Raw genomic sequence first — 72089 nt, 5'->3', positions numbered from 1 at the left:
GGGATGAGAATCAATTAAAAACTTGATTTACAATAATTACAGTTTTCTGTACTCTATACTATATGATCATTTTGTGTTACTTTTATGTTGCTTGCAAAAATTATTTAAGAATTTATTAAAAATATAATTAATCACACAATGTTATGTAATGAATTGTATTTAATCATGTTAGGTGCATCGGTTACCCCAAATTATTGTAGAATCAATATAAAGGGTTAGTTCACCCAAAAATTCTGTCATTAATTTCTCACCCTCATGTTGTTCCACACCCGTAAGACCTTCGTTCATCTTCGGAACACAAATTAAGATCTTTTTGATAAAATCTGATGGCTCAGTGAGGCCTGCATTGCCAGCAAGATCATTTCATTTTTCAATGCTCAGAAAGGTACTAAAAACATTTAAAACAGTTCATGTGACTACAGTGGTTCAACATTAATATTATAGCTTTAAAGTTTTACGAATCTTTTGTTTTGAACCAGTGGCTCAGAGCGGCAAAATCACATGATTTCAATAAACAAGGCTTTGTTACGTCACAAGTGTTTTTGAAATGTCAATAGTTCATGTGACCTTGGTAGTTTGTTACACGCTCCGAATCACTGATTTGAAACAAAAGATTTGTAAAGCTTCGAAGCTTCATGAAGCAGTGTTTTGAAATCGGCCATCACTAGAAATTGTGGAATAAAGTTGTTGTTTTTTTTGCCACACAAAAAGTATTGTCTTCCCTTTATAATATTAAGATTAAAGCACTGTAGTCACATGAACTGTTTTAAATATGTTTTTAGTATCTTTCTGAGCATTGAAAAAGGAAATGATCTTGCTGGCAATGCAGGCCTCAATGAGCCATCGGATTTGGTCAAAAATATCTTAATTTGTGTTCCGAGGATGAACGAAGGTCTTACGGGTGTGGAACGGCATGAGGGTGAGTAATAAATGACAGAATTTGCATTTTTGGGTGAACTAACCCTTTAAGGATAGCATAATAAATTTTATATTTTCAAAATGATAAATAGAAATAATTAATAAATAATAATAATTGAAATAATTTTTAAATTGAAACATGGATTATAAATTAAATATTTTTATTTTTATTTTGAGGCTTTATTATTGAGTTTGAGGCTATGCTGCGTGGCTAAAGCTAACATTACACACTGATGGAGAGATTTATAAAGAATGAAGTTGTGTTTATGAATTATACAGACTGCAAGTGTTTAAAAATGAAAAGTCACGGCTCTTGTCTCCGTGAATACAGTAATGAATGATGGTAACTTTAACCACATTTAACAGTGCATTAGCAACATGCTAACGAAACATTTAGAAAGACAATTTACAAATATCACTAAAAATATCATGTTATCATGAATCATGCCAGTTATTATTGCTATTATTGCGGTGTTATGTTGAGATTCGCCTGTTCTTCGGAGGTCTTTTAAACAAATGAGATTTATATATGAAGGAGGAAACAATGGAGTTTGAATCTCAGTGTATGTCTTTTCCATGTACTGAACTCTTGTTATTCAACTATGCCAATATAAATTCAATATTTAATCCTAGGGCACCTTTAAATAGCCCAGATTAATCTGAGAAATAAAAAAGGACTTTTATTTCCTACATTCCTTGAGCATTGTGATTTTAATTTATTTTTTATTTTTGCTTAGGGTTCAGTACGTACAAAGGAAAAAAACTAAATTACAGGGGAAAACATAAATTGTTTTTGTTTCTTCCTTTTTGATTAAGCTGTGGCTTACTGAACAAACTATGGCTCTCTCTTTAAATAAAATGTCAATACTGCTTCAACCGGATATTTGAAAACTTGCCATGCAAACACATGTACCATTACACTCCTAGTTATTCTTATTTCTGCAAATGGTCTGTCTCCTCCTATACCGTCTGTGGTATTGACTAATAAGCTTGTAGCAAATAATGTCTGCTAAAAGTCACAATACCCCAGTGAGTGTGTGTTTTTTCTTTCTCTTGTTTTTCAGTTGTCCGTGTGAGTTGTCATTCGACTAAGTTATACATTCATTCGCTCCCACCACTAGCATCTGTGTTCTTTCAACAGTATGTCCTGAGTATGTCTGACAGTGTCTCTCAGCTGACCCAGTATCTTAGAAATGTACAATACAGACTTGACTGCAATTGATATATAGCAGATTGATGCGATTATCGATCATAAATCTATTATGATGAGACTGGGGAATGGTTTTGGAGGGGAGATCTGAAGACAGAACTCCTGGTGCAGACTGGACACGTTCTCCTTACTGTGAGTCATATTCATTATGTTCCAAATATTTCTTTTTGTCTCCATCAGAGGAATCCATTCCACCGTGCCTGTTGAAGGTTCTTCGTGGAGCTGCTAATAACTCTTTGAATCACTGGCCGAAAAAACAGGCTGAGAAAATGTTTCTACAGCTGTTCCCAAGCTGTGCTGTTAGTATGCGCTGAACCTTTTTCTAAGCCACTGGATCAACTCTCAACAGCCACGGTCATTCATAAAACACACTGTATACCCCAAGAGCACCAAACCGTCACCTAGGAACTTGTCACCACAGAAACCTTACCAGTAAACCAGTCAACACTTTGCAATTTACGAGCTGAGAATACAAGGATTGAAATGTATCACAACATTGGCACTCAGATGAAAATAGTGTCATGATGGCTCTCGATTTTCAGTAACTATTGATAAAAGAAAATAGAAAATTGAATATATCTTTTGAACTCATTGTATGTTTCATAATTGAAGCTGCAAGCTTTATCAGTATAGGTTAAACAGATTTTGGTACATTTACTCTTCTTTTGGCAGCCATTTTGTACAAGTTGTCTCCCTGTTGAAAAAAACAGCATACACTCTAAAAAATGCTGGGTTAAAAACAACCCAAGTTGGGTTGAAAATGGACAAACCCAGCGATTGTGTTGTTGTTTTAACCCAGCGGTTGGGTAGTTTTATTTAAACTGACTATTATTTAAAAATTGCTATATTGCTAGCTTAAAATGAACCCAAAATAGTTGGGAAATTAAAAACCAGATGCAATTAGAGACAACAATAATAGTCAAAAGGTGAATGTTTATTAATAAGCTTTAATATTTTATTAATATAAATTTATTAATAAGCAATTTAATAAATGTTTATTGTTTAATAATTATTCAATGAACATTAATATTCATTTCCAACATACTTTGGGTTAATTTTAATTAAGCAATACAGTAATTTTTAAACAATAGTTGAGTTAAATAAAACTACCCAGCAGGTTGGACAAACATTTAACCCTACCGCTGGGTTAAAACAACCCAATTGCTGGGTTTGTCCATTTTCAACCCAACTTGGGTTGTTTTTAACCAAGCATTTTTTAGAGTGTATGCTGGTTAGGTATGTTTTGAGCATGTCAGCTGGTTTAAGCTGGTCCTTAGTTGGTCCTTTGCTCGTCATGAGCTAGTTTAAGCTGGTCCTAAGCAACTAGCTCCAGGTCTGGACCATCTTAAAATCAGCTCAGGATCAGCTTAAACCAGCTCATGACCAACTAAGGACCAGCATAAACCAGCTAAAACCATTCTTCTGCCATTCTTCAAAACATACCTTCTTTCAACAGGGATGTAAGATGACCAGGGATTTGGAGTAGAATGGCCTCCTTAAAAATGAATTCTGATGCTTCATTGACCAAGATTTGATAGTGTTCCACACTTTACCCTTAGACTTTTACCTCCCTGTGTTAAAATTAACAATCTAGAACTGCATGAAGTGTTCTGAGCCCTGGAACCCCAAGAGCATGAACTATAGAGACAAATTTACGACAGGTTTCCGCACGTTACCACGGCATTACGAGAATGTGTGCGTCTGAATATAATGTTCCATGATTTTTTTTGCCCTCTGTTTTCCTGGAAGTCATTACAGAAGTTTGGATCTACATTTTAAAAAGATGCATTTTGCGGTTTGCTACTGATACACAGCTCTTTATTTGCTATCTGGCCAATTTAATCATTTTTGAATCTAAAAAACTATAACTTTGTGACGCATTAACCATTTTGTGTGGCAATTCATGCCAGTTCACAATATCCTGACCGTCTGTGGTGCATGAAAGCTCTCCAGGCATTGGTCAGGAATTGGTCACAGACTCACCTGCTGAAATGATGAATTAGATGACGTTGCTATATTTCAGGACTGGGAAATCCCAGAACAACAGGGATTAACCGAGCAAATTTTTTTTTTTTTTTTCTGTCAGGCACAACCATGAGTCTTTATCACTGTACTGATGGAAAAACAGACCAAATTTAACACATTTAACCACGTCTAGACATCTCCCCCCCTTAACTTTGGGAAACGTAATATTTTATATTTTGCAGCACCAAATAGCAGTGGCCATTGATACACTCTACTCCCTGGAATTGTCAAATTTTCCATTTTCTTTGTAAAATTACCTTAGAAATTCTCTCTTTACCTTCCTTGAATTTGGGACTGCCAAGGTTTTGTTCTCCATTTTGTTGCGGAATTTATTTCTATTTTAATTTTTTTGTACAGTTTAGCTCCACTCCTGTTAATAATTTAGTGGCTATCTGAAAACACACACACCTCATGGAAGTACTCATCCAGCATCTGTTGTTCACATGCAGCAAGAATCCATTCCTTGGCATCTGTCGAGTACTTTTGGCATATGCACGTGGTTTTAAGAATGTATTTTACATGCACATCACTCTTGCACCTGTCTCATCAAAAGCTGGATAAAGATACATTATGAAGAATAAGTCCAAATTTGGTGATAGTTCAGAACCTCAAAGCTTTAATAGATTCAACTTTTACAACAGAGCGTCACATCAGGTCTTTGACTTTTTAATTGGTCCCAACAACTGGAGGACCTATTTATCTTGACTTTATAGTCTTATTAAGAAGTCACATTTGAGTTTTGCATGTGGTAAAGAGAATGAGATAAATGCACCTGGTTTCTCAACCTGTTCTATCAGTAATCCTGCTGAAAAACACCAGCATATGTTGTTGTTTTTGTGCTGTAGATGCTGTTTCTGTCGGACTTCTTAACTAGCACTAACCAGCATTAGCATAAACCAGCTTGGGAGTGTCCACTTTCCATGCTTCCTCACCTTGTTTATTTTGCATACAAACCCATTTGCAAGTAAAAAATTCTTTGTACACTGAAACCAAATGCAACCTTTTATGAAATTAAAATCTATTGCAGCTCATCTTTTCCCACAAGCCAGTTGTCTTGTCTAATACAGACAGTTGTCAATGACTGATTAACCCTGCTCTTATTCTTAATTCCCTCCCACATCTTATATGATTTCTGAGATCTTTGCATTACTTAAACTGACAGCACCATTTCCAGTGCTCTTCTGCTTGAAGATTGCTCCATGTGTCCAGAGGCAAGTGCTCTTGAAATGAGGATATACTACTTCCCAACTGAAGCCCTTTGAAATACAGATGCTCTTTAGGAGCAAGGCCCATCAGGTTGACAAAAAGCAAGTCTTTAAAAAGCGGCTGGACTGCCCTGGTGATCCAGAGCCAGGAGCAGCAAAAGGTTAAAAGCGCCCGAGCCACACAGATGCATTCTTCAAGGGGCGAGTAATGGGATCAGGGCTTCCATAACTCTTACGAAGAGTCAATCCTCCCTCGTTGTGCCTGGTTAGTCCTCAAAGGAAAGTCTGTATGTCAGTGGAGGCTGGGTAGAGATTTTAACGGCTTGCTGCTTATGCTTTTTTTTGGCCTGAAACTCGATTTCCATGGTGTGCTGGAGAGGACACCATTTGAAACCAGGAAATAAAGATCTTTTAATATGGGCCATATAACCTGCTCTGGCATGAAGAGATATAACTGTGATTGAAGCGGCTGCAATAGTCATCGTTTCAGACGTCCCACAGGCTCCAAGAGAACCAAGGAAGGTCCAGGTTTTTTTTTTTTCGTTGTTGTCCTATACTGACATTGCTGGTTTAACTTTTCTTTTTAATAAATTAAGAAATGTGTTGATGTATTGCACGTTCTTTACCATTATTCATCTTTAAAATGTACTCAAACAACTTGCTGAGTGACTTAACACAACTCTGTTTCTCTTATCAATGTCTCGTTTGGCCTTCATCCTGGATTGCCGTTTCCCAGAGGCGAAGTCAAACTCCTATTCTGAACCGCTGCCTGAGAAAGTCCAGAGAGAGGGCTTCATCAAAACACAAACTTGACCTCTCACCTCTGTTTCTTCTGTGAGAACCTGTGCGTCTGTTTGGTGACCTAATGCCAAGAGTAAGTCACCCTGGACTACTGTATCCTTGTGATGATAGGTGAGCTCACCTCACCTCTGAATCTCAAGAGGGGCCTCATTTGTACTTTGTTGGCATTTGTTTCTGCTCCAGCGACTCATTTGTCATGGTGGTCCCGTGTGCTGTGGTGTACTGTATTGGGGGCAGGATTTGGGATATAAGTGTGGTCAGACTGCTAAACTTGGAAGATGGAGAGCCAAAGGCCCAGCGGGCGTGTCAGACTTCCGCTGTTGAAAGAAGCCATAGTGTGTTGCTCGTTATGAGAAGCTGTATTTCAGTAATGTGGGCTAGAGAGAGGCTTAAACAAATACAGGCATTCTGTAACCCGGAGGTTAGTAGTGACTGCGTGCCTGCTCCGTGCTAAACGTCAAAGTAATTGATTCAAAACATTTCTCTTCATGAGAAAGAACACACCCAGCCAACATTGCTGACTGCCTTTATCGGTATTTCCATAAAAAGTAATACAGTAATTTCCATACGTTGATTATTTTTATTTATTATTTTGTGTATGTGTGTGTGTGTGTGTGTATATATATATATATATATATATATATATATATATATATATATATATATATATATATATATATATATATATATATATATATATATATATATATATATTAATTTAGAAGTGTATTTTAACCTTTCTTTTGAGGTTGTTTAGGTCCCTTATTTAAAAACTCATGGTTAATGTGTTTAATGTAAAAAATATATTTAAAGTGTGTGTGTGTATATGTATATATATATATATATAATTGCATTTTATAAGACTATCTATAGCCGCTTTTCCACCGAAATTACCTAGAACAATTTGTACTAGGAACTTTTTTCTTTTTTCTCCCAGACCTGTTGCTGTCTGTGTTTACATCATGGTCTAAAGTACTAAAGTAGGACTGCACTGGATTTTGTCCTACGCATATAAACTTAATAAAGCCTGAACCTTGTCGACGGTCCATCTGTCATATTTTTGAAACTCCGTCGTTGTTAATAGCAAACAACTCTTACTGCATGCACCGCTACTGACTTTTAAAAATGGTGGTTGAAATAAATTGCGTGGAATCAACCAATCAAAATACTGCGTGAAATCAACCAATCAGCATGTTCAGCGCCCAAGTCCCTCCCCTGAAAATTCCTTAACTTTGAAGTAGTACTACCTCGCTAGCAGGGACTTTCTGATGGGGAAATTTTTACCTGGAACTTCCTTTAGACCCTGGTTCCTGACCACCACCCCAAAGTCACAAGTTCCTGGGGAAAGTTCCCGAGGTGGAAACACGGCTTATGTAGAGTTACACCCCCTTGACTTTTTTCAAATTCAACTTTAACTGATATATTGAAAGCGTTTTTGGGAGGGATTTCAGAGGCTGAGCAAGCTGAAGAAAATATTACTATCACTATTAACAATGTGCACTGGTAAATTGTACACCAGGAATGTATATTTAAGTAAATAAGGTCCATTTTGATTTCATGTAGAAATCGATACTGGTGGCTTGAATCCAAATTCTCAAATGATATCAGCTGATTAAACGTGAAGCACAGAGCAATTACTGTACAGCCTGTGCTGGTGATGCTCGTCTTTCATCGGCTCCTCTCGAGCGAATCCCAACGTTGCTGCTAATTAAAAGGGCTTTATTGTGTTGATCCGATCCCCCTTTTCACCTCACCTTGGATCAGGTGACACCAACAAGGGAGAAAGGGGACGAGGGATTAGCAATGCAAAACAAAGCTCTCTAGCATGTCCTCAGGGTGCTCCTGGTTTGCCACCTGGACTCTGTTATTTGACCTTAGTAGACACACATAGATGCCACCACACTTACCTGGATCATATTCCCCATATCACCCTCAACCAAAGAAGGGCTACAGTAAATGTTTGTTTTGTTTGATTTCGTGTGCACATAATTAACCATGCAGTGCTATGTGCAATGTTCTCAGATGAAGCAGAGCTGTAAAAATTAGCGTAACATGCTATTTTATACACAGTGCATTAGTGAACATAGACTTTGTTTACCAGGAGGTCAGTCACCTGAGCAAATACAGCCTTGTAATTTATGTCTTTCTTGGATTTTTCAAATTGCCAGTCAGTTTGTCTGTATTTGTAGGCCTTATTCCATAATAAATTCCATTAATAAGTACAGTATGTCATGTAACTTGTGTATATGTCTCAGGAGAAGGTGCCTAAAGCAAAACAATGGCACATTTCATGTCATAGTAAAGCTAAACATGAAATGTCTGTGTGAACTTGTCTGGCTCAACCATTGGCTCAGACATAATATAACCTGTTTACACTGTCGTCACGGTTTAAGATGCATTAATCATACAGCATGACCTTGAGAAAACCCACTCCTGTGGAGAAATAACAAACTACCATATTTCTAAGACTGTAACTGGGTCTTATAGACTGCACTTCATAGCAGCACATTTGTCACGGCTGGAGAAACAAAACAATAAATGAGGAAGTTATTGCATGGCGCATTATAGAGAAAAGCAACATTGCTTAGAAGACTTTCTCACTTGTCTAGGGACAGTCATGCGACACCGTTTTCATCTAAAAACTGAAAACTTTTTATGTGTTGTGTCCGTTCATTTACACAACAATGGCATTTTGGGGGCCTGAAAATGCAAACTTTTGAAAACATTTCTGTTTCAAACATTTTTCGTTTCAAAGTGCATGTTTTTGAAAATGTTATCTCTATCATGTATTCCTGTAAACTAGAAAAATGCAAATTTGTGAAAACAGTGACGTCATGTTACGTGCTCGATGCTTTCACCATCTTTATTGTTTGACCACTCTTTAGAAGAATGTGTATTTGATCAGGTCCGTAGTGTCGCCAACTACTGGCCTGGCATGAATAATACAGCGTTATTAGTCGTTTTCGTGGATCCGTGTGAATGGGAGTCGTTTTGACAATGTTGTTGCCTGTATTCGAAACTTTTCAAAAATGCAAAAACCTTTTTTAATACATCATTGTTGTGTAAATGTACCCTAAGTATCAAGTTTATCTCATGTGTTTCTCCTTAAATTCCTTAGGAATAAATATAAAAATATAAATATTGAAACAAATAATATGATTGTTGACAGTAAGAGCATTAATCTAAAAATGATTGTGAGTAGCGTACAGTAGCTCAGATAATTTGGACTTCAAATAATTTGATGAGAAATATATATATATATATATATATATATATATATATATATATATATATATATCTCATTAATTTAGTATATGTCAGTACAGTACATTACCTGTAAATTGCTGATAATTTATTTTTAATGAGTGCACAAAATATTGTATATTAGTGTAATAGTGCACAGTTTCTGATATTAACCAGCACAATGAAATCAATAAATGAGCCTATATGTTTGAATGCTTACATGTATATAGAAAAATCGGACTGATTTATTATATAGATATTGTATATTAAACCTTCAGTACAAGAACAATTTGGTTGTTGGCTACTTCCTATTATTTCTGTTTTTTTTCCCTATTGTTTAAAATTAGGTCATTGTGTTTTTTGGATGGGACGTGCCGCTATAGTCATTTGAAAGGTCTCATTTGTGCTTTTTCTTTTCTGTGGGATGGAATGGGAGTAGGAAACTCATGCTGTGATAAGAGTAGGGTGGCATGTAAATATAGATTGTTGGACGTCCTGATCCCCATTGGGCTGATTAGACATTGTTCTCTTTCTTTCCTACTCTATTTCATTCACTCTGACACTCAGAAATTTTCCAGTGGTCTGTTTCACCTTCTCTGAGGAGGTTAATTGCTGGCCTTTGGCCTCTTCGTGCCCGGCAGAATTTATGTACTCTCCACAATTTCCATTTTAACCACATGCAACCTTCCTGAGCACAGCTTGATTTATCCAGCAGCACGCTGGCAGAATGTGTCGGCACACAGAACCCAATAAATCCAGAGCAGACTGCATTTCCAGACCGTTCTTCAGCTCTTCAGTGAGTGTGGTCCTTTGTAATGTTAACTGGGATGGCAAACAAGCACACTATTTAGGTGGCACCCTGTCCATCACTGCCGTTGCTTCAGATCTGGTGGCCCGCGTGGTGTGCTGGGGTCATGAATAATTCCCGCTCAAGTCGCTGACTTTGCCCCCCGTCTGTTTGCATGTCATCTCTTAGCATGGCACTTTGGCACTCGGACGGCGTTAATTATTTATAATCTTCATCATCACTTGCTTTGCTTGACTGAGCTGTGTTGTTCAAGTGTGTGTGAGTGTGCATTTTTAAGTGTGTTTTTCTGTGCGGTTTCATCTATGTGTGTGTGTGAATACAGTGTGCTCTATGTGTTGTAATGTTTTCAGGTTCTGCCCTTTATAATGAGGACAGGGTAAACACTGAGCTTTTCATTAATTTATAATCTTACTGAACGGACAAACTTGTTTATTACTTATTCAGAGGCGTTTGTTGCGGGCCACCAAGAAACTAGATGGTCCCACTCGTCTCATGCTGCGCTTCCTTACTGTCCCTATCACAAGGACGAGCCATTTATCAGCATGTATATTTGATGGAGTATCTGACTGAGTGTTTCGTGTTCATCAGTTTTAATAGGCTGATACGATTTTGTCATGTTCACAAGCGTAAGAGGACCTCCCGCTATATGTGAAAAGTCGATTATTGCAATACATCAGTGTCACACAGTTTTCACTAGAATTTGGTTTTGAAAGTGCATGTGGTCTCCTTTTTGATAGCCTTCCTTGCATGATTTATTGTAAATCCTGCAAAAATTTATAAATTCTTTAACTTAATAACTTAACATAAAAATGTTAGTTCACTCAAAAGATGAAAATTCTGTCATTAATTACTCACCCTCATGTCGTTTCACACTCGTAAGACCTTCAATTTCAGAAGACAAATTAAGATATCTGTGATGAAATCTGAGAGTTTTTTTTTATCCTCCATAGAAAGCAACGTAATCCCCACATTCAAGGTCCAGAAAAGTAGTAAAAACATTGTTAAAATAGACCACGTAACTGCAGTGGTTGAACCTTAATGTCATGAAGCGACAAGAATACTTTTCGTGCTCAAAAATGAAACAAAAATAACGACTTTATTCTGTGTACATCATGCAGTCGCTGCAGATTTGTCGGCTGCACATCCGTAAATCTCCCATTTCACCACATCCCACATGTACTCTATTGGATTGGGATCTGGTGACTGTGGAGGCCATTTGAGTACAGTGAACTCACTGTCATGTTCAGCAAACCAGTTTGAGATTATTTGAGCAGTTATCCTGCTGGAAGCAGCCATCAGAAGATGGGTTCACTGTGGTCATAAAGGGATGGACATTGTCAGCAACAGTATTCAGGTAGGCTGTGGTGTTTAAACGAAGCTCAGTTGGCACTAAGAGGCCCAAAGTGTGCCATTAAAATCTCCACTACACCATTACACCAGCCTAAACTGTTAATACAAGACAGGATCCATGCTTTCATGTTGTTTACGCCAAGTTCTGACCCATCTGAATGTCGCAGGAGAAATTGAGACTCATCAGAGCAGGCAATGTTTTTCCAATCTTCAATTGTCCAATTTTGTTGAGCTCATGCAAATTAAAGCCTCAGTTTCCCGTTCTTAGCTGACAGGAGTCCCTTTCAAGGAAAGTCTTTCACTTGGCAGCCATATTTGCAAGGCCTCCGGGCAGCTATTACAGGCCAAGTCTTTTCGGTTTGAATGAGCGGATCCTGAAATCTCAAAAACTGCTTGGCGAACTCACAATTAACATATTTCAAATCAGCTAAACATAAATGTGTTTCTTATGCTCAAATAGCATTAAAAAAGCTTATTTTCAGGCTAGACAAGACAATGCGCATGTGCAGTCCTAAGCGTGAGCTTCTAACTGCAGCTGCAGTGATGCAATGAATTTATCAATCAGCGATTGGCTCTTTTACTTAGAAGGCGGGACGTATTCCACCATATTGTGCATTGCAGTTTTTCCCGTTCATAACTAATAGGAGTGAACCGTCTTTATAGTCTTTGCAGGAGCGACATCAGTGTGTGTCTTCTTCTGCTGTAGTCCATCTGCTTCAATGTTCGCATGTTACTGTTGCCTTTCTATCAGCTTGAACCATTCTGTCCATTCTCCTCTGACCTCAACAAGGCATTTTCACCCAAAGAACTGCTGCTCACTGGATATTTTCTCTTTTTCAGACCATTCTCTATAAACCTTAGAGATGGTTGTGTGTGAAAATCCCAGTAGATCAGCAGTTTCTGAAATATTTAGACCAGCCCGTCTGGCACCAACAACCATGCCACATTCAAAGTCACTTAAATCTATTTTTTTTCCCCTTTTCTGGTGCTCACTTTGAACTTCAGCAGATCATCTTGACCATGTCTGCAAGCCTAATTGCACTTGCTACCATGTGATTGGCTGATTAGATATTTGTATTAACACACAGTTGAACAGGTGTACCTAAAAAAAAAAAACTGGTGTGTGTGTGTGTGTGTATCCTAATGGACTGAAATGTACTTTTCTTAAAACAAAAAAAGTTGAAAATCCTCCACTCATAAATATATCTAATTATGGAAATAAAATGAGATTGATGGACCTGTGGAACAAATAGAAACCTCTGTAAACCAGAAGGAGCTCCCAGACGCCTTTGAAAGTTTTGTACAACTTCCAGGCTCTGTTTGAGACTGCTGTTACCTTGTTTTTCTGGGCATTGGGTTGACTTTATTAATATTTCCAAAAAAGCTGCAAATTTCTTTCAGAGTTAAGAGCAATACGAAGTCTTTTAAAGAGGTGCTGCTGTTTTCCTTCAGAACAGATGTGTTAATATTCCAAGTGTTAAAATGGGACAGTCGCCTGCTCTCAAATTGGCCAATTTTGTCCATTTTTTTTCCAGACTGGCACTTGAAAAGAAAGCACTCTGTAAACAACATATTTCCAGTCGGAGTGACAGCTGTTCATGAAATACCTCTTAATCAGATCTTAAAAGAAATGGTCTGTTTCATGACAGCGACAAATGAGTCTATTAAATGCAGATTTTGATATGTTTACCCAGGGCGTTTGGCCTTGAGCTCTGCCTCATTTGAAAATCACTTGCTCTTTGTCTGGACTGTACATTCACACGAAGATGAAACAAAACCGTTTAAAAACCCATCCGAGACGTGGGGTTGAAAAGCTCTTTTATTAATACAGGCTTTAGGCTGTGCTTTTGAATCATGTTTGCTCAGATGATTATGAAGATTAAGTGTCGTTTCTGAGATCCAGCGAAAACAAAGTGCAGATCCCCCTGATGGCCAACCGCAGGGCCGATTGCTCTTTGTGTGTGTGTGTATGCACAATATAATGTCAGAAAAGTTGCATGTGCGAGGTGTAGAGACCACCATCACTTTACAGCATCAAAGGTGACCACTGATCCCCTCCACATTCTCATTCACATTGCATGACCTTTTTAATGAACCGTGCACGCAACATCTGTACTGGAAGCCTTTACCGGTCTCAAATACCTCTTTCATATTTTTCTGTCCTAAAAGTTGTGTACTTTGTAAAACTAGATTTGCCTTTTGGTACTTCATCTATCAGGATCGGCAAAAATTCCCCCGATATTTAAAACATTTCGAGACCTTTTTTCTCTCTGATATATAATACAATTTTTATAATATTTTCATATCTATTTCACAATATTTTTATCTAAGTGAAGCTTCTTTCCTGGGTAGATAAAGGTGTAATTGTCTTAGGATATATCAGTGTTATTGTAGTATCATTGAGCTCTATTAAAGTTTTTATTAATATTTTGACTTAGTTTTTATTTTTATATTTTGTTTTCATTTAAATTTAAGCTGAAATTTTAGTAGTTTTCTTGTTTAGATTTTTTTACATTTTATTTTAGTTTTAGCTTTAGTTATTTTAGTACATCAAGTTTAACTAAATGAAATGTTTTTTATTTTATTTCAGTTAAAGTTTATTTTGTCTGTTACAGGAACACTCCACTTTTTTTGAAAATAGGCTCATTTTCCAACTCCCCTTGAGTTAAACAGTTGAGTTTTACCGTTTTCGAATCCATTCAGTCGATCTCCGGTTCTGGCGGTACCACTTTTAGCATAGCTTAGCATAGTTCATTGAATCTGATTAGACCGTTAGCATCGCGCTTAAAAATGACCAAAGAGTTTTGATATTTTTCCTATTTAAAACTTGACTCTTCTGAGTTAAATCGTGTACTAGGACCGACGGAAAATGAAAAGTTGCGATTTTCTAGGCTGATATGGCTAGGAACTATACTCTCATTCAGGCGTAATAATCAAGGAACTTTGCTGCCGTATCATGGCTGCAGCAGGCGCAATGATATTACGCAGCGTCTCTCACAAACGTCTCCATGGTTGCAAGGCACGTTCCCTGTGCAAGCAGGGGCTCACGGGCGCTGCATAATATCATTGCACTGCTGCAGCCATGGAACGGCAGCAAAGTTCCTTGATTATTACGCCTGAGTGAGAGTATAGTTCCTAGCCATATCAGCCTAGAAAATCACAACTTTTTATTTTCCGTCGGTCTTAGTACACGATTTAACTACAGAAGAGTCGAGTTTTAAATAGGAAAAATATCAAAACTCTTTGGTCATTTTTAAGCGTGATGCTAACGGTCTAATCAGATTCAATGAACTATGCTAAGCTATGCTAAAAGTGGTACCGCCAGAACCGGAGATCGGCTGAATGGATTCGAAAACAGTAAAACTCAACTGTTTAACTCTAGGGGAGTTGGAAAATGAGCCTATTTTCAAAAAAAGTGGAGTGTTCCTTTAATGAATGTTTAACTATAGATAGACATATAGATAGATAGATTATTAAAAGAGGGGCATGTGATTTTTATATATTTAAAACAAATCTCTAAAAAAAGTTAAAAAATGCCCCTCACAATAATTTTCAGGCAGCAAATATTGCCACTTAGTAAAAAGTCAAGTTTTAATATCACTATCTGTGTCCCATTTTGTCTCTCTGTCTTATTGCAGAGCACGTGGTCTTGTTGAGGCAGGATGAGTGTGTTATCAGTACTAACAAGAGACTGAAAGGGGGTAATTGTGTACAAGTGACTACACACAGGTGTCTTCACCCTCCCAGTGTTGAGTTGGCACAGGCCCTCGCTGACAGCTGGGGACAGGTACAGTCTTTTGTGTGTGTGTTTGTGGCCTTCATATTCAGTTCAGCCTCAGTGTTCCACTGTCTTTACTAAATGGTTAAAACAGATGGAATTAAATAGACGGAATAAAAGAAAAGACCAATCAAATATGACGTAATTGAAATTCAAATGTGACATCATTGTTAGAATGTTCAGCATTTAAAATCTAATCAACAGCAATGTAAAGGCTGGAATACACTTCCCGACTTTTGCCCAGATTTTTGCCCCTATTTTCAGTTTGGGCGTGTTGACGCTAGTTACCAAAAGTCTTGGCAGTCGGAGTTGACAGATTTTGGAAAAAAATCACATTGTGTATGATATGGAATTTAGCTTCAGACTATGATTCAGTCCACTCAGAGGAGGATATCAAATACGTTTGATATTTTAAACCGATTTTAGGACACATATTGTTTTCATTCATCACACGTCTCTTAGCAATGTGATGCATGCATTTGCATAAGTTTGTTGTGTTCAAAATGACCTGAAAGTCTGGGAGTGTGTGATCCTCAGTCGCTTAGTGCAGCGAATCTCAACCTTTTTTGAGTAATGGACCCCTGTCGTATTTAGAACCGTCCTCAAGGACCCTAGAATAATGCTGGCTCATTGGTATCAGTAATGTCTTTGTGACGACCAAATGCAATCAAGTATAATTTACTACTACGTTAGTTGACTTGTCCAATATTCAATCATATCGTCAGTTATATTATAAATATATTATCTTCTTTTATGGGAACATGTCAAATGTCAAAATATACAAATATTCATATTCAGATATTTTATAAGGACCCCCTGGCATTACATCAAGAACCACTAGGGGTCCATGGACGCTTGGTTGAGAAACACTGGCTTAGTGTATGTAACAGTTTACAAAGTCGGCAAGTGCATGATGCCTAGTGTTTTAAAATCTGTTAAATGGGTCATGACATGGATTTTTTTTTGTGGTGGCTCCTTTAAGGTGTGTCTGTAAATGGCCACTGTTATGATTGGCTAACATCATTGCATAGGAAAACATATCAACACTGCCTGACTATTGCATGTAAGTGGTTTTAAAACATTATCCATATAAAACTGTGAAAAATAATTTATTTACATAATAATTTACTTACGAGTAGTGATGAAGCTGCTGTCAGATCCAATACAGCTGACCGCTTCATCTGTCAACAAAAGTTTTTTTGCAAACTCTTCATTACTGTGCCTCGTTTACAAAACAACTTGCAGTCAAATGCTCCGAACAAACATATAATCCTCCGCAATATGGGACACCATTGAAATTAATTCATCCTCTTGTTTCTGATGCTGGGATCCTTCTGAAGTCTGTACAGTGATGCAAACGAGTTGTTTATACAGGACGTGTCAAAGCGAATGTTTTTTATTCTTTCAGTTGTCCTGTTTTCGGCAGAGTCAATCATGTGTAGTACCTCAAAAATTTAATGGTCATCTGTACTGCATCTAGTGTAGACAGCATCAGTGATTATAATGGCTTCCATTTGCTTTTGATGTGACACCTGGTGTGGGCAAGGGTCAGCTGTTGAACAACTGAATGCCAGTGGGCGGGGCCTATGATGCAATAATTTATAACTTTTCATCGACGTCTTACTCTGGAGGCAATCATATGCAAATATATTTGTCTGTGTGACGTCACAAATCCCACAATATCAAAACAAGCCATTTTTGGAGCTTGATTAAATAAATTAATTGTTTATAATTAGGAGGGCAATTATGCTATGAAAATTGCAGAATGTTTAAATGGTACAAAGACCTATTATATGTCAATAGATCAAGGCAAAATTGATTTCTCATGTCATGACCCCTTTAAGATTTTAAAAGTCAGGTGTTGTATTCCAACAAGTTTTGAAATGCAACATTTCAACATTTAAAACATGTGAAGTTTGCAAGAAAACTGAACTAAGGCTGAAATTATTTTCAACAAGTTGTGAATTGTTTTGAATTGATTACAGAAATGTTCACTGAACTTAAAGTTATTTGCAAATCAGCAAGTGACTGAGTTATTTGAGAAACTTTTACATCACGCAAAGCATTGTAGATTTACATTGATGGATGATTATTTTGACATATGGATTATCGCATGTGTTTAAGCACTTGTGGGCTCATTAGTAAGTTCTCAATCCCTAAATTCGACAGCTTTATATAGATGTCCTTGATTAGGATTGTGATGTGGTTGAGCTGAACAGCTGCAATAGAGTCTGTAAGAAACCCAACCTGTGGAATTTAATTTAGTTGCGAGTCAGGTTAACACACTGTTTAAGTTCATAATGAACACTGTCAGATTCCAGCCTCACTGCAGAGTCTCTTTTTAAACAAACGCACGGAGTGGATCGACGGGACTCGGGGGAGCACGGAGGCCAGCGATGAAAATGAAAACAAGCAAAAGCCAAGGAACGAGGGATTGTTGGAGAGCTGGTGGCTGTCAAGAGCCTTAAAGCAGAGATACATTTGCATGTGATAAACAGAGAGAGCGAGCGAAAGATAAAGGTTGGGTTAAAAATTCAATTCCTCCTCAAGAGGTTTTTGTGGTTGCCAGTGCAAGTGGACCATCCAAATATCCATTTTGTCCATGTCTTGCTGTCTCCGTTTCCAGCGGTGCTCAACAAACGGTCGTTAACCAGCCAAATTAGAAAAGCGAACTCCCGACAGGCTTATGCACAATCCAGAAAATAATAAACCCACAATGGCGAGCATCTTCTGGAGGCCTCGAAGCATCCTGGAGCCGCCTGGCGTGGACAGAGATAAGCTAAGACAATGAGGCTGGATGGAGCGGGACAGATAGGACTGCAGCCAGTGGAGGATGAGGGCTGCTGTCTGCTGCCATGGTCTTGAGCCTTTCTGGAGCCACAAAACACTCTGCATTTTGATTATTGTTTTGTAATTTCATTTATGTAGCATTAACTAAGAACTGAGTGTCATAATTGTCCAATAAGCTCTGTATTTATTTAGGTTCTTATTGATGTAGGATTGCGAATAGAATCACAGTCTGGGAAATGCTAATTTTAAAAATGTTTTTTATTAAAAGTGTGCTTTATAAAATCCATTATTCATATTAAATAAACTATAAAAGCATAATGTCACCGATAATATTGCAAAGGAAAAAATTAATTAATTCCCTCTGAACTTAGAGGTGATGTGTGTAATTTCTGCTCCACCAAAAGGAAATGCAAAAAATAATGACTGTTTCTAAACAAATACACCCACCCCAAACTTCTTGAGGAAACCAACCTATGGATGGCTTTTTTAAAGGTAGGGTTTTAAAGCATTTTAACATTGAAAAATTACACATATCACCTTCTCTTTCACATACATTCACTTCATACACACAGCTTTAAATGGACTCTTAAAAGCTTGCCATCCAGTCAAATCACAATTTGAACAAGCATTTGGTTGTTCTGTGAAACCAAAAACCCAAACCTGGGGGAAATGACATTGCATTCTGCATGTTTACCACATTGGCAGCCATTTTGTTGTCTTTGATCCATTGACACAAGAAATATTTTTGAGATAACATTGTTTCATAACTCAAATATCTTTCAGTAAATATAAAAAAACAATCTTAGTGAACTGGATGGTAAACATTTAAATGTGCACATTTGAGACCACATTAAACGTTTTAGAAAAGGCATTGTGTTATATGGTCCGAAATACAAAAGAAATCACCCACCCTCCACATGCAAAAAAAGTGAAGGGAGGTGTTTAGTGAAGATTATTCAAAACATGTAAACTGTATATGTATATTTCTTTAAATAAATACATTTAAAAAAAATACACGTTTTTATTGTTTTGATACTTTCTTCCAAATAATTGCAAAGGTATATAAGCAGCTATTGTTTTTCTACATTAAATATGGCAGAAGGACTAATCTGATCTCCAACTTCCAGACACAGTGGATAATTCACAGTTCAACATCCAAATGCATAGTTCTAGAGGGATCTTTTCAGCTTTCAGCTGTCTCTCTTAGGTTATTTTACGGTACAGTATGTGGCTGTTGAAATTACAAATATGGCCAAAACCTGATGGTAAAAAATAAATAAATTCCCACACTATTTTAATCAACAAAGGCAATGTTTAACCCTTTTTGTCTGTATATTTTGCCTGATAAGGATGTAAAAGATCAAAATGTGAATCTGGAATCTGAAATTGAATAGAATCTGGAACAGTAATAGTAGTTTGAGGACATTTACTTTTGTTTTTGACATTTGCTCCTAGTGTCCTGTACCTAACTTGAGTTGGATGTGGACTTTTCTCCACACTTTTGCTCTAGTTTCTCAATAGCCAGATTGGACCAATTTAGTTTTTTTCAGAGACTAGAACTGTTATCAAAGTTTTGTTGCTGGTGAGGTCACAGTAAGGTTGTTTCTCCCTTTTTCCAACACTCAGAATCTATCTCACGGTCTAATGTTAGTCATCCCATCCAAATTTCCTGCCTGTCATCTGGTAGAACTTCATGTTGAAAGGCCTGTAGAAGTCTCGAAGTCTCTGCACGACCTCAGGGTCAATGTTTGGGTGGGTCCGCCCTTTGGTTTTACCCAGGCAATGGGGCTTGCTGCTGCCCTCTGCCTTTTTGAGACAAGGGAAGCCCTTGGTCTGGTTGAAGTAGAAGTGTTTGTCTGTTATGATTCTCTTGAGCCCCAAGAAGTCCTGTACGCGGCCCAGCTCTCCGGCAGGGTCGCTGATCAGCCTCTCTCCGCTCACAAACAGGATCTGGCTCATGGGGAAGAACTGCAGCCAGTTGTCCAGGTGTTTGGCGTAGATGCCGATCTGAATGGCGCTCCACGAGGTGTCGATCAACCCAGTAGTCCTGTTTTTGAACGTCAGGCTCTCAAAAGTAGGAATGTCGGGCTTCTTGGACAACGTCTGTGTGTAGTCAGAGATGGCTCGTGTGACGGGGTCCCGGACCACCACGATTAGCTTGGTGTCACGGGACATGGCGCAGATCCGGGCCGGAGCCTCGCGGGTCACAAAGTAGCTTGGTGTTTTCTCCATGGTGATCTGGCCCTCCAGGGTCTTTGGCATCAGGTCTCTGTAAAGAAATAGAGATAAGTTGGTAGCAGTTATGCTAACAGCCAATATGTACGCGAATGGTCAAAAGATAAGTGTATATATATTTATATATTGTCATGACTCATTATGCATATTTTTTATCAATTTACAACATTTTTGTCAGTAGTTTAATTGGTAAACTGTATCTAAAGCTTTGTTCTCTCACTCCAAAGCATCTAACATCTAACACTCAAGAGTTGTTCTCAAAGTTGATCTCTGTTCATTTCTGAGAGAATGGCTGCTTTTCTCCTAGGCTCTTAGTGCTAATCGAGACTCCATTAGACCATCAAGCAGTGACCTCAACATCACATGACCCTAGACCCTATCTTCTATCACATAGGTTTCTTTTCCTTTGTAGCACATTTAATGACAAGACAAATTATCTGCCAAAACTGCAAGGAGATGTATCTGACAAAAAACAACAACAGAAAAATAAGTTTCAGCACTGGCTTTTAAAGATAGTTCTCTCTTAAGAAAAATAACCATTTATTTAGTTTCCATTACAGGCCAGCAGGGGCATGTGATTTTTCTCTTGTGCACGGTGGAATCTTGAAGAGGAAGAAAAGAGTCTAATCTGTTTGTCCATGCCGCTCTCACTCTCTCTTCCCCACTGCTCTCTAGTGCCTTCAGGACACTGACCTGAACCAAAGAGGATAAAAGCAGTGGATTAATGATTTACAGCACTCCACCATTTAGAGCCTCATAAGGCCCGTTCGCTTCAAATTCAGCCCAAGTGCAGAATGCAGCCCTCAATTATTTATCTCCCTCCACTAGGGGCTTAGGCCTTGACAAAATGGCCTCCCTCAACCCCAATGGCAGTTTATGGGCCGTAATGGCATTAGTGGGCCGGGGGTCAGCGGCTTTAGATAGCCCTTTAGGTCGCTCTGAAAAAGGCCCTCATTTTTCATTGGCAATTGTATTTCTTGTCACATCCGACCTCAAATTCATGCCTCCTGATAAAAACAAGAGCCCAGTGACTTTCCAGCATGTGGCAGCGAGTGTTTATGTGCTGTGCAGCTGGGCCGTTTCGCTCAAGTGAACACCGTAGGTTGCTGATTGAGTCGGGTGTGCAGCACTCCCACAGACGGGAGAAGTTACTGGAGCACAAATTAAAGTGGTGATGTAACATGCAGCAAAACTTTTTGCATACTAATAACTTGTTTTTCCATTTAGCCAATGTTTTAAGTGACTTTCAGTATGCTTATAACAGGGTCAGTACCCCAAATGTTACCTGGGAAAAAGTGTTTTGCTCATGAGGATAACGGTTGTTCAAGCAACGCATCTAGTGAGGTTCGAACTTGCACAGGTCATCAGCTAGGAGTTTTAACAACCAGCTCTACCACCTATACAAAATTAATAAATTGAGATATTTTTGAGAGCTTTCTGATCTCCCTATAGACCGGAACATCATAACCAATTTCAAGGCCCAGAAAGGTAGTAAAGACATTGTTAAAATAGTCCATGTGACTACAGTGGTTCAACCGTAATGTTATGAATCGATGAGAGTACTTTTTGTGCTCATAAACAAAACAAAAATAATTACTTTATTCAACAATTTCTTCTGTATGTTTCTGTCTATAGGGAAGCCTATAGAAAAATATCTTAATTTGTGTTCCGAAGATGAACGACATGAAGGCGAGTAATTAATGACATACATTTCATTTTAGTTTGAACTAACCCTTTAATATCCTAGCAAAGTGCATATGCACTATAAATGTCTCATCATATTGTTTTGCATTTAAATGTAAAAAATTAATTTAGTTAGTTCATTAATTATGGCATGCATGCATGTATTCTGTTTGACAGCTTGACTGAACTACATAAATTCATTACTAAATGTTTAGCAGATAAATGTTAATTGATAAATAATTCATGGGGTGTTTTAAAGAATTAAACACAATTTTTAAACAAGCCATGTGAGCTCCACCTGTGAGTAGATACCCAAAGGCCGGGTGGGCCCAACTTGCTGATGTGGCGTCATATCCTGCAGGTTGTGGGGCCATCAGGGACAAACTTTGTCCATGGCAAAATGCACAACATTGCCTCTTTTATGAAATAGACATGAGCTTGGTCCAAAGATGGCATTTATATTTAATAAGTTGCATCCTTCTTGTTGTCAAGGCAAAATAGTTGTGCTGAAAGTAAGTCCAGGTACCAACATCCCACAAATTAAAGAAAAAATTGATATTGAAGGTAGGTAAGTATTGGAAGGTATTGGAAAAGAACACCTAAGACTGCTAACCTTCTCTGTTCCAACGAAGAATGGAAATCATAGAGGGTTTAGGAACACCATTAATAAATGATGTCAAAATATTCCTTTTAGGGTGCACTAACCCTTAAAATTATGAGTACAAGAAATGAGTAAAAGACCGGAATCATCTTTTGGGATGCGATTGTTTGAAACAAACCAGCAGTAAAGGATAAATCTTCTTTCTTTCACATCACAAGGCCATTTCTCAGACATTAGAGCCCCTAGAGAGTTTAAAAGTTAAACAAACTCTTGTGTGCTTCTATCAAATGATATAAGAGAGAGAGAGAGGGAAAAGGGAGACCAGGGAAGACAGAGCGAAAGAGAAAAGATGGACAGCTTTCACAGCTTTACCGTTCTCTGAGGTACACTATAAAAGGGAGGGTGCTAGTGAAAGAGAATTTTCCTCCATTCCCTGGAAAGGGGAAAGTGAGGCTTTCTCTAACAGATGTTTATTGGCGGCGCAAATGATGTAACACTTGAAGTAGCTTTGCCTCCGAGCACAAATGATTTACAGTCCTTTCAGAGCAGTGTTTGATGTCTTCTTCACGCTGTAAGAATATGACTCCCTGTACACACATTCAGCCATTTAATACAGGCAGAAAGCCTCAGCCATTAAACACATCCGGTTCATTGCCGGGTCCGACACGTAGCGATCCAACTTTAGAATATCGGCAAATGCTTTGTCTCATATGCAGACAATAAGCTTTAAAGGGACAGTTTTAACCAAAAATGTAAACTGTCATCATTTACTCACCCGCAGGTTGTTTCAAACCTGCATGACTTTCTAATGTGGAACACAAAATCAAATATTAAATACTGTCCTTTTCAGTGCAGTTACAATTATGAACGATGCAAAAAGGACCATAAAACTACTATAACATACAATCTAAGGCCCCTTTACACTTGGTATTAAGATGCGTTTTGGTCGATCGGATCACAAGAAGGGGACGAGGAATACATCCGTTTACACCTGGTGTTTTAATCTGTCTCTTTTGCCCACTTTCAACTGCTTCTGTCCTGATTTCTTTGAGGGGAGGGTCTGTGGGCGGGTAAATGTATGGTTTTTTTCAGATCTTTTGAACGAATGGACAAAATAAGTTTCCGAAACTTACATATTAAAGCAATCTGGTCGAATGCTTTTTCGGGAAGTGGTCTCAAAACGGTTCACACCTGTATTTAGTGCTGTCCACTTGTGATTCGCATCTTAATGCCATGTGTAAACACACTCAAAAAAAAAATTGTTTTGATGCTGTTCAGTTTATTTAAACAATTTATTTTGATTCAACACCATTATATCAGGTTTCTGGTTTAAATGTGATTGATTCATGTTAAATCGATTTAAAAAACCATTACTCTTTGACTTAACTTGATGTTTTCATATTGGAATAACATGTTTCAATCAAGTAAACCCAACCAGGACTCAATCAAACAGGATTTTCACTTCCCATCATGCTTTGCAAAGGGGCTGAACTAGGAGTGTAAATGTTGAAATAAAGTGTTATTTTAAGCAGTTTTTAGGAAGATGAGAAAATGGAAAGACTTTTTAATGTTTACTGTTCTATTATGTTGGTATTTAAAAGTTTCTGTTAATTAATAGTTTTAGGGTTACCAATGGGGTGAATTGTTGCACTTGTGCTTGGGTTGAGGACCTGCTAACAAACTTTCAAATTACTTCAATAAGAAAGTTATCACTGTGGTAGTGCTCTGGTTTGCATTTCCCAAAAGCATTGTAAGCTGAAGCAAATGTTGATTGTAAAACCATTGCTACCAATGGACTTGTGATCAATTTAGGCTTTACAATGTTTTTGGTTAAGGCAATTTAGGATGAATCCAGAATCACAGAACATCACGAAAGTTATATAAATCACAAAATTAAACAAGAAGAATTAATTGTGAAAATCAATGTATATGAAAACAATTTATTTTTTATTTATTTATTTATTTATTGCTTTTTATTTATTTTCCAAAACATTGCAAATTAGTTGGGCTGACACTATTAAATTAAGCTGTGCCCAACCATAGTAAATAAGTTGAATCAACCTTAATAAATTAATTTGACCCAACGTAAGTACATTAAATTGGAATAACAGAATTGCATAATGCTGAAATAAAGCAACTTAAACATGTGGAAATCCTTTCCATGATTTTTTTTATGTTCGTTCAAAGAGTTATTTTTTTGAGTGCAGGACCTAAGAGAAGTATTGATATTCGATTCATGTTTTAATTGTTCTTTTGAGTCAGATCTTTTCAAATAATCGTTAGGTTGTTGAGTTCAAAACAAAATCAATAACATGGTCGAATTACCCACTTATTGGAGTGGAAGATTAACTGTAATTAACTTAACTTTTGGTTTATTCACACCTAGAGCTATTGTATGACTTCAGAAGATGTGGAATATAGTGAATGATTCATTTGAAATGTTTTCATGGTGATTTTGTGTCATTTTTGATGCTTGAAAGCTTAAGTTAATAAATTTCACTGAAAATATTAAACATCTCTATGTTTGTGCTCTGCAGAAAAAAAGAAATTTATACCAATTTGGGCAACATGAGGGTGAGTAAATGATCACACAATGTTCATTTTTATGTGAACTATGCCTATATATGAGATATACTGGATCTTGATATGAAATTCATGTCTAAAATCTGATTAAAAACATTTTCATAAGCATGTATTAAAACCTGCATGAAAAATTTAGAACAAAATAGCTGCTTCTTTTTGTCTTTGGAAAAGGCACTATGGCATATCACACAAATTCATTCAACCTTTTCTTAAGGCATTCTGCTCCATTTGTGTTTAATGCAAATGAACTGCTGCCAAGCATCTCTCTTCATATCAGGGCAGATTTACGTCTTCCTGCTGCAGTGCAAGTGTGCCGTACAGGGACACACGGGGGCACAGAGAGTCAAACGGGCGGTACTCACAAAAGGCACAAGAGTACAGGGGCCACACCGCTGTAGATTCATGTCTCCCCATAGAGAGGTAAAGCTCCCATAAATATCTTCCACAACTCCACGCTGGCAACCAGGGCAGATAATTGTCATCTAATTGGCTCAATATTTCTAGCCTTTGGCCAGACAGTCTCTTTCTCTCATTCTTTCTCTTTTTCTCACCACTGAACTCCAGTGGAGGTCAACGGAGTGTGTCTGTGATTTACAGCGACCGTCACAATCTGTGCGTGTGTGAGTCTAGGCGTTTTGTAATAACACGAATTAACTACAACTGTCTGACTTTGTGACCCTGTCAGCCGGTACTTTATGTAGCTGCGATGGTTCACCTGTCCTGAAGCGGCCCGGAGGTCGTGAGTATATGCGAGAGCTAATCACTGCTGACGGACAGCAGAGCAGGTTGTGCTGGAAATGATATGCGTTTCTACTCTGAGATCACTCAACCATCAAGAAGGTTCTGGCTGTTGTGAAAGGCAAAAGCATTGCAAGCTGTTTTTGTGTGACATGAGCTTATTTGCCATCCACAGAGTTTAGAGAAATGTAGATCGTCTTATGTCATTTATTGTAGTGTTTTTCACCTCACTGTTCAGCACATACTTTGTCTTGCTTTCAAGGCAAAGAGTGACATCTGTGTGTGAGAGGTTGTGCTTGAGCAATGCAGATTGTATTAGAGTGATGGAAGTCATTGCATCATTCTGATTGGTCAATCACAGCATTCTGCAGTCAAACATTTGTATATAATGACTGCTAAATAACATAATTGAACAGGCTGTGATAGGCGACATATTCCTAGGTAGTCAGCTGATGCGAGCTTGACTGACGTGACCTGCCACGCTATGCTAGATAGCATATCACAAAATAATAAATAAATAATAAAATAATTATTTTATGCTATTTATATAATTTTATTTTGAATATAAAATATTAAATCATATAAATAAAGGCGTTTTTATTTTATATTTTATTAATTATAATTAATAGATGACATAGAATGACCGAACATGACCGCCCAAAAATAAGGTAATTCAATCTGAGTTTAGGAAAGTGCAAAATTAGCAAAAAAGCTCTGGAATTCAAGCTCCTTGGATTTATAGCTGCAGGTTATGCAGGGAAATCTGCAGAAAGGTTTACTATATTTCATTTTGTAAAGCGAATAAACTGGATAAAACTGTAGGGACATATTTCTCAAGGAGACTAAATATGGGAGATGAAATTTTTAAACAAATGGTTCATTTCATGACATATTTAAGAATGTGTACACGGCACGCACACACAAAGATTTTCACTGGATCCTTATGGTATTAATTCAGTGAGTGATTTAAACTCCTGTCATAATCCAATAAAATCTAATTTAGGAATTCTAGCAAAGTTTCCAGACCTGACACACACACACACACACACACACACACACTGTACTTTATTCAAACCACAGTCAAAATGGGCCAGTACAAAGGAAAATGTACACTGAAAGAAAAGTTTCTTTTACTGTAAGCCGCTCTACTTTCACTGTAACAGGAATGATGGGGAAGCCGGAAATTTGCTTAGTGTATCTACAAAAAAATACTATATTGACTGCTATTTATTCAACCATATTTTGGACAAATAAATCTTTCCACAGGAAGTGTGGTAGAGTGTTTTTCTTTTCTTTTTCCCCTTTTCTATACCAACTACCTTTGCACAATTTAATACAAATTTTATAGAGTTAGCTTTACAGTCTGTTCTTATAAATATATCAGCAGCATTTTAAGCACAGTGTGGCTTTCGCTGTCGCTCTCTCTGTCTAAATCTCTCTGTGCCTTGAGTGACTCCCAAGTATATTGTGTAAGAGAGGAAAAATAAGCAGTATCTCTGTGGCAACCTTCTTGTGAATAATTCACCCTCTCTAACTGTAGAGAATGATGGGCTGAAATGAAAGACAGAGAGAAACCACACTCTGTGCCATCAGAGGATGAACATGCTTTTACGTTCCACCGGTTAAAATCCATGCACACACACTTAGACATTCTTACGGCCTTCCGTTATGAGATGGGAAACTTTAATGTTGCATTTGCTTTGAGGGAAAACCCTGACCACTCCTCTGATCCTCTTGGCAGCTAAACTGGGCTGTGGATTGAAAAGTGAATGCTTGAAATGAGCTGAGTGTGGCTGAAGACATTTGTGGATTTATAGTCCTGATCCCCCACCCCGCTGCCGTCGCAGAAACAGACGAAACAGCACGGGTTACTAGAGAGGCAGTTCACGCATTAGTGTGGGTGTGTGCCACTGAAGAATTGTTGAAGTGTGTGTGTGCAGTTGTGTTCGGAATAACACAGTAAAAACTGCTCTTACTATTGCTGTAGTATGTAGTATGCATACTCTGTATTCATAGAATACCCTTAATTTTACAAAATGAGAAGTATATAGCACAGTTTACTGCTTGGGATACTGTATGCTATGAAGCACCTAAAGAGACATGGTGAAGAAAATAAATATATATATATATATATATATATATATATATATATATATATATATATATATATATATATATATATATATATATATATGTGTGTGTGTAATATATATAATTTTTTTTTTTTCCGGAGTATGCCATAATACACTAGACTTGACTTCCATTACCAGAATTATCAAAGAAATTACTGCTGTGATTTTTAGCATGTTTTTTTTATGTGATCGGACTGCCTAAGTAATTTTTTCAACGAAATTCGCCGTTTTGATTCAGAATATGTAATTTATGTGAATTGTGTAGATCCAAAGAGTTTTTTGGGCTACTTTCCCATAGACTGGAGTTAGACAATAGACGTTTCTGGAGCTGTCGCAATCTTTTTTGGCTCTCTGTGGCGTGACAGAATGGTGCATCTCAGTCTCTTCCACTTTACTAATTACAACGTGAAATAAACATGAATGAACATCAGAAGGTATATGTTGAAAAATGCAGTACAACTTACTGAAATATGTATCGTCACATGTAATCGCTGAATCAGTTTTCAACCACGGAAAAGCGTCAATAAAACTGCTTGTAAACAATCTCACATTTACCTCAGAAAAGCTATCCAATGTACAAAAACTCATTAGTCAGCTAGAAAAATTACCTTTGAGAGGAGCATTTTGCTAAATATATGCACTATATTGTATATTCATTGTATTTTTACTTGTACTTTTACTTACCTGTTCTTGAATATTGAATGTATGTTTGAATAAATCTGAATAAATTTGAATAAATTTGTTTACATGTTAAAATCATAAAAAATGTATCCTGGGGGACAGTGTCCCAAGACTGCCCTACAACAATTTACTTTGTAAATACACCACCTTTTTCACTTCTTGTGAGTTTGCAGGTCTATAAGATATATTGGAGTATTATAATACATTCTACACCCCTGATCACTATGATAATTGTGATGCAAAATAAATCTTTGCATATGTGTTTCCAAGTGTTTGTGTGGTAGGCTCAAGCTAAAGGCTTTGGTGTAAGTTTGAAACTACACTTCAACATGACATCTGCATTACTTTTTAATGTCTTTCTGACCCACTTGTTTCTGAGTTGCAAAGTCGCAGACACCACATACAGCGACAAGATTATTCTTAAAGATATTAAGGCTTGTTTCTCTCTATTTTAATTCATCAGCAAGTCTCTTTATCTTTCTATTCCTGACTTACACACACTCTCTCTTCTTTTTCAGCAAATTCAGGAGGATATCAAGAACTTGAGAGTGATAAGACACCTAAACTTAATGCCAAGCCTCATTTTTGAGGTTTTGTATTCCCTGAAGATCAGCTTAATACCTAAAGTGGTGCTGGTTCCTCCAACTTGTCCATGTGGAAGCATGATTGAAACAACTTTTTCAGTAAATCTGCATCTGTGAGGTACTGAAAATTCATGTCAAATGATTGGTCAAGTGAAAGTGTTTAACTTAATCTCACTAGGGTGCAGGATGCCATATGTTTATTAAGAGTCAGCAATGAATAGAAAAAAAAATCTCAATGGAAAAAAAAAAATGGCTGTGTGTTCGATTGCTGAGCTGTGCAGAGATTAGTTAACTTTAAACGGCCTATTCTTTAGTATATCCTCTTCCATTTAAGCCCTCCGTTAAGAGGCAATGATTTTCTGCCAGGTTCAGTCTTTCTGCCAGGCGTGGATACGATCCCTCAGGAGGAAGCTGGGGACGATTAGACGTCTGTTACACCAGACCTATTAAAAATCCCCCAGTAAGAACCGCATAAGGAAAAAAATAACAAAGAAACCTGACCTCTGCAAAACAACAATCACTCCATGCCCAGTTATAGACTGTTTGATTTCACAGTGTTTTAAAGTAATGTGTTGGATCTTTAACTCTTTAACTTTATTAATAATTTCCAGGTAAACAGAGAGATGAACTTTAGCTATATATAATTAAATATAATTCCAGAACAGTGAAAATATCTGTCTTTGTGCATTTTTATTTCGTGACTTTTATAGTGACAATTCCAGGCACTTTGTGATGATACTAGTAGCACATTTAAGCAGAATCTTACTAGATTTGCCATAAAATGCCAGCCTTTGGAAAAATCTATTAAGATTGTACATTCGGGCTCAAAACAGAAGGCCTTACGTTCACTGCTTTGCTTGAGTAATTGTTATGTATGTGCAGCTCAATAACTGTTAATCTCAATTTGTTCACTGTAATCGGCTGTAATAGTGCTTCTATGCAGTTCCAAATAGGGTTATTATAGGTTTGAATTCAATTTTTTATTTTATTTTACCCTTTCAGTGTAGTGTATTATTTTGTTTCCATATAATTCCATGCAATTGTGAGTTATAAAATCAGAATTGTGATATAAACTCGCAATTGCGAGAAATATTTTTTCTCAGAATTGTTTATATCTAGCAATTTTGACTTTATAACATGCAATTGAATTATAAAGTCAGAATTGTGAGATATAAACTAAATTCTGAGAAAAAGTAGTCAGAATTGCTAGATATAAACACAATTTTGAGAAAAAAGTCAGAATTGTGAGTTAAAAAGTCGCAATTATCTTTTTTAATTTTTATTCAGTGGTGGAAACAAGCTTGTATAGTTAAATGATAATAATTCAAATAATTCAAAAAGCATCTGTAAATTTGTAACGTTTCTCAGGCATTTTCATTGATTTGAAATTTTAAACCTTTATTGATATTTGGGCACTTTTAGCTTTTAGAAGCATGAAAATAAACATTAGCAAAAATATATTCACAAATACACACTTTTTTATGCTTGTACCAAAACCATGCTGAACCAGAAACACACATGCTGTGACCACATTATGTTCTTCTGTGTTTTCTACAGCTGAGGTGATCAAACCCAACACATATGGCAGCCATGCTGCGGTGATGCTCGCAGTATCATTAGTCTGGCACTCCTACAGTGAAATCTGCAGGTACTTGCTTCTTCGAAATGACTTTCAGACCTCTAGCACGTCTGCATATGTTCTCTATTATAACAGAGGCTCGGAGGATTCGCTCCACATGTCAGAGTTCTTCCTGTTAGTTGTGACGCTGTGGGTGAGAGACCTGCACTGACTGCTAGTTCAAGTTGCGCTGTAGGCACTACTGTGATGTTTTGCTTGGTATTTTACCCCTTCTGTGTTCTCTATGAGGGCTCTAATATCATTGCCGGTGGGTTTTGATCCCTCTGTCTGCAGATACAGTCTGCAAAGTAAAGAATCAGATTCTTGCTTTATTAGAGTTCCAACTCTAAATTCTGATTAGATGAGTCTGGTTTAGTACTGTTGACAAATTTTAAAAATCAATTGTAAATTCTCAGAATTTGGACTTTTTGCAAGTTTCATTCTTGATGTTTTGGATATTTAAGAGCCCTATATGAAGCGGAAACTTTGTGGAAAGAGCTTGCACAGATACATATGTTGTTATAAACAACCAGTGAATAATTTAAATAATAATTAAATATTTTGAAGCCATACAATAGCGTTAGGTCAAGTACAGAACTAAATTTATCTCATTATTTACTCATAATATTCACTTCCAGTTAGCTGTTAACCACTGCGAACAGAACACTGAGTCAGTGAGTTGAACTCAAAAACTGGATTAGTCATTTATCAATTCATGAATAGATCATTGTGAGCAGAATAAACTGCTTCATTGGAAAGATGTGACTCAAAAGAATGGTTTGGTCATGAATTTCACATTGTTATTTTTTCTTTCTTACAGTTTTGGCCTGTTCCTCATAAAAATTGGCTTTTAAATACTTAGTAGTATATTAAGACGACTTTTTAAAAAAATGTATATGATAGATTTATGGTGCTTTTGAGTCCTTTTTTAAGCTTGAAAGCTTTGGACCCCATTGAAATTGCATGGAAACACTTTCTCCTGTTATGTTCCTCAGAAGAAAGAAAGTAACTCATATGTATGACATTAAGGTGAGTAAATGATGACAGAATTGTTATTTTTGGTTGAATTATTCCCTTAATCTATATAGTCGACAATTAAGAAAGAGTAGTCATGTAGAAAACTGTTGTCAGAGCAAAGACCATCGTAACAAAAGGTTCCTGCTTCAGGGATTCTCAGTAGTATCGAAACTTGCAAAAAAGGTCATTTTGTTATGTCTAGTTCTCGTTCTGAGAGGAGGACCAGAAGAGATGGTGCAGCATTATCCCAAAGAGAGAAAATCATCAGAGCCACTATAAATCAAACTGGGTGAAGATGACATGAACAAGCTGCTCTGTGCTCAAACTCTGCTCTTTTGTGTGTGGCTCTGGTAACAGGGCTATAAATTAGACACCGTGCTTGTCTAATATGGACCAGCAGTTCTGAAACCAATGCCCCATGGCTGTGAAATCAGCCCATGAGGCTCGTTCATCATCTGGATTTTTTAATCCGTTGAAATAGAGAGACTGATGTCACTGTTTGCTTCTGAGTTCACACCGAGTTTGTTGCTTCGGTGACACTGAAGTAATAAAAGCTGATGTAAGTGTATGACTTAATAACTAATAATGTGGGGTATGCTTGTGTGAATGCAAACAGGGCCAGCACATGGCATGGGTGCCCACTCACACACCACCAGTGCCGTAAAGAAGGAAAATCCCAACTCAATTCCTGGTGCCTGGTCCTCCCAGAATATAAGATCCTGTAGAACAGCAGCTGTATGAAGGCAGCCATTGTTCTGCTCTAAAGGCAACAAAACCTGTCTGGCTGTGTTGAAATCAGGATTGCAACAATGGTTGGTCTTCAAGACCACTTAACAGAAAATACAGTTACAGTCACATGATCCTTCAGAAATCATTATAATATGCTGATTTGGTGCTCAAGAAACATTTCTGGCACTAAACATTTGAATGTAACTGTAATAATTATAGCAAGTGTATACTGCACTCCTGATAATAAAGTGTTTTATAATTGAGCTTCAAATTGTGATCTAGTATAATACAGAAATAATAATAGTAAACTAGTGCACCAGTGCAATATTATTGGGACTTGTATAATGTCATATAAAATCGATGCACTCGATGCAAACCAGTCTTCTTGCATTGGGTTGTGAGCGATATTAACCGAAAACTAGGGGTCTTTGCCTCTGCAAAACTTGCCAATATGTTGTTTTGGGTTGTTTTTGTGCTGCATTTGATTAAGAACCTACTTTTGAATACATTCTACAAGTATGCATGTTTGTACACTGTAAAAAGGAATTGTTAGTTTAACTTAAAGTAAGTTACCTGGTTGCCTTAAGATTTTGAGTTCATTGAAGGCAATTGGTTTAATCAACAGAAACTTTCTTTTGAAGTTTTGTCAACTTCATATTTTTATGCATATTTTCATATCGCATAAAAAAAAAATTGCGGTTTTAATGCGCATTTTTAAAATGTATGTGCATCTTGCCGTTTCCATTCAGCGCTTTTTTATGCGATATCCCAAAATGCGCATAAAAATAGGTGGGTGGAAACATAGCTACTGTAGAAAATTATTTTCATGATTTATCACATTTTCATTTTTATCACATCAAAAAATGAGATAAATCATGAAAATAATTTTGATGGAAACACTTTTACAGAATAAATTCCTTGATGCGCATCAAAAAAGACGTGACTTTGCGATGGGACGGCATAACTGGACCAACCAGCGGACCGATTCCGTTGCACAGCATCTAAAATGCAGTTTTGTACTATAATAATAGTAATGTTTGCTAATATATATATATATATATATATATATATATATATATATATATATATATATATATATATATATATATATATATATATATATATATATATATTAAAAGAAAAATGGAAAGAGTATGCCAGCCCACATTTGAAATGTATTAATCCATAAGCTTACATACCATATTAGATAGTATACAAATTGGGATGTCTGGTCTTAGGTGTTATATATTATGTCTGTCTAGTCATAAAAAGCATGTAGAAAAATCCTGTTTAAACAATCTGAAGCTGTGCTTAAACCTGGTTATGGTATTTCTTCAAGAGCCAGAGGTTTAATTCTTTTTATTTTTATAATACAGACGTTTTGGTGTCTGCACCACTTTTATTGACCTATTTAGGCCAATAACTATGAGCTAGAAGGAGGCACAGGCCAAGCAGTGCGGTTTGGGAAGGGATGAAAGTAGGGAAAAGGGAAGATGATAAAGAAGAAGAAGAAAAAAAGAGAAGGCTTAGGGATGAACCATCAAGCACTTTATGGAAGAGTGAGGAGCAAAGCTGATTACACAGAGTCTGCTCTCTCTCTAAGTCCCTCTCTGGTTGTCTTAAACTTTTCTTCTCTTACTGTAAGCTATAATCTTTATTTCTTCCTTGTTTAATTTCTGCTCTTTCATCAGCCTCACTTACATTTCACTGTCACTCTCTCTCTTCTCTTCCTGAGCTCTTTCCATGTGATTACACTTGAGTCTGTTCTTCAGTCAGTCTCTGTTCCTCATCAGTTCTCTCTCTCTTTCTGTAAGACTCTTATACTTTGAGCTCTGCTAACACAAAAGACTCCCATCCTGCTCTGCCTGTCATGGTGCCAGTTCACTCACAACTCTTCCCTGCGCCGCTACAGCCTGCCATCATGCAGACTTCACAGCTCAGATTAGCATGTTTAAAAATGCCATTTTATCCCATGCTTCATATAAACTCATTACAGTGCTTGCAAGGCAGCACTAGATTAATATTGCTTAAACATTATGGTTAGGGGTTTGTTTTAAACCCTAACTTCTGAAATTAAAGCAGCCCAAACCAATTAACAACAAAGACTTGACACTGTAGATATTTTGTAGACATTTAGATAAGCTGTCAAGATTTTCTTGTAAACTTTATACATTTCTACCTAAATTTGTATCATTGTTTAATCGCCCTCATATCTTTTGAATCCTGTATGTTGTTATTTTTAATTTTCAGTCTTTATTTATTTATTTATTTAAATGCATACATAAATATTTTATATATAACATTACAACAACTATATATAACATTAACTATACAACATTTAGTATTCAAAAAATGCCTGTGGTGCCGGATGACATTGTCAGTGACATTCATTGGTTCACAACGTGTTAGTGCATTGTAACCAAATGTCATATTTAATCTGCACCATAGGTGATATTTGCGTACTGAATCACAATTGGTCTTCTTTCTTGCATATATTTGCATATTGTATTAGGATCTTTTCTTACTCACATCTATTTAATCATCTGCTAAGACAGTGTTGGGTCATGTTGATTCTCGGGTGCAGGTGACAGAATTATTAATCTATTTATTTAAAGGGTTAGTTCACCTAAAAATGAAAATTCAGTCATTAATTACTCACCCTCATGTCATTCCACATCCAGAAGACCTTCATTCATCTTCGGAAAACAAATTATTACCACTGAAATCACGTGACTTTGTCAGTTTGATGCATGCTCTGATTTGAAACAAAAGATTCGTAAAGCTTCGAAGCTTCATGAAGCAGTGTTTTGAAGTTGCCCATCACTAGATGTTGTTGAATAAAGTTGTTATTTTTATTTATAAAAGTATTCTCGTCGCTTCATAACATTAAGGTTGAACCACTGTAGTCACATGAACTGTTTTAAATACGTCTTTAGTAGCTTTCTAGGCATTTGAAAGTGTAAATGATCTTGCTGTCAATGGAGGCCTCCCTGAGCCATCGGATTTTATCAAAAATATCTTAATTTGTGTTCGGAAGATGAACGAAGGTCTTACAGATACATTTTTTATAAGACAAGAAAACATGCGCATTATCTATGATGAAAACAAATTTACCGAATAAATTCCTCGATACGCATCAAAAAAATCATGTGATGGGACTGGACAAACCAGCAGATCGATCTCATTGCACAGCATCTGCAATGGTGTTTTGGTTGATCTGAAATGCCTGAGCAAAGTTTGTCGTCCAAGTGGTTTGGTATAATTCCCTCCCAGAACTGTCTACATGCGTTTCCAAACATTAGTATCCGCCTCCGAAAGATAACACGTTTATTGCGTTTTGTCTGCACGCTCTGAAACTCAAGTAATTTATTATAGGCTATACAAAAAAATATTATGTACAGTGGCTTCTACTTTTCTTAGTGATATTTAGCGGCAGTTTATCAGGAAGCGACGATTTTGTTCTCTTCAACTCACTGAATGGAAATAATGCTTTATGTAAGCAATAAGGTACGAGAGGCTGTGCTGTATCATGAATACGTCACGGCTGAAGGGCGTTGTTAGGCATGACGTGAAGCGGAGTGCCTGGAACCCTCTTCAGCCGTGACTTCACGATACAGCACTAGCTGTACTGCACTTGCTTTTATAAAACAGTTACCACACAATACAAATATTAAAGCCAAAAATATGTATCAATGCAATTTTCATGAAGTAAACTTTCACTAAAGCCTTCCTTCCACCGGAAAAAATAGTCCCTGACTGTGAATCGCAACAGAAGTTACATTAATTCGCCATTAGATGGCAGCAAAGACTGTCTTTATGAGTGTGTCAGTCAGTAGCGAAGACTTTTACATTGAAAAGACTGAATTGTTGTGAACACGGAACAAGACGCAACTGACAAATGCTTTGACTAGCGAAGGTCTTACGGGTGTGAAACGACATGAGGGTGAGTAATTAATGACAGAATTTTCATTTTTGGGTGAACTAACCCTTCAATTGATCAATTTGTGCAGAACCAAAGTTTAAACTTAAGCTTACCTGAAAGTTTCCTTGAGGAAATTCAAATCTAGTTACATATACTCTCTTACTTTCTTTTCCCTCTACAAGGATTCTTGCTCAGTAGTAGCATGTTTAGAAACCAAAAAACAGCAGTGTGTGTTGCCCATCACAAGGTCGATTATAAGTCTGTTGCTTTAAATATTTGATGGGATTTCGTCCCCCTTTCCTCTTACATATTGGGCGGAACAAGTAATGTGCCTCGTAATAATGTGTTAGCACTGTAATTTATCCGAACAAGGAGTGTGAAGAAAGGCAGGAGGGCTAGAAAATGGGAAAAAGGGGTGGGTTAATGTGCCATTTCCATTTTGGAGGCCTTTTTTTGCATTAGCCATTAAGTAAATAGCTCAAGGAAAAAATGGAGCTCTGTGCACCTCGTTCACATCCTGCAGAGCTGAATCATGCGGTACAGGTGACCGTGACGGTAAAATGAAAGAACGGAGCTATCTGCTGCAGTTGAATTAGTATGTTTAATATGCAGGAAGATTGAAAAAGAGGGGAGGAGATGAGTAGGGCGATGAAGAAAGCCTTTGTGGTTTGTAACGTGTCTGAACCGAGCGGCGGTTGGACTGGGCTCGAACCCAGATTCAACAGAACCAAAAAATATGCGGTGAACCCTGATAAAAAGAAATATCTGTCCTGGGGGAATAGAAACATGTAGAAATACCTCTTCCTTTTTCCTACAGTGAAGGAAAATCCATACCACGGTGTAGAAACGGTCTTTTTGCTGATAGGAGGTGTGACGAAGGGTGTTGTGAAAAGCTGTCAACAATGGTTAGGTTTCCATATGGGACTGTTATTTAAATGAAGAGGATAAGATGAGGAATGGATTACAGAAGGATGCTGTTGTAAGACTTTAACAAAAGACCTATTGAGAACTCGGCCTTTGTCTTGGAACAAAATAGAAAGATTGGTTTTTGATAGAGTGACTGTTTGGAAAATAAGCCACTTTTGCAAACAAGAAAAACAATGGGAGAATTTAAATTTTGAATGTTGGCAAGCTTAAGGGTCACAGAGCCTGTCCTGGAAAACAAAAGACCGGTAATTTTAACACAAACTGACATAAAGCATCTGACATCTATGTGAATCATGATGCTTCTTTCGGTGGTGTATTTATACAAGTTATCTGTCTTACAACTAATGTGCTTATTTCAAAAAAATAAACACACTTACATTCAACCCTGTGAGCTATACACTCTTAATGGCAGAGATTATAAATGAACAGTAGTCTGTGTCGGCCGTAATGGCATATAAGGGTGTTGGGGTGGGCCGTCCCGATATGATAACTCGCCTAATCAATCAGAGAGATTTTACTTTATTTTTTCATACTGATGCAATCGCTCCTCAAAACGCATTAGCATAATGGGAGAGTGCTGAAGGAAGATAATGTGTGAATTTTTGGGGAATCGAGAGAGGGAGAGAGATTGAGTGAGGAGGCCATGCTTGAAAGACAAATGCCTTGTACATACCAAACAAAGTCTATGAATAAAAACGGGGCGTGAAAAGAACGATTAGAGATTGAAATGGATTATAATGAGGACGGGATCACTGTATGAACATCGCTTAAGAAAAAAACATTTGCCAAAATATAGAGAATAAAATGCGTATTAGCTGCATTCATATTCTCGGTGATTTAACATCTGATATATAATGGCATCTGATTTGCATATACATTAGCTATCACGAGCAGTACGATGTATGAAAATTGCAGAGGAGGCAGTTGGTCATTTACGCACAGTTTGAGGCAGCAGAAATGAGTAGATTAAAAACAAGTGTGTGTGTGTGTGTGTGTTGGAGGTTTTTTTTGCAATTATGCAGAAAGCAACATTCTGCCAGCTCTAAATCTTTCAGTGCTGTAGTTTAAAGAAGCTCTGCATCAGTATTTGTGTCAGTGTGAGAAAGTGACGACAGGTAAATGAGCACGTGAAAATGACATTGACATTTACACATCCTCCACATCATTAACACCTTTCCACATATTTAAATCGGTTCAGTCAAATCTTGTGCTATATTTTAAAATGCAGCCCGATCTCATGAGAAAGCAAGAAACTGTATGATTTGAGATAGCATTAATTTCTTTAGCACAAACAATCGCTGTTTCCATCCACTTATTTTTATGCGCATTTTGGGATATCGCATCAAAAACTGCTGGATGGAAACGCCAATATGCGCATAAATTCAAAACAATTTGCATTAAAAACGTATGCGCTCATTTGAGTCGGATACATTTTTTATCCGATAAGAAAACATGTGCATTATCTATGATGAAAACAAATTTACCGAATAAAAAAATCATGTGACTTTGTGATGTAAACTTTCACTAAAGCCTTCCTTCCACCGGAAAAAATGAGTCCCTGACTGTGAATCGCAACAGAAGTTACATTTCTACACCATTAGATGGCAGCAAAGACTGTCTTTATGAGTGTGTCAGTCATTAGAGAAGACTTTTACATTGAAAAGACTGAATTGTTGTGAACACGGAACAAGACGCAACTGACAGATGCTTTGACTAGCGCTGTCAGTCACGGGAAAACCCCTTAACTGTTAAAAGGACAGGATAATACATCAGACATTTAAACAGATTTTTTATTATGAACAAAGGACTGACCTGAAGGAAAATGCTAAATCTGAATGCAGGTAATAAACTCGCGCACTCTATCTTTTTCTCACAACACTCTTCTACATAATACAGTAAGCTTCAATGAACAATATCAATTGAGAACATACAGTTTACATTGCTAAGAGTGGCTGTGTACACAAAACGTTGGGTGAAGTGGTCATGGCAGTGTTTTACCGTGAATAAAACACAGCTATTGACCAGATCAGAATCCAGGACAGGAACTAACCATTTTATAATCGCAAAGGTTTTATGCAATATTCTAATTTTTTGCATAAGTTAAATTTACAACTTTGTATGGAAACATATCTAATGTGGGACAAGTTATGTGTCAGGGTCAGAGGTTTTTTAGCAAAAGTTATAGGGATAGGAAGATATAGGGATATAGGGATTTCTGAGTCTGTTCTTCCCTCCCCTCTGAGCAGCTAAAGCGATTAAGGACCTCATGGTCTGATCTGGCCGGATGTCGGAACATTGATGTGTGGGATTGTTGTGTGCAGCTTAGAGTGATATTAGGTGTGGTCGGTGGGTCTGATGCCTCATTTGTGCTAATAAAATGTCTCAGAATAGTTTGTTTAATGGAATTATGGTTGTTGCGGAAACTCTGAGGGACCTCAATTAAGGTGATAAGCAAATGAATCACCCACAATGGTCCGCCTGTGTACTGTAAACAGTGGGAGGAAACAGGAAGTGATCTGACTGAGAGATTTTTAAAAGAGGACGTAAATCTCTGTATTTCCAAGCTGCTTTCCCAAAGGTCTCTTGCTCCGAACAAAAGGAGGATTTCAAACTTCCTTCTCAAAGATAAAATGAGGAGGAGTAATGTATACTTCCAGAAGACTATGTCTAAATATAACTTTTGAGTTATGTGAGTTTGATAAAACTTCCTCTTGAGTTGATCATTCGTAGCACTGCAGTAGAGCATGGTGATTTACAACAAGTGGCTCACACTCATTTTATTTATTTATTTTTTTACTTTTGATTTCTCACCCTCTTTTTTTGCTTTTGGGTGTTTGTATGTGCATGCCACACTTAAAATGCATATATATATATATATATATATATATATATATATATATATATATATATATACATAAAATAACAATATTTTTTCATTTAAATATTTTTTTTATATTTTAAAAAAGAATTTAAATGTATCTAAAAATAAATACTTATATTTTATACAATATACAAAAACAATATTTTATCATTTATCATCATATTTGTATATTTTAAATACATTTTTATTTATTTTAAAATAAATATTGTTACATTTTATTTACTGTATTTTTAGTTAATTTTAATTTAAAACAAGACATTGTTTTGCTTGAAGGATTTTTTTTTATAATAAAACTAAAATTGTTTTTTTTTAAATATTTTTATAATTCTTTGTAAATGAATCTTTCTTTATAATAAATTGGTTTAATATTTTGTTATATTTTGTTAATGACATTAATAAATTTTTAAGTGACTAAAGTGTCCAAATACTTTCTGAGACCACTATATTGTGAATTGTGGTCAAAAGTCAAACAATGTACAAAAAAATACAAGTAATAACTACTTGTTAAGCAGAGACAGCGGAAACGTCAGTACTTGAGCCAGTAGCTGAAGGGCGTGTCTCTCAAGAGGATGAAGGAATGAGAGATTTGAAGGACCTCAGAGGCATCGCAGTTCTCAGGGTGTCCTGTTTCAGGAGGATGTCATTAAAAACACTCTCTTCCTGTCTCATCTGTCCAAGCTCTTTAAATATGCTGTCACACTCACTCTCAAAAGAATGACATGGATATACAGTATAGTGTGCGGTCTGAGCATTATTAAATGTTTAAGGCTTGTAGGCCAGGTCGTGAAGAGGTCGGACAAGCTAGTGGTTTCTATTTGATTTTTGTTTGACTCCACCAGACAAACAATTTTTAATTAAATTAATTTTCGATCTAATGCAGTTGCGTCTAGATGTAGTTGCTTTATAACTACATTACAAGTAATTGAAATTTAAAAGCAGAAAACTTCCTTGTCTCACATTGCCTTGACAAGGGGTCTCCAAACTCGGTCCTGGAGTGCCACTGTCCTGCAAAGTTTAGTCCAACCCCAATTAAACACACCTGAACCAGCTAATCAAGGTCAAGAAACTTTCAAGCAGGTGTGTTGGAGCTGGTTGGAGCTAAACTCTGCAGGACAGCAGAGTTTGGAGACCTCTGGCTTAGACAATTAATCCAGTCCTATGATGCAATGTTGCGCAAAGTTGGGATACTCAAAGAAAACATTGCAATTTTATTTGGTGTTGCAGAAATTACACACTTGGTCCTGAAAAAAACTGAAAATTTCCAAAGTTATAAAGTTATGTCCAAATTAATAAAGGTTATGGAAAAGTCTTGGACATTTCTGAAGTCTATATATATTTTTCGTTATGCTCTGAATAAATTCTTAGACTAGAAATTACTCTTTGTGAGTCTGATAATCTATAAAATGTTTTTAAAAAGCTTTTAGAAGTAATCAAAAAAAAATAAAAAATACTGGAAAAGTCATGGAGATGCCTACAGTCTATATGTGACCCTGGACCACAAAACCAGTCATAAGAGTCATTTTTTAAATCATAGCTGAATAAACAAGCTTTCCATTGATGTATGGTTTGTTAGGATAGGACAATATTTGGCCGAGATACAACTATTTGAAAATCTGGAATCTGAGGGTGCAAAAAGATCAAAATATAGAGAAAATCACCTTTAATATGTCCAAATGAAGTTCTTAGCAATGCCATTGCGAAAATACATTTTTGATTTATTTACAGTAAGAAATTCACAAAATATCTTCATGGAACATGATCTTTACTTAATATCCAAATGATTTTTGGCAAAAAAAAAAAAAAAAAAGAAAATCGATAATTTTGAGCCATAAAATGTACTGTTGGCTATTTCTACAAACACACCAGTGCAATTTACAACCAGTTTTGATTCCAGGGCCACATATACATTTTTCCTAGCTATTTTATAGACTTTTTGTGAGTATGATCTCTGAAAAAAGTATTTTAAAAATCCTTGACTAAGAAATTACTGGAAAAGTCATTGGTTAGAAAATGTGGAAACCCTGTAACTAAAAATCCTTCCCTTTGGTATTTTCTTCTTTGCTCTGTTTTTTAACAAACACAGCACCTTTTTCACTTTATTGCAAGTATAATCAATGTCCCATAAATGCTTCATTTTTCACAAACAAGAAAGCAAAACAAGCAAAGAAGTGCTTCTCCTCCATCACTTAGACACAACGTTCTGTCAAAGTTCCTCCAGACTGTTTAATGGTGAGTCAAAGCTGGTTCCATTAGCAATTAGAAGTGTTCAGTTTGGGACTCATTAAATTACTGGACCTCGTCTGAGGAGTCTGTGGTTACAGTATCCATCACAGGCCCACACTCTATCTTTATGCAAAAGAGCCAAGCTCTGCCAGTGGGCTTCATTCGTCAGTGCTCCGGTGCCAGAGCGGGTCACTCTCTCCTGATGACTGATTTGTCTGCTAGCCGTACTGACTAGTAGGGTGAGCTTACGTCTGGCTGAACGTATATTCATAAAGAGGATGAATGTTTTTAACATAACATATGCTATGCACATAGACTTTTCATGTTATATGTCTAGATTGTGAATTATACACAAAAGAACATCTATTGGATCCTGAAACAAGTCCAGTAAAAAGTATGCAGTGTCTCTTCTGGGAATTATGAGACTCTTTAAACCACAACAGAGATCATCTCTTGAAATGTTTGCAGAATACGTAAGAACAAAGGAAAGAATGTTGGAACATCCCAACCTGCTAATTATGCATCATAAATCCAAGGATATTGCGGTAGGGATTACATGATAATCAGACTAACACCTTAAACACCTAAACATGGTTTATTGCACCTTGTGCAGACTTTAACATCTGTACAGTGCTTGTATGTTTAGAGAGACGATGGCCACCTGAGAGATTTTACCACAAGAATAAGGATTAATACACCATTCATAGGTGAGGTATATGATGTCTTTCTTTACCACAGACGTCTCTCTTTCTTTCTGTTTTGTGTGTTTGTGTGGGAGATCAGCCCAGTTTTGCTGAGACTGCCAACCCTCAAGTGTCTGTTACTGGAGCTGTGGTGTGTGCAAGTCTTCTTGCATGTTTCTGTAACACTGGATTAGAGTGCAACTGCCATGATACATTTCCCAAATTCATTTCTAAAGTCAAAACAATATGCCTCGAACACGAACACATCAGTGGCTAAAAATAAAAGCAATATGTGCACATATTGAGGATTATGTTGCCTGTGATTGGGAAATACAGCAGAATTATGACAAGGCTAACATCAATGTGTTATATTGATGATTATATACTACTGAATTTATAGTTTGTTCAGGAGTCACTGTTATTATGAGAACTTGAAGATTGCCTTCAGAATTGTTAGTTTCTATGGACAAATGTTTGGCTTTTGGCTAATGGTAAAAAAAAAAAAAAAATACTTGATTACTAATTGCTTTAAAAAAAATAAAAAATAAAAAATAAACATTGAATAAATGATTAAATACATTTCCTAGCTTTCCTTTGTTTTGTATGATGCGAGTTGTCAAATGGACTCACATTATATAAAAATGTCATTAAAATGTTTTTTTACTGTTTTACTGTTTGGAATAGGGTTGTCAAACATACCTATACTACCAGTACCAGTCAGTACTAAAAAAAAAATTAAAAGAAAAGTTGACTGTACCAGCATTTTTGCAGTACTAGTAGTACCGATAGACGCTGCTTTCAAATGCTCTTGTTTGTTTGAGCGCTTTCTGAGCGTCAGAAGTATTTTTATTTATAGCATGTTTTTACAAGTGTTAAGCATTGTAGCCAATTACAGTCATATCTGTTGAGCATGTGAACGCAATGACCTATCAGAGGTGCTAGTCAGTAAGTTAGTCAGAATAGGCTTAACATGAAACACAATGTAAATGGGAGATTCATTAAACAATTAAGACAGCCTTTTTATTATAACGGCAGTTTTTTAATGAGAGTGCAAAATTCAATGAGCTTGCAAATTTTGCTATTGTGACAACTCTAGTTCTGTTATGGCAACTCTCGGAGTGTTTGGCATGGTAATGGGTATGACAATGTTGTATGTTTGGCCTTTGCAGAATAGATCTGCTACGCTGCAGAGCAAGTACAGGACTTGCTACTGCCAATACATACACGACACGCTGCTGTGAGCATGTAAGAGATGCTTCTGCTGTACAATATAGCGTACATGAATTACCCGTAACAGATCTATACAGGTGGAGCTGGGGAAGGTGGAGGGTTTCTGAAGCGTGCTACACTGCTAATGCAAATGCTACCCATGTATTTGAAGCTTGAGCACGCAAGCTTATTGGCTGCTGATACAGCAGGAACCAACGAGCTGTGCCCTATAGATAACGACCTGATTACGAGCAGGTTGAGTTAAAGGACCTATTAGCCTGTGCCATCTAGAGTTTCATGACAGAACTTTGTATTTTGAAAACTCATACAGTAATTCTGATATTATATGCATCTCTTAACACTCTGAGGTCTGATGGTATCGACGGCGATACCACCGCGTTTTTTTTCTTACCAGTGGGAAAAAGACTCAAAATACTCTGTTAATGTTGCACATACAATTAAGAGTTGTACACCATTTTAATCTGTGGAATATCTTCTTTTATTTGTGTACACTCAGAGTAAAAAAAAAATGTTGTGCTTTTTGTAAAATAAAGAAAACTAACATGATGCGTGATCTCTCATCTCCCTCTGAAGGAAGTCCAATCTGATAGTTCTCAGAAAATGAACTGTAACTTAGTGAATACTAATCACAAAAAAAAATTAGACTTATGTCTAAAAAAACGTTGAAATGTCAGGTTTTAAATTGTGTAAGTCAAATCGAAAACAAACCTTCTGTGTTTATGTAATCTGTATGAAAAGAGAGCCATGTCAGAAGTCCGTGATTCAGCTCATTATCTGCTAATGCGGCCACGCCCACGGAGTCAGCGCTATTCAGACGGAAATTCTGAGTCAATACATGCATTCATCGTCTCAATCGTGTATTTATTGTCTTGAAAGTGTTTTGAATAGCCATAGTTAGCGATCTCTGTCCTCTGTTAGTTCAGTTATTTCCTGGATTGCCTATTCTTCTTTAGTGCTCAGGCATTTGTGGACTAAAGGTGTACAGAGCGCCCTCCGGCTGCAAGTATGAATTAAAAACACAGTATCCAGCACTCATAGTAATGACAATAAATCCTAAATATTACTCTTCTGTATAGAAAATTGACAAACATATGAGAATCCATCAATATTTCTCCAAATATGCATGCTTTTAAGCTAAAAGCCTATATGAAATGCCATAACATAATTAACATAATAGGTAACATAATTGTTCAGACACTTTGCATCACAGAAATACATTATATTTTAAAGAATATAATAGAATACCATTATTTTAAATTGTAATAATATTTCACAGTATTGCTGTTTTTTCTGTATGTTTGATTTACACCATGATTAGATTTGAATCATGATCACAGAGGATTTTTCACAGCCTACCTGTCTGAAAGGCCTCATTAATATGCAAGTCATTTCAGGTCATTATTATGTGATTCTTTTGTCTTCTCAGATGAGAATCACCCATTATACATGATGATTCATGCCTCCACGCATACTGTGTTTCTTGACCAAAGATGTTTTAGAAAATTTAAATCTCTCTATTGTTTTATATGAACAAGCAGGCAGCATAATGTTTACCTCATTTTGAAGCAAAAAATCTAGTCTGCAACCTCAAATACCCAGAAGTCTTGTGAACAAAGATTTAATATATATTTTTTGGCTTTATTTCAATGACTTAAGTTTTTTGTTTTTTCAATAACCACGCATAAACGTTATTCCTTCAAAAACACAAACATGTACATACATGTTCCTCACATATTATTGTAGCCTAGTTTGTGCTGAATACAGTGTAATGACACTTTTTCCATTATTATGTTTATGAACAACTGAAAAAAGCAAAAATGTCAGGGCATGTCAAAACTTCTCCAGGGTCCCAAATATCCAAAAAACCCCGAGGGTTAAAAAAAAAAAAACAAAAAAAAACGGTACGTTGTGAATAGATTTGTTCTAGATGTGTTTATTTTTTTGGTTGTTCTTTCAGAGCTTGCCTTGCAGGCAGAAGTACACAAGGAAAGAAAATGGGTTAAACTGGGCTGACCCACACACAATTACATTTTTCACTTGGCATTTCAATGCAGTTCCCCCTCTCTGTCTTGTTTTCTCTCTGATTCACAGTGGCATAGGGACACCACAGGACTGGCATGGTTTGTACTGCTGGCACGGGTCACATGGAAAGATAACACACACATTACACACTGCAGCTCTCAGGACACCCACAGCGTTAAACACCAAACAATATGAACCACATCAACACTAGTGCAAACTAATAGTTTAAAACAGCTCTTATAATATTTCAAATGTGGCCGTGGAACAAAGTATGCCAAAAACGCAAGAAAAAGACTACTTAGGCATTTTAAAAGAGGCCTTTGTGCTGCATTCATATGAATGGAAGTGGATATAATGGGTCTACATTTAATTTTCACCAGATGATTAAGATATTAAATGTTACTCATTAATATAATCTTGCCAGAAATGTTTTTATTCTACTAATTTTAAGCATTTTAACAGTTATTTCAGGATTGTCTTTCTCTCTCTCTCTCATGTCTATCTAAAGGTGGAAAATTGCACTCTCTCTCTCCTATGATAAAGCTGTTGCCTGTGCACTGGGAAAGTGAAATCCATCATGCGACGGAAAGGGTTTATTCCACCATTCCGCCCCATTGAGGCCCGTAACACGTATGTGCTCTTGCCATGCATCATTTACCCACAACATCCCGCTCTCTCTCTCTCTTTGTGTCTTGTCTTGGTACCGTCTTTTGGCTTGCTGTAGCGACAGCTTTGCTCACATGCAGTCTTTTGCAGGATTGATCTATTGTAGTTGTTGTTTTTTGTGGGTAGTTTTGGGTCTAGTTCACAGACATCAGCGGATCCTTTATATTGTCAGACTCCCTTTGCATTGTTTCTGCAGGCTCTGCACGGACATAAACCCACATGCACTTCTACTGCCAAGTGCTTGGTGTACTATTTCAACTTCTTTATAACAGGATAACACTTTGCTACCACTTTCGAGGTTTTTCTTAGGAAAGAGAGAGAGGAATCTGCAGAGGAAGATGAAATGACACTAAATTGCTGCGAGTGCTGAGGGTTTTTTTTGAGCTGCTTTGGTTGATACATTGAGAACCGCCCTAGGTTAGTTTGCTTTCAAATATACAAAAACATCAACCAGTGTAGTTCCACAATGCTCAAAGCAAATTAACAAATATTTACATTCACAGACATGCCCTTGAGAGCTTGTTGAATAAATTGCTCTGTATATCTGTGAAGGTTTTACGATTTTTTGGCAATAAAATGCCTTGACTTCGTCTTCACTGGCAAAACAAGATTGAGCAAACGCAGCTGCTGTTAATGTATTCTATCAAGACTTGTTGTTTTCTGTAACTTTGCGTGGCTATGCAGTAATTCACATGTTGAAGAATCAGTAAAGGTGCGTTTGTGCTGACAGAGATTAGATGGAGGTCACCATGTTGGTTGCTAGTTTGCTACAGGTTTCTCCTCGAGTATTCAACTGTTTTAGAAGGTGGATCAACTGTGAATTAACTGTTAGATCACCAACAGTTGGTGATCTAACAGTTAAGATCACCAACTGTTATTGAAAACAGTCACTTTATCACTATGAATCGCTGCAAATGTAAACACCACTTAAAGGGATACTTCACCCCTGGAAAGATGAATGTGTATTTAAAATTGGTCATTTATTTAGTAGAAATGTGAAATTATTTTTGAATTTGGAGCTTTCTAGACTGAGAAAAGGCAGAAAATGTATTTTTGACTAATGTGGATGAAAGACGACAACTCCCAGAATGCACTTGTTTTGCTGCCCTTGCGAGGCCACGCCCAAACCATGCCTATCGGTTACAGGCAGCATTACCAGGAAAATTCAAACAACTAGGCTTGCTTTGTTACATATTAATTCTATAAATCGTGAGTTAGTTCATACATTTACAGCGAAATGGTGCTAAATTGCTTTGTACCTGGATGTACACCCAAAACCTGGAAAGGACAAGTACGTTTTCATCATTTTCCGATTAAGTTAAAGATTTGGAGTGATATAAACAGTGGGTCTGGGCCATCAAACACCCGAAGTTTGGAGATGACACCGTTATAGAAAACCAAAAAAAATCGCAGAATATGTAGTCTCCATTTCAAGCATGAGGACTACGAACCAAATATCCTTGCAATGAAGAGAACCATTCTGAAGGACACCGCGATTTCATCGATATTCACTTTCCCAGAGGACGAACAGCCTGGGCATCTGGTACTAAGTGTATTCGCTTAGAGGTAAGACTCGCTGATACTAGACTGATAACACAGTAGTCTATACAGTATGTAGTGTTGTAGGTAGCAGTAAAACTGCAAACTTAGCAAAGTAACGTTAGATAGACAATTACATATAAGTTGCATATAAGTTGACTGTTATCAAAGTAAAGCCACTGTTCTGTAAAACTGAGTTAGTCTATTTATCTATTTATGCTAACGTTACCACAAAAGCCTGTTGCTGTATTGGTCGAGATGACTGCAGGGACCGATAAATTTGCGAGATGAACCACTGATGTAGTGCAGACTATAACAAAATATGTTAAGCTTAAAAATATAATTGACACCCACTTTTGATAAAATCTTTGATCTATGTCCGTGAGTAACCTCAAACGCGCATATGTATGGGCGTGGTGAAAAAATGCGGAACTACCTGCTATTACTGGCTGTAGTTTTAAGCCTCTGGCCAAAAAAGCTTTTTTGTTTTTACAGAATAAAAATGCATAAATCTCTCATCTCGGGCTGATATGAAGGGGGAAAGCACTGTAATTCGAAAATACTAGTGGTATTCTACTAATACAATGCTAAATCCTGAAGTAACCCTTTAAAGAGATTTACTCAACCTCATGTTATTCCAAACCTGTATGACTTTCAGAGAATAGCAACTTTCGGTCTGTTTCTCACAAAGTTATCGTATGACTTCAGAAGACTTAAAGTGCATGAGTTGCATTAAACACTTTTGATTAGGTTAAATTTGACCTCTTTTTTTTTTTTTTTTTTTTTTTTTTTTTTGAAATATTGAAATACTGTATGATGTTCTCCTTAAAATTGTGACTTTCTCACATTTGGAGTTATGAAAATGCTCGTAAACACACTGATGTTTTGAGGAATGTGCATACAAAAATTTATATTACGATTATGATGATTGCAGGTCAATTTGAATCACATCCTTTAATGTTTAAAGGCAGCTGCACAGACCCAAAATAAAAACACAACTACATTTTGATGTAGTTAGATGTATCTCAGTTTCTCAAATACCCTCTGGGGGTATTTACATTTACATTTATGCATTTAATTTTGGCAGATGCTTTTATCTAAAGAAACTTACACTGCATTAAAGGTATACTTTTTTATCAGTTCATGCATATTCAATTTGCTGGAAATTGAACCAAGGATTTTTGTGGTGGAAGCACCATGCCTAACTGTTTGAGCTTCAGGAAAACATGCAGAAGGTTTTTTTTTTCCAAAAAGGTTGTTACAAATGTTTTTTAAAATGTCAAAAAATAATAGTGTTTATAATATTCACAGTTTGTAAAATGTGTGAGAAGACTTAATATTAAAAGTTTTTCATAAAATGATTTATGGTAAATTTTATTGAATCTGCCTATAGAATCATAAAAACTAACAAACAAACAAACAAAACCCTTAATATAAGGGTTAAGATGCTTTTTCATCATTTTGGAGTTTGACATCCTCAGACTACATTTACTTTTATTATATTGAAAAGAGTGACCAGAATATTCATTAAAATCACCTTTTGTTCTCAACAGAAGAATGAAAGTAGGGTTCGAAATGACTTGAGGGTGAGTAAATGTTGGCAGAATTTTCAATTTGGGTTTTCTTCTAAAAAATAAAATAAAATAAATCATTGCAAGCTGGTCTCAACATGTAATGTGGATGGAGCCTTTGGATGCATAAGTGTCTTACTCCACTTCGATGCTGTGCCGTACGATATAAAAAGTTGCCTAGACACCATCTCTGTAGTTAAAAATAGGCCTAACTGTTTTCTCGGGATCAAAGCTTGCACAAATCGAACAACATAAACAAGTGGTGACACCCGACTTGTGAGTAACTGATCTCAACTCCGTGAAGTTGGCACCCCATAAAGCGAAATAATCCCCAAAAATATGTCATTCGTTTGTGCTACGTTTGTGCTGATTTGTGCCGCAAAAACGAACGTTTGTGCTGGTTTGGTGTTTGAGATATTAAGCATTATTTTTTTGGTCGTGTGACGTCATTCTCCACCCCATGTCGTTCAAATCGCTTCAAACCGGTGCCATTCGTTTGTGCTCGATTTGTGCTGGTTTGTGCCGTTAAAACAAACACTGTATCTGTTCTCCTTCCACAGATATAACTAATTTAATTCGGGAGCTGTGACGTCATTCTCCACCCCACTTCGTCTAAATCGCACGAAACTGGTGTCGTTCGTTTGTGCTCGATTTGTGCTGGTTTGTGCCGTTAAAACAAACACTGTATCTGTTCTCCTTCCACAGATATAACTAATTTAATTCGGGAGCTGTGACGTCATTCTCCACCCCACTTCGTCTAAATCGCACGAAACTGGTGTCGTTCGTTTGTGCTCGATTTGTGCTGGTTTGTGCCGTTAAAACAAACACTATCTGTTCTCCTTCCACAGATATAACAAATTTAATTCGGGAGCAGTGACGTCATTCTCCACCCCACTTCGTCTAAATCGCACGAAACTGGTGTCGTTCGTTTGTGCTCGATTTGTGCTGGTTTGTGCCGTTAAAACAAACACTATCTGTTCTCCTTCCACAGATATAACAAATTTAATTCGGGAGCAGTGACGTCATTCTCCACCCCACTTCGTCTAAATCGCACGAAACTGGTGTCGTTCGTTTGTGCTCGATTTGTGCTGGTTTGTGCCGTTAAAACAAACACTATCTGTTCTCCTTCCACAGATATAACAAATTTAATTCGGGAGCAGTGACGTCATTCTCCACCCCACTTCGTCTAAATCGCACAAAACTGGTGACGTTCGTTTGTGCTCGATTTGTTCTGGTTTGTGCCGTTAAAACAAACACCGTATCTAAGACCTCTTCTTAAATATAACGAAAAAATGTTTTATGAACAGTTAGGCTATGTAGCCTAACTCTCCACACCCCATGCCATCCAAATTGCTCCAACCCGGTATTGTTCGTTTGTGCTCGATTTGTGCCGTTAAAAGAATCCCTAAATGATGACTTTTTGACTTAAAAATAAAAAATAAAATAAAAACCAAATCATTTCCACCCCATGTCTTCTTAAATCTTTACAAAATGGTGCTGTTCGTTTGTGCTCAGTTTGTGCAGTTAAAAAAAAAAAAAAGCAACAATGACAATCTTAAATATAAAGTTGGCCTAGCGAAAAATGTTTTTTACATTCAGTTTGCTTAAAACCGGTGCCCCCCACATGCTCCAAATTTGCTCGAAATCGTTTGTGTCGGTAACAGGTTTCGTTTGTGCTGCTTTGGTTTTTAAAATATAAAAAAAAAAATGTATAGGTCATTTTCAGGTCACTCAGCCCCCACATGCTCCAACTTTGGCCAAAACTGTCTCATTTGTTTGTGCTGGTTTGTGCCGGCGAAATTTTCGTTTGTGCTGCTTCGGTTTTTAAAATGTAAGACATTGAATTACAGGCATTAACTCACTAGCCTGAATGAAGAATCAGAAAAGCTTAATAGCCTAAATAATCTATTTTAAGTCTTCAAGTAAAAGGTTAAATAAATGTTTACTTTTAGCCTAACTTTACACTTGTAAAATATTTAGCCAAAAACGAAAAAAGATTGAATAAAAAACATCGGACTCTTTTCTCTCATAATATGTAAAAACAAACAAAGAAACAAACAAAAACAAGAATAACAGTTTCATATTTCAAAGAAATATGGAATCATCATAGAAAATACTACTCCCGGTACACAAATCATCATACACAAATCAAACTCAGCATGTCTTGCATGTCCCATCACGCAGTTCATCTGATGTAGGCTACAGCTCTGTATATTAGTTACAATTTTTCTATTTGGTTGTTTCATATATTTCTTGCTACTGTAGCTGTCTCGTGCAGAGCACAACAACACACTTCTCTGTCCGCGGAGGCGCCGGCGCGATCCCTTCCATTGTTTTCTGATATTTTGGGTTTTTCCAATGAAACACAAATTGTTATTTATAAAAAATAAAAAATCTTCTTGTAATAGTGAGTGAAACATGTTGCATCATGGAGGTTTTAAAACCAATTATTTTAAATAAAAATTTCCTCAATGTTGTTTTAGACCACATATAGCCAAAATGAGTATTTTAGGGGCCGCCCACACATTCGAAACAAATTTAAATAAAGCATTTTTTTTCGACGTAGGCTAATTAATTGAACGAATTACACGTACAGATGCTGCACAACTTTCCGTTTCTGACACGCGCTTGTCACTGAAAAGGAGGAAAGCAGAGACTTAATTTGAAATCACATTGCTCCTAAGTGATTTCAGTGTCATTCAATTCAATCAATGTCTAATATTTATAAACCGAAGCAGCAAATAAAACTTTTATCGGCACAAACAATTGCGACTGTTTGGTGAATGAGCTATAAATGACATACAATTTGATTTGCAGCCTGATTATTATCGAAATATAGTCTAACAGTCAATCTAAACATCTAAACATAAAGTAGTCTAATCTAAACACCTTGGCCTAATTAACTGGTTCCAGTCAAGAAGGGAAAAACAAGGACTCAAAATCATATGAATTAATTTATAAACAACACTAATTTTATCCGTTAACTCGTTCTATTTAATGTAACAATTGCAATTCACTTTATACAGTGTATTTGTTTTTTTTTCTTCATTATTATTGTTTTATTTAAAGAAAATTGCCTTCGCCTATAGGCTACTTTACATGGACAGTGATTAAAGTCTGTGTTTGTTTGAAAGGTGAATTGCAGTTAGATGATGAAATAATCTGAGCATAAGCAGTTCCACAAGAGGCCTGTTAGTTGCAGCGTTTTATCTTTGTCCGCGGAAGATGCGAATCGATGTGTTCAAATGTTATACACGCGTTCCTCTGGGTTTCTTGATTGCACAATAATTAATAAAAGAATTCCCTTCTCTGACGTGCCAAACAAATTTTAAATTAACCTGTAAATTACCCTGCACACATGACTTTTTTAGTCTCAGTGCATACATCTTTTCCGTATGCAGACCTTTATGCATTGTTTAATGTTTTTGAAGGGCGCAGAAAGACGTTAAACATGTATTTGAAAATTTACCATGCAATGGTATTGTATTTTATTATAATTATTTATTCAAATATCTGTCCCAGTGCTATAGCACAGCATAGAACACGCCTGGTTCCAGAAGTAGTCAGGTAACATGTAGGCCTAAGTGGTTGTGACAATATCTGGCACAAATTTAGTCCATTTAAGAAGGGGTACTTTTCAACGGCACAAACCTGGACAAACGAACAGCACCATTTTGGAACGATTTAAGATGACGGGGAGGAGATTTTTTTTATTATTAGGCCTATATATATATATATATATATATATATATATATATATATATATATATATATATATATATATATATATATATATATATTAAAAAAAAAAAAAAAAGGGGTAATCAATTACAGGGATTCTTTTAACGGCACAAACCGGCACAAACGAACAATACCGTGTTGGAGCAATATGGATGGCATGGGGTGTGGAGAGTTAGGCTACATAACTGTTAATAAAACATTTTTTCGTTATATTTAAGAAGAGGTCTTTGATACGGTGTTTGTTTTAACGGCACAAACCAGCACAAATCGAACGAATGGTACCAGTTTGAAGCGATTTGACCGACATGGGGTGGACGTCACAGCTCCCAAATTATATTTGTTATATCTGTGGAAGGAAAACAGATACAGTGTTTGTTTTAACGGCACAAACCAGCACAAATCGAGCACAAACGAACGACACCAGTTTCGTGCGATTTAGACGAAGTGGGGTGGAGAATGACGTCACAGCTCCCGAATTATATTTGTTATATCTGTGGAAGGAAAACAGTTACAGTGTTTGTTTTAGCGGCACAAACCAGCACAAATCGAGAACAAACGAATGGCACCGGTTTGAAGCGATTTGAACGACATGGGGTGGAGAATGACGTCACACGACCAAAAAAAATAATGCTTAATATCTCAAACACCAAACCAGCACAAACGTTCGTTTTTGCGGCACAAATCAGCACAAACGTAGCACAAACGAATGACATATTTTTGGGGATTATTTCGCTTTATGGGGTGCCAACTTCACGGAGTTACTGATCTCTTGCATTCCCATCTGTGTCTGCATGAGGGTCACTCCCATGGCAGACATCTCTCAACTTTTGGAGTTGCTCCCTGTGACCTGTAACCTGCAAAATTATCAATCCCTTTTCCCACTCTTTATCAAAGCCTGCTTGCTCTCATCTTAGTGGCAAAAGTTGCAAAGTTTTGTCCTGCTGAGCGGTGTTCAGGTTGTGAGGTAGCTGTGGCAGAAAATGGTATCAGGTGTGTGTGTGTGTGTCTGTGTGTATGGAGGTGTCTGTGGAGCAGTCTACACCTGCTGTCTCTCTTCAGTGCCCATTGGGGCTGGATTCCCAGAATGCCTTTCAGGCAGCTGTTGACAGCCAGCACTGTGCCCTGGCCCCCCAAACGGCTCTGGGGATCAGCTGCTTAAGAGGCTGTTTGCGTGTGTGTGTTTGAGGGGGTTAACACAATGTGTGTTCTGCTGAGAAAGTCATAAGACACTTGTAAGTGTGTGTGTGTGTATTGGGAGGGGGGGTCTTAAATATGTGGCAGTACTGTGTATGTATGACCATTGTGCTATCATAAAATATTATATTGTAAATGATATATTGTGTTTTTTTTTTAAATAAAATAATATATACTTTAGATCATTGTATTTGTTTTAAGTTTACATTATTATATTTTATACAACAGTTCTTTCTGGTTCACAAATCTGATTGTCTGAGTGCTGTGCAATATTCTCCCAGTATCAGCACTGGTACCTTTTCACTGTTTGTATCACTCCACTTGTGGCGACTTTCATAGCGGTTGTGCAAAATTGTTTAGATGTGAGCTCCAGGCCCTCAGCTGCCATTCAACGCTCATGTACCATTTCTTTGTGAATTTGCCTCTGACTCTTGTGTAGATAGTGACTAAACGAGATATAATTAATTTGAGGTATATCAAACAGGCAATCTTTGGTCTTATTAATCTATTACTTGTTCCAGAGCAAAACGATTTGGGTTAAGGGGAAAAGTAAGTTTCATAACTTTATATTTAAATCCTGTACTAGAGCACTACTTTTGTACGTTGACTGAATTGTTTGCTCATATTTTTTATTTATTTGATTGTGTATAGAGTTTGCTTTTGTTTATGTCTTTTATAATGGCCATTGTTGTTAATTTAAATAATGTTGTTTAGTAAATATTATTTTATATAAATAATATGCCATATTTGGTATTGAATAAGGGTCCGTCAATTTTATCAGTGAAAGTTACATTATTACGCCATTAGATGGCAGCAAGGACTCTCTTTATGAGTGAGTCAGAACAAGGAAGTTGTTTAGTGCTGTGGGAAATCCCCTTAACTTTTAAAAAGACAAAGATATCACTTTCTTCAGCGGGCATTTTTTATAATGGATATAATATTATGGACATCGACCTGAAGAATGAATGCTATATCAGATGCAGGTAATACACTTTTTTTAGTCGATCTCTCTCTCATAATACCATAATAATCTAGAAAATACAAAAAGCTTCAATGAAGCGACTCAACTTTCCTTTGTTACTAGTTCTGAAGTGACATTTTAGAATTAGTAACGGAGGCTTGGACTCAAATTTGAATCCATGGTGGAAGGAAGTAGTTCCTCACAAAAAAGGGTTCTTAAAGACTCACAGTTGTTGTTATTATTTATTTACACACTTGTGCGGTTGAACTGTTGTATAAACGCAATATCACACTCTTAGCCGTGGAATATGGCTGTATATCAGCATGCTGTGATTACCTACGGCCGAATCACAGCCGTGCTGATATACAGCCATATCACACTGCTACTTGTGTGATATTGCTCGTATAATAAACTAATCTAAGGATGTATTAATGCAATTAATACATATTAATACAAGAATCTAAAATATCAATGCATTATTAAAAAAAAAATCACAATATATTTACTATATAATATTTTATGATAGCCCTATGATAGTCAAGCCCCAAGATACCACAAAAAACACTGATTATGCTTAACAAAGTTTTCACTTAAAGTTCTTAAATTCTTATCTTTAATTAAGGAAAAGTCTTGTGGTTTAAGCAAAACCTGATTGCTCATTGTTGCCCATTACCAAGATTTTACTTGGCTTGCATACATTTTGCAAACATTGAGATTTTTTCTAACATTTTAATAAATATTTTCCTACAGTTCAATGAATGAAAAAGCCTTGTCATCTAAATAAGCACTAATTTTGAAATTGGCATAATGGATAAAAGTTAAGCAAAATGTGTGAGAGTCTTTCTCCTGCTTTACACCGTTTTAACCGTGATCCAGTTATGACATAGTGATGCATCGTGACACATGTATCGCAATGTCTATTGTATGTGAGGTAGTTGACCATACGCAGCCATAGTCTATGTGTACAGTATATCAGATTGCATGCATACACATTCTCTGAACAAGAGTTGAGAGACCTCTTGAGTTCCCACTCACAGTTGTACCCCTGACATTAATTGTCACCCTCCTGAAGCCAAGTCAAACTCTTTCACTTTACAGATCCAGTTACTGACCCCTCTCACCTCCAAACATGACCTAGATATAAAAGTTATGCACCTTCCTGTGACCCATGTCTGTACACACACACAAACAAGCACATTTATATACTCTCAGCTTCTCGTTGTAAATCACAAGGTTCTAACATGGCTCAAGGTTTATTGGCGTCTTGCTTTACAAAATAAACAATCAGCTTTTAGTCAATTTTAGTCAAGGACTCTGTTTACATGTGCAATTTTACACTGGTAACAGAGTCGTTATTGGGGAAAAGTCATGCTTTGAACAAAATGTGATTAGCATACCTCTATTTTTTTTTTTTTTTTGAGTGTTTGGAAAATTGTAATTATGTAATCTAACTATTTAAATGTCTACTGAACTTCGTAAGAGAGAGATGAGAGTGTTTCTCTGTATATTTGCAGTAACTTGAGCAATCATGTCACAGCGGTGCCCCTAGCCAAACCAGATCAAACGCCTCCACACACGCACAGGGGTCTCTTTGTTCAGTGTGATCTCATGTCCCAGCTGGCTTATGTCATCCTAGCACTACAACATTACAGTACAACCTGCCCCAAGGCTGGCTCAGGTAGAAAACACTATAATGATCTAATAAAGCACATGCAGGTGTGTGTGTGCAAGCAGGTGAACGAAGCACCCCTATAGGTGTGTGTAGCTTAGTGTTTGAGATGTATATAATAGCTAATAATAAAAGTTCTTAATTGTTTTTTTTTTTTCTTGCACCATGAGTTCAGCAAATAACTTTTTTGATCTCATTAGTATTATGAAAAGTGTAGTGGTTCAGGTATACCCTACTATGACAAAATGTCCCCACAAGGGTGGCAATATCTGAAATCCTTGTCCTTGTGGGGACATTTTTTTGTTCCCCATGAGGAAAACTGCTTATAAATCTTACAGAATGATGATTTTTGTATATGTAGCAATGCAGAAAGTTTACTGTGATGGGAAGGTTTAGTGGTAGGGTGGGTTAGGGGATAGAATATACCTTTTTGTATAGTATAAAAATCATTATGTCTATGGACTGTCCTCATAAAACACGGAAACCCAACATGTTCTGAAAGGCTCAACTTCTTCTTCTTCTTCTTTTTTTTTTTTTTGCTTCAATTGTAGGTGATTTTTCATACTTGTTAAGCTTTTGTGATAATTAAATTCCTCCAAACAAAGACTGCAAATGATGAATCTTGATTTCATTTATAAATAAATTTGTAGGGATGCACAGTATATTGGTAACAAATCTGTTATTGGCTGATATTGGAGAATTGTATTATTATTATTAAAGGATTAGTCCACTTTTAAATAAACTTTTCCTGATAACTTACTCACCCTCATGTCATCCAAGATGTCCATGTCTTTCTTTCTTCAGACGAAAAGAAATTAAAGTTTTTGATGAAAACATTCCAGGATTTTTCTCCATATAGTAGACTTCAATGGGCACCAAAGAGTTGAAGGTCAAAATTAGTTTCATTGCAGCTTCAAATTGTTCTACACGATACCAGATGAGAATTAAGGGTCTTATCCAGAGAAACCATCGCTCATTTTCTGAAAAAAATTGAAAATTATATAAGTTTTATCCATAAGTGCTCATCTTGAACTAGCTCTCATCTTCTTCTCTGTTTGAATTCCAACAATGTAGACACTGCTAAGCGTATTACTGACCTCCACAGGTCAAAGTTTTGAACTAATTTTTATATGTAATATGTTAGTTCAATAGTATATAACAATTAGTTCAAACTTTGACCTGTGGAGGTCAGTAATACGCTTAGCAGTGTCTACACTGCTGGAATTCAAATAGAGAAGAAGATGAGAGCTAGTTCAAGATGAGCATTTATGATTAAAACTTATATAATTTTCAATTTTTTCTTTTTTTTTTCAGAAAATGAGCGATGGTTTCACTAGATAAGACCCTTATTTCTCATCTGGGATTGTGTAGAACAATTTGAAGCTGCAATGAAACTAATTTTGACCTTCAACTGTTTGGTGCCCATTGAAGTCTACTATATGGAAAAAAATCCTGGAATGTTTTCATCAAAAACTTTAATTTCTTTTCGACTGAAGAAAGAAAGACATGGACATCTTGGATGACATGAAGGTGAGTAAATTATCAGGAAAAGTTTATTTAAAAGTGGACTAATCCTTTAAGTATTCTTAAATAATAATACTGTCAAAAACAAAAAAGGTTACATTTTAATAATTTGAAGAACCATTTTCTACTATATAGGGCCTTTTTTTTTTGCAATGGAAGTTAAAGGTTCTTCATGGAACCATAGATGGCAATAAAGAACCTCTGTTTTTAGAAGTTTACATACAGACATCTATATGACTGAGATCATGCTGGGTTGAGACAACTCTTTGAAAAAATAACCCACCAGGCCGAATGTGAAATAGTGTGTTGAATGCACAAGTATATCACTGACAAGTCAATTTTTTCTGTACTCATGTGAATCTGTCCATATTTCCATTAACACAGGAGTTTTATTTTCCCAGGAACTTTGCCACCGCACTGTAAACCAGTTACCACAGGCTGTGTGAAGCGTACATCATGTTCTGTGTACAAGGAACTCATTCTGTGCCATGCATCACTCAAGAACATTCCCCTTATTCCAGAGAAGTTCACACTACCCTCTGCCAACTGGCCAGCCAACCTCTCCACATGTTCTCCAAAAGCTTCTTCACAACACCTGTGATGAGAGATGTGTCTCCCAGCTCCAAACAGAGGTGTGTTTAAGAGCCTGCTACTCACTTAATCACAAACTAACTTTACAAGTCAAACCCTGTGCTGAGAAAACTATTAATGTTCACAGACGTTTGCAGTCGACAGAGCTTGTGATTTTGCTGGTTAGTTTATTTGCAAAATGCAAACTTCAGCTTAGGATAGTTTAAAGAGAAAAATGTCCTAAAGAAGTTTCTGCAGACATGTGGCCTAGGATTTTTTCCACATTTCCTAGCCTGAATTTTTAAAGAGGTTTTAATGTAGTTTGAATGGCTATGCTTTGATATGCGTTCCTTGAATCCACTTGAGAGAAGCCCTCACCGCAGGGGCTACCGAGGGGGAAGAGTGCAAAGAAACAAAAGTGCACAAGCTCTCCAGATGTGTAATTACTTAATTTCCTCACATATAAAACAGTGCTATAATTAAAAGGAAGTATGCAATTTACCACAAGTATAGTGGCCCAAATAATTTATGAACAAATTCAGTGTGTAAGTAGTGCAATACCAAACAACTGCAATACCAAATAACGAAAGAATATTTTAGATCCTTTTTGTTTGTTTGTTTACAAAGATTCTTTCATCACCAATTTATTTGGCTGTTGCAATTCATATTTTTGGTTAGGTGGCATGTTTCTGTGTGGTGACACATCTGAATGTGTTATAGTTATTCATATGGTTAATTAGGCCCTGCATTAGTTGTCAATACACTGTGAAATTTAGTTGGGTTAGTTCATCCAAAAATGAAAATGCTGTCATCATTTTCTCACCTTTACTTTGCTACAAACCTGAGTTTCTTTCTTGTGTTGAACACAAAAGAAGATATTTAGAAAAAAAAAAAAAAAGAAGAAGAAGAAAAAAAAAAGTTGTCTGTCGCCATTGACTTCCACAGTACACTCCAAGTTGGGTTGAAAATGGACAAACCCAGCGATTGGGTTGTTTTAACCCAGCAGTTGGGTTAAATGTTTTCCCAACCTGCTGGGTAGTTTTACTGAACTCAACTATTGTTTAAAAATTACAGTATTGCTTACTTAAAATGAACCCAAAATATCTTGAAAATTAACATTTATTAATATGTTTAATAAATGAACATTTTAATTTCATTTTAGATTCATTTTAAGTCAGCAATATAGTCATTTTCAAACAATAGTTGGGTTAAATAAAATTACCCAGCAGGTTGGGCAAACATTTAACCCAACTGCTGGGTTAAAACAACCCAATCGCTGGGTTTGTCCATTTTCAACCCAACTTGGGTCGTTTTTAACCCAGCATTTTTTTAGAGTGTATTTTTTTTCCTACTATGGAAATCAATGGCTACCATCAACTTTCTGGTTACTAACATTCTTCAAAATATCTTATTTTGTATTCAACAGAAGAAAGAAACTCAGGTATGAAAGAAATCGTTTGGAACAACATAAGGCTAAGTAAATGATGACAATTTTTTTTTTTGGTGAACTAACCCTTTAAATGCACCATTTAGGTTCAGCAGGATTTTCTTTTTTTAAGAATGCAATTTTTTTATTCAGCAAGGATACATTCAATTGATCAAAAGTGCCTACAGAGACTTTTACATTATTACAAAAAAAAAAAAGAAAAGAAAAAGAATCTTAAAAAATATAAGTAGCACAACTGTTTTAAACATTGATAAATGTTCCTTGAGCAGCAAATCAGCATATTAGAATGATTTCTGAAAGATCATGTGACACTGACGACTGGAGTAATGATGCTGAAAATTCAGCTTTGCCATCACAGGAATAAATTACATTTTTAAAATATATTAAAATAGAAAATGATGAGCATAAGAGACTTCTTTCAAAAACATTAAAGAAATCTTATGAACCTATTAAAGAAATCTTATAACCCAAACTTTTGAACAGTAGAGAAGAAGGTCAGTTAACACCAAGAACAAAAACTATAAAGATAAATATATTAGTGTCCACACCAACAACACAATATCTTTCTGTTCTAAGAATGCTGTAGTTTTGTTGTCTGCCGCTTTAAATGCTTATGGTCTTAAAAGCAGGACGGATTCTGATATCGTTCATCAGCTGGAAAAAAAGACTGTCCTGAAAGTGATTCCAATTATACAGTTTCTCTGTGCCATTATCATTAGTTGTGGTGTGGACTCAATATTATTATTTTATATTTAGAACAATTTTTGGAATTACATCTTTATCGTTATGATTATAGTTATCGTCCTCGGTGTGAATGGGCCTTAAGACTATAGTAAAATGTGACTGAAGAAGTTTACTATATTTAGTAATTTTCTCACTTTTTAAAGTGTCTTTATGTAATACAGCATCTACTAGAAGAGTCAGGTGTTGGAGACCAATAGTAAAAGTTGATTGTCCAAATCTGAGATGTAACACAACTAGCCACTTAATCAATAAAAAACACCCCTGGTCACAAGACGTTTCTGGAAGCTTTGATTGTAACAGACTTTCATTAAAGAAAAGACCACTCATTACATCAAGTTTTTCAGATCTCTTTTTGCACTCAAAGAACAGATTTCCATAATAAAAGCCTTGGGGTTTAAGTGGCATTGTCTCAGCACAAGACAGAGAAAGTTTTGTGCAAGCTGGCAGTGAACTCTCTCAAAATGGAAGCCGATGAAATCTGTCAATTATTAAAAGAAGGGTTTCATCGGTAGTCCAAATAAAAAGCGTGCCTTTCATAACAGTATATAATCTAATATTCAATGTTTTACCTCTCACAGATGTTCTGACTGCGTATCTGATTTCACTATTGCTGTGTTGACTGCAGATGGGTGAGTAATGTTTTGACAAGCAACCACAACACTGACATTTGTAGTAGCACAGATGCAGTCTTGTAATGCTGCAATTACTTTTTCGTTATGTAGTTTTTGTTATTTGACAAACAGTATTAGCAAAAATGCTCAGCACAGCTTGTGGCTATCTAATATTTTGAGATTTTTCTTCAGACTTTTTGCACCACCAATGGGGACCAACTGGACACGAGCAACTTAATTGACAAAACACACACACGGCTCACATTCCCACAGAGAAGCAAAGTTGTGTGATTCCTTCACAGTGTTCGTATCAGCCATTACGACATACAAAGGACCTTCATCCCTGCAGATGGAAGTTTCTGTGTTTAAACATTCACAGCCTAGCCTGAAAAGAGTCACATAATTCCAGCAAATTGGACACAGTGATTAGTGCAGGGAGAGAGAGAGAGAGAGAGAGAGAAAAAACAGAGCCCATTCATAACTTCAGCGGTCGGGAGAAACGCAATTATTCCCAGAGGGTTTGACAAAGGGTGAGAATTTATGCCGCAAAAGTAATTTTATGTTTGTTTTCTTTATTTGCAAGACATTTGCACAGATCCATCAAACTGTCGTGCCTTGTGCATAAATTCAGGAAATGTCTTTCAGCTCATTTGAAAAAAAAAAGAGCGAGAGAAAAACATTGGCCGCGTAGTTTATTTCTTTATTTTTTCCTGTCTTGTAAAATCCAGAGTGTTTTAGCTCAAGTAAAGGACACTTCTTAACATTTTCTATTTATTCCACTCATTTTGTGTTCATTTTAACTATCCGAACTCCCAATACTTTTTAAACACACTTGTTGTTCATGCAGGCATACTGTAAACGACGAGTAATCTGTCACATGCTGTTATTCCTAGCAAATAATGTTACAGTTATTGTTTTCTTGTGCCATTTTAAATTGAGGGCCCTTCCCTTTCTAAAAGATGGATTTATGACCAGGCTTGTTTTCCGAACCGTGTGTCGCATTCCCAAGAATCCTGGCAACTCTTTTGGGATGGATGGGAATCCTCGTGGATATAACAAAGGATGAATAGCAGTGTAGAAGGGTGTGAGAGTGATGCTAAAAAAGAAAGAAAGCATGTGAGTGTTTTTGAAGGATTTATGTATTTATTTATTGTGTGTTTATTTGTTTCATTTCATGCTTTCGACAGAAAGAAGTATTAGAAGGTATAATCCATTGGAGGAGAAAGAGAGTATTCGGGCAAGTTTGTCTTTGCAATTTTGCATGAGCTGGTATGTTAACTAAATCTGGTGGTGAAATATACCTTGCGGAGACAGACAGGTAACCTTTCATTACGGTCATAATCCCTCTTAATAACAGAGCTGCGATGTCTGATATGCCCCATTACACAGAACGGCAAAAGACAAGCTGCTGTTAAACTCTTGCAGCAGCCTGAAGATATGTGAATGAACCACACACACACACACACACCCACCATATGCAGAAAATATACAGATACATATAAAAGTACAACAAAAATACAAGAAAACTGTTTTTCTTATATTTTTTTAGTAAGTGTATGTGTTGTAAAAATACCACAAAATACACTTTCATTCAGTGTTTCACACTTTCATCATGTAATCTTAATAGTTAAAAAGTTTAGTTGGTGGCCAATAAACTGATACAATCATAAAACAAGAGCAAAAAACTTACATTATGATATTATAACATTTTATAATTTACATAGGCCTAGTAAAAAAGTTTGATGGAAATACATATTTGTTTTAAGAGGTTTGTTTTATTAAGAATCTTCTTTTAGTGAAATAATAGCTTCCTTTTTGTTTCATTTGTTCATCAATATTGACCTCAAACAGCTTTATTGTGCAATATATAATAAAATGATGATGCCTTTTAGCGTATGTTATCCCTTTAATGTGATGAAATATGACTAAGTTTAAAATACCCAAGCAAGATAGTTTTATTTGCATGTTTTTTAATCATTCCTGTAGGTTTTTCAACCCACTAATAGCTTTTTATTACCAAAATTAACATAGTATTATTAATCTTATCAATTATATTTTATTACAAGCTACAAAAATATTCATAGTGTTATTTTAGAATTGGCTTGTGTGTGTGTGTGTGTGTGTGTGTGTGTGTGTGTGTGTGTGTGTGTGTGTGTGTGTGTGTGTGTTTTAAACACTTGACAATCCACAACAACTGACAAAGATAAACACCTGCGCTACATCAATATTAATTAATTATTAATCTTACTACTAATACGGAGTTATAGCCTATTATTAAGATTATCAAAAAATAATACACAATAAATTACATTTAACTAAATTAGGTTAAAAAGATAATTATTTTTTGATAATGTTAATGTTTCTTCTCTGTCATTATAGGGGAAAATCGATTCATATTTAATATATATAGGCCTATCTCATAATAATAGCGCATGTCTTTTTAAACTGTTGGGCGCATCATTATGACTGATCATAAATGAACTTACCTGTACCAGTCCAGTCCGTTGTCATAGTTACGGTCGAAGAAGTGCGGCTCCGCTCCGACCGCGCGGATATCTGGATGCACGCGCAGAAACTCCAGCAGCGCGCGCGTCCCGCCTTTTTTCACACCGATGATGATCGCCTGAGGCAGCTTCTTACTGCCCTCACCTAACGAACTCAGTTTACCTGTATCAAAATACGAGCCCCCCGTCTCCAAATCTACATCCAAAGAGTTTGACAGCTGTACGTTTGACTGAAAAAATTGTTTATCTGCCTCAGTTTCAGGTAAATCCTCTTCCCTGTCACTTTCGAGCCGGTGGACTAAGCTGTGGTGCCTCATCACCAGAGGTCTCGTGGAGGTCCATTTCTGAAGAAGTCTCTTTCTCCTCAGCGACCCCAAATCTTTAAGTTTCGATTCGTAAAATCCCTCCACCGGACCCGCATCTCTTCTCTCCGTGGGTATGCAGGTCCCGCATCGATCCGTGAGGCAGTGGAGGAAATATAAAGACGCAAGTATAGACAGCAGCATGACCGCGAATGTCTTGAAGATGCTCTTGGACGGAGGGTCCGAAAAGACGCGGCTAAATGCCATGTCGGTCCACGGGTGGCATGAGTTGGAGAGACAGCCATGCTAGACTGGCATTATTCGGTCTTGCCATCAAAAAATAAGGCAGAGTTTGGAGCTCGAGAGCATCAAAAGTGGTTTAGAGTTCGCACGCGCCGCTCTCTTAAAAGCCCTCGCACATATGTAAAGCTCGTTGTCGTTATGCAAACTGTTATATAGTGAGATTCTTTTAAATGACTATGTTATAAATGTTAATGTAAATGATCCCTTCGTTTTAATCCAAAAGAACTGAGCCCCTTAAACGAGTCCAAAGTGTAAAAAAAAAAAAAAAAAAAATCATCTTTTTAAAAAATCCATCCTTTTCTTCAATTGATTTGTGAAATTCTGATAAACTTTCATAGCACTAGTAGCTCACACGTGTGTGCCTTGTATCTAACTTCATAATGACGTCACCTGAAGTGACTGACATGCTGCGGCCCAATCAGGTTCCCCAAAACTTTCCGAAGCGCATTGCAGTAACCAATAAGATGCAGGAAGAGCAGGACAGACCCCGCCCACCTGTCAGTTCAGTTGAGAAACGGTCACGCTCGTGTTCAAAGCAAATGTCACTTTCAGCTCCTGTGGCCCTAGCCAAACAAATACAGGTTTTTAGTTTAGGCAAGGTGGTTGTAGAGAATCAAGAGATTGTAAGTTTAACAATAACTGCACTGTTAAGACTTAAACATCGCCCCTAATAAATCTTATAATATTGTTGTTAAGATTTTTCATTACTTTGCAGTAAATCCCTTACTAAATCTAATTAGAAATCAGGCCAAAATGCGCTGTCATTTTGCTTGGAAATATTATATAGAATTTTAACTAATGCTAAACATATGATAAGCCATTTGATAGAGGAAAAATGTAGTATGAAACTGATACGTTGTTTGATCTCTTGTGCAAATGTGTGTTTACAAAGTCATGGTAATGGTTTAATACGATTATTTCACACATGCATTACTGCATGACTAAACCTATAAACATTATCTCCAAATCGACAGGGTGTGTGCACTTTATTTGTGCGAACGGATATAAGAGAGAGAGAGAAATGTCTGTTCATACTATCACAGTTTCCACCCCTATTTATCTTATTTCTTTACAGATATGTCACTGACAGATTTCGTCAACATTTGGCTCTTTTTTTGCTTTTTCCTTAATCCATCATTCTTCTAACTACGATTACACTTCAGGCCACCAAGGACGACCATCATTTTTTCCCCTGTTGTTACCGTATTCTCTTTCTTTTTTAATAAGGAGAAGAACACAGCATGGTGAAATGAAAGTAAAAGCAGCACATTATTTCTTTACAAGTGAACAAGAACAGAACCAAATGTTTCACATCTGCTCCTGTAGTTTGCAGCATTACCATGAGAAAGCCAAAGGAGTGTTTCAATGCAGTACAGCCCACTGCTTCAGAATGGAGATGGAGACCTCAGTCAAAACACCGGCTTGCTTGTGCCAGATGTCCCCGTGATGAGGACACAATGAAGGGGCTGACTCGCATTTAACAAATCACACCCTGATCCTTTCGGCCATCCCTGGAGAAAGAAGAGGCAACAACTATAGTCAGGCCATCCTCCTGTGAAGCCCCCTGGGTCAAATGTTTTTGCACCACCATTATTTTCATGATAAAGGAATGTGCGGAGACGCTGTTGCTGAGAGGACAAGCCAGTCCACTGAAATTTAAAACACAGGCTAAGAACTTTTTCATTGCCCAATTTCGTGCCAGTGTTTGTGTATTTTTGGGTTCTGTCTTTCGCTCAGTGCAGTTTTGTTATTGCAAGTTTTGAACAAGTAACTTTTTTTTGTTTCTTGAGTAAAACAAGAGGAAATCTCAGAGCATAATTATACAGTGAATTTGGTTTGAATAAAAAAAATGTAAGAGCATATACAAATAATAGATAACTTTGGATTCTTAACATAGAGTGTACCGAATTGTAAAACACACTCAAGGATTTACAACAAATAATCGTAAGTATCTGTTGTCATTTGTTTAGAAAGTTCAGATATATCCATTTTGAAATTGCGATACGTTTTTTTTTTTTATGAGGTGAACAGCTGTTATCACTCTTCCTTGTTTTTGTTAACAGGATCTCAATGTTTTTATGGTCAGCAAGCATAAACTCAAGTACACCAAAAGACTTCGTATGCATCAGAAATGTGAATCCTGGGCCCCCATGGCTTGCTGCAGTTTTCTCTGGACAGCTTTATGTGAGGATTTGGGACATCTCAGCATGAGAGAGACATCTTTACGGCCAGTGCTGTCTGAAAAATACAGGGCAGGTAATGCAGCTCAGTCATAGAACAGCAGAAAAAAACAGAAGGGCATGTGAGGTAACTGTCCAATAAAAATCTGATTGCTTATATATGAGGCAAGTCCTGTTCCAGAAATATAGATCATTAGGTACGTAGATAGATTAGTGTGCCTTATACAATATGTGAACTTTTCCTGTAGTACATGTTTGACTTAGAGGATTTATACACACAAATTTTAAGCAAATGGTTAGGAAATGTACATAAACACATCTGTGGTTCAGACGTGCAAGCAAAATGTTTTTCCGGTGCTAAAGAGGAAGGATTTTCATTCAGAACTGCGGAAATGCAAATAATTCATGCTCTTAGTCAAATTAAGAGTCAGATTTAAAATGCTGCTTAAATGTTTAGATCAAGATTGATTACGAAGAACCGCTGTGGCTTATTTACATCAAATGTTATACCTTTATGAGTGCCAACAATAGATGCTAAATGTAAAATAGATTTCTAGTAAAAGTGTGGCAGTGTTCATTAATAAGATTTGAAATTAAGTGCAAATGTGATTAACTGTGTGTGTGCGCCACATCTTTGTGTGATAAGTGTGTGACACATTCCAACCTCTAAGAGGCAGCAAGACTCAATCCAACTTGAGGAAGTTTTGATGGGCAGAATTGAGAGGGAGAGAGGGGATGGGGGTCATCCAGAGAATGACTAATGCATGTAAAACATGAATCATATTATTTGACAAATATGAGACGATTCTTAAATGCTTCAAATGGACTCATGGAAACATGATACATAACTTCCACAAATCCAGTCCACAAAATAGAGATTCCAGCCGATAGAAATTATATTGAAACTTTCTAAATTTCCTGTGTACATCACTCTAATACAATGCACTGGTCAGACTGTCTCTTTCTCTCTCACTCTCTCTCTCTTTCACATTGATCACACTAATGGGCCTGGCTTTGGAGATGAGTCTTGCAACCTCCCTGTGTGAGTCTCATCTGAGCTCTCCTCCACCAGAGACCCTTTGAGAAGATGACTCTATCATTAGATGGATTGCTTTCTTACATAAACAAATGTCAGCCATGTTCCCGACGGTCCTGTTACTCTGCTGTGGGACCAGAAGCATATGTGATATCAGAAGTGTAGAGACCTAAACAAGCTCTACCATGCAGCTCATTAAAGGCCAGGCAAAGAGTAATTGTTCATTAAAAAGAGTCCCCTTAGCCAATAAATGTCTCTTCATTCATTTAAAGGTTTTTAAAATAGGAATATGTATATGTATATATTTATGGACATCCAATAATTTGGGTGAATTAGTTTCATTTGTTGAGACATTTTTTTTACTCTTAAAAGCGAATCTCATATCAGTTTACATTTTGTGACTAAGCAGAGAACCATTCCAGCACTTGGATTTACTACATTCCTCTATAATTGTTTTGAGCTGAGCCAGATGTCATTCTTCACTGCTAATGTGTTAGAAAATAAATTAAAGTACCACAAATATAGAAGCCCTCCATTCTAAAATCTGCTGATTGACAGGTTCTCTGATTTCTCTCAAAGGGTCATAGTTTGTAGGCAAAAGCAGGATAGATCTCCTCACTCTTGCCTTGTCCATAGACCTAAGAGGAAAGTCAGGAGGAAACCACTGAAAGCTTCTGCATATAGGTGAAACTGATTACGATATGCATTTTGTTTCCAAATATACAGACGTTTATTAATGAGGTGGGGAGCACTGTGTGTAACACAGGTTTTTATTCATTTTTCTCTTCTACAGTATGACTGTCCAAGGTTCCATCTGAGACACTCAAGGGATAGATGATAAAATTAGTTTTGGTTTTGCACCCAGTTTATCCCATCCTGTTAATACCTCTGAGTTAGTGCTTAAACGGTTCTAGGGAATGCTAGCATCCCAGTCAGCCACCTGAGTATACACTACCTGCATCAATTCCAAAAACAGTTAATCTTCCTTAATTTGATAGAGTGTGGAAACCCAGCCTTCTCATGAGCCTTTGACAGTCGAGACAGCTGGATGTAGAAATAACTGCTTTTTGGCAATCATCTTGACTCGCTGATCCTCTGTTTGACATATTGGGAAAAAAGGTGCGCTGTTTGTTGTATTTGCTATAGTATTATTTGTAACATTATCTCAAATAGGTGTCTTAAATGTCAAAAAGAGAGTAAGAAAAGTGTGGGAAAACTCTGAGAGAAAAACAGTCAGAGGAGACTGCACTCTAATCAAGGCTGAAATGTAGATTCCCAGAAAACAATGGTAATGTAATACAGAGAGAGCAAGGACATTTTTATTATTGTTTTTGATAGACAATCAGTTATCATTTGCAATCACACACTGTAGCATTTTTCATCCTTAAGCATGAACTTCCTCCCCCACTGATATTTACATACAGGAAGATCTGACCCGGTCACATGGAAAATATGTAATGAACTCTATTTGTTAATGTCAACTTCTAGCCTAATGCCATTAACCAGGACATAAGCAGAGCTCTCATTTATACAGTTAGCATTTTTTACAAGACCCAAACTGTATAATTAAATTTCTGCCATCCATGACTTGTTAATATTTGCCAGAGCGTGAAAGATACCTTGTTAGGCATGCTGTGTAATCAAAGAGTGATGAAAAATTGGACTGATTTTGCATCTGGGGAAAGGTTGAGTGAGTTGGCACCAGGGTGCTTGCTTGTTGCTGGACTTTTGGCTTCCTTGCCTTTCAACAGAAAGCTCAATGGCGCTTTAGGTCAACCAGACTGAATTGAAATGTATGGTTATGGTTGTCTGTATCATTTATTGTATTGCAATATTTCATATTTTCACAGCTGTCTACTTTAAGTCATATCTGTTTTTTTAAATTTAGGTTATTCAAATCATGTGATGCTAAAAAAGACTATGAATCATCCTAATTAGTACCACTTAAGTAAAATGGATAATTGGAGAAAAGTTCCCAACTGCAGGAGGAGCGACTCCATTTAAGAATACTTTTGAGTGCGACATCAGACGCCTCCAGCACTTTTAAAAGTTTTCTCAAGTGCCTGAATAGCTCCACTAGTCTCTAAAGTGGTATGTTAAGGGAGGCGCTGATGGAGACAGGGTTTTCTGTTTTGTTTGCTTTAGTGCAGCAGGGTAATTGATACTCTGCAAAATTGTGCTGACCTGTTGGTCTCATTGAGCATTGTTTTTAAGCAAGAAATTACAGTCTGGCGAAGACTCAAAGGCGACAGACTCTACTTAGTTATGCTGGGTGGGGTCCAGGGTGGTTGATAAAGCTTTTGAAGGTACACGTTACACAAGAAAGGAGATAGATAGGTTGTGTGTTTATATGAGTGTGGTCTGACTGATAAGATATCTGTGTTTAAAAATAGTAATGGGAGACAAATATTTTATTACTCATTCACTATATGTTCTCAACATCTTTAAAGCACACATTTTTAGCTTAAACGGTTAGTTCACACAAAAATTAAAATAATGTCATTTATTACTCACCCTCGTGTCGTTCCACACCTGTAAGCCCTTCGTTCATCTTTGGAACACAAATTAAGATATTTATGATGAAATCCGATGGCCACCAAATGCCACCAAACTTCTCAAGATCCAGAAAGGTACTCAAAACAGTTCATCTGAGTACAGTGGAGCAACCTTAATATAACAAAGCGACGAGAATACTTTTTGTGCACCAAAAAACAAAATAATGACTTTTCAACAATATCTAGTGATGGGCGATTTCAAAACACTGCTTCGAATCTTTTGTTTCGATTCAGTGATATGGATTGCATGTCAAACTGCTGAAATTACTTGACTTTGGCGCTCCGAATCACTAATTCGAAACAAAAGATTCAAAGCATTGTTTTGATATCGGCCATCACTAGATATTGTTGAAAA

The 72089-nt window shown here is 36.7% G+C and overlaps 1 protein-coding gene across 1 annotated transcript; it reads right to left on the bottom strand.

Annotated features, from left to right (window-relative positions):
* Positions 1–19775: 19775 nt before the first annotated feature.
* si:ch211-216b21.2 (heparan sulfate glucosamine 3-O-sulfotransferase 3A1) lies at positions 19776–66155 on the bottom strand. The gene is made up of 2 exons (XM_067369273.1): positions 65341–66155; positions 19776–20397 (listed from the first exon to the last, which is right to left on the bottom strand). The coding sequence occupies exons 1-2, from the start codon at positions 65925–65927 to the stop codon at positions 19776–19778; spliced, it is 1209 nt and encodes a 402-aa protein (XP_067225374.1). The 5' UTR covers positions 65928–66155.
* Positions 66156–72089: the final 5934 nt, after the last annotated feature.

The sequence above is a fragment of the Chanodichthys erythropterus genome, chromosome 19 (assembly GCF_024489055.1).
Source record: "Chanodichthys erythropterus isolate Z2021 chromosome 19, ASM2448905v1, whole genome shotgun sequence".
In the NCBI taxonomy this organism is placed as follows: domain Eukaryota; kingdom Metazoa; phylum Chordata; class Actinopteri; order Cypriniformes; family Xenocyprididae; genus Chanodichthys; species Chanodichthys erythropterus.
Note: the sequence above shows the minus strand (reverse complement) of the source record. Positions and strands in the feature narration are given on the sequence as shown.

Coding starts and splice junctions, on each gene's coding strand:
- si:ch211-216b21.2 (XM_067369273.1), bottom strand. CDS start 65,927: ATGGCATTTAGCCGCGTCTTTTCGGACCCTCCGTCCAAGAGCATCTTC. Junction 20,398..65,340: donor AACGGACTGGACTGGTACAG/GTAAGTTCATTT, acceptor ATTTCTTTACAG/AGACCTGATGCCAAAGACCC.